The sequence below is a fragment of the Phragmites australis genome, chromosome 7, assembly GCF_958298935.1.
Source record: "Phragmites australis chromosome 7, lpPhrAust1.1, whole genome shotgun sequence".
Taxonomy (NCBI): Eukaryota; Viridiplantae; Streptophyta; class Magnoliopsida; order Poales; family Poaceae; genus Phragmites; species Phragmites australis.
Genome location: NC_084927.1, coordinates 3,198,209 through 3,270,297, shown reverse-complemented (window position 1 = coordinate 3,270,297; position 72,089 = coordinate 3,198,209). Strand labels below are relative to the sequence as shown.

Here is a 72,089-nt window from a genome sequence, read left to right as displayed (position 1 = left end):
CACTAGATAGTCCAGTAATGGAGTTCAAAGTTACACCAGAACATTTGGTGTTCACAAATGAGTTTGAGTGAGGTTCCAATGGCTAGTTGCTACTGCTGTACATGTCGGATGGTCCAGTGTTTGTACTGCTGCTAACATCGGATCATCTAGTGTTCACAGTTTGTTTGAGCCGTTGGACTAACGGCTAGTTCGCAAGGTTGAGGCTATAAATACCCCTTCACTCGGCCATTTGAGTGTGCTGGAGTCCAGAGAAGCTCATATACACTTGAGAAAACATTCAAGCCACCAAAGTGCTAAAAGTGATCATGCAAGGCAATTAGCACAATATTAAGGGAGTGATTAGTGCTATTAGGCCTAGAGAGAGTTGTTGCTAGGTGTTGTTGCCTAGAGAGGGGATCGATGAGTGATCCTACATTGTACCAAGTGGTACGCTGGCATATTGGAGTCTTGGTAACTCGCCAGCACCGTGAGCCTTGGTGGATCATGCTTGTTGACCCTTTGAGTTGGTGTGGAGCGGCGGCAAGATGTTTGTACGAGCACATGAAGACCATTGCCTTGGTGGCTCAAACTCCGAAAGAGAGACTTGTGGTGAGGTCTTGCCTTGGTGACTTGGTGGCTCAACCTACTTGAGGCCTAGGTGGCTCAAGGTTCGTGATTGGGTGCCGTCCGAGAGCAATAGCCTAGGTGGCTACTACAACGTGGACTAGGGGTGACATTTATGCTATCGATACCACAGGATAAAAATCCATTGTGCCGAGTTTGCTCTCTCTACCTTCTTTACGTTTCCGTATTTATATATTTGCAATCTATCTTGGCTCGTTTACCTCCCTAGAGTAGTTTCCTAGGATTAGCTATATGTTGCAAACCTTTTTAAGCGGTACAGTAGACACACTAGATAAACCTAGAACACATTTAGATAGAAATTGATATAGGTTTATCTTGTGAAGTTTTTAGAGCCGATAAGTTTTAGGTGTCCTAATTCACCTCCCCCACTTAGGACGTTACTGATCCCTACAGTTGGTATCAGAGTAGGGTCCCAACTCCTAGAGTAATCTATCAGTGCCGGTTAGAATTACCAACCGACATTGATGGCCATCACTGCCGGTTGATAAATCCAAACTACAGTGATAGAGGGGCGCGAATCGATGTGCAACCGGCAGTAATATCATTGCTTGAAATGAGGCATCCGTCTATCACTGTCGGTTGGTAACTTCAACTGGTACAACTACGACATCTATTTAATCCTGGCCGTTGTTACTACACCGCAAGTGAGACTTCACTCTGACACTAGTGGGCACAGAGTTCTTTGTTCTTCCTTACTTTATTCCTAGAGGTATGTGAAGAAATGATATTTTCTTTTCATCATCTGATGCTTCGTTCTTCCTTAGATTTTTTATATTCTTGCCTTAAGTTCTTGTTCTCTATTTTATGTTTGTGCTATTTTTTATAGAGCTACTCTTATATGTCATCTTTTTGGCCACCCCACCTAGAAGGAGGGTTAGGGTCAGCCAGATGATGGCTCATAACCTAGATCTTGTTCTAGGCCCTCAAGAATGATTGCTAATCGTCTTCAGACACCAGGTTCATCCAACCTGAAGCCGGTGGGTGACCGTAGCTGCTACTCTCTGAAATGCCCTGGGATGCAACAACACCTTTCGGATTGCCTTTGATTCTCACAACAACAATTGCTACGTTCTCCACCTTGAACATCGAGATGTAGAGTATCTGCATCGTCATATGTACACTGTTGATGAAGACAGTGTCTACTTCAACTTCATGAGCCACATCAGCATGTACGATAAGGCAAATGATGCTGAGCTCAGTTTAATCATCAGGAGGGTTACTTAACTATTGTAATGTAATTTTATATATGTATTAGTATATAACTTTTGTGTAATGAACATTTTCATGTATTATGTTAGTATGTGGTTTATATTTAATATTAAATTTGACTACTAGTTATTTTCAATTTTTAGTTATATTTATGTTTATAGTATAATTGTCGGTTCTGGTTACCAACCGATAGTGATAGATTATCACTGACACTTTTGTTGCCACACCTCGTGCTTTCAGACTACCACTATCGGTTGTAATTGTGAACTAACAGTGCTAGTCTCTCACTGCCAGTTGGTTAGTTGATCCGGCAGTGCAAGTTTCGCTGCCCTATATAACTATCCTTCTCTGTCCTTCTTCAACACTTAGCCCTCCCTGGCTTCCTCCGTCCCAAAGTCCCGTGCTGTCATGGGCATCCATGACACTGGCGCCGTCGTGCCTCCATGGCCTCCTCCCAAAGCCTTGCGCTACCGTGGGCCTCTATGACACTAATGTTGCCACGCCTTCATGGCCTTCTTTGTCCCAAAGGCTCGCGCTGCCGTGGGCCTCCACAACACCAACATCGTTGTGCCTCCATGGCCTCCTCTGCCCCGAAGCCCCGCGCTATCATGGACCTCCATGGTGTCCTCCACCCCTCCGTCGCCGCCCCGTCCCTAACCTTCACCACCATAAGCCGCGGTAGCCTCCTCCACCCTGACGCCAGCATCCTCCTCCACCACGAGGTAATTTAGAGGATTTTAGGTGCTTAGTAAATGATTTAGGTCAATTTTAGATGATTTTATATCAATTATATATTAATTTAATAAAAATTTCGGTGAATTTTCATTATTTTTATCCTCTCAATGATGAAATAGGGTAATGATATGAGGTCACATATTGCCAATGATGATACCATGTCGAATTAAATTTGGATATGATGTTATATGGTATCAGGGTTTAGGTCGTGCAAATTACCTAAACCCTTCTACCCATAACAACATAATCAAATTTTGGAACACAAATGAGGCACAAATGAATAATTATTATTTTTTGATTCCTCGGTGCAATAGCTTGCTCTCATTTTCCTGGCGTCATTCCTCCTTCCTTTATGTACTTGCGTCAATATTGGCAAATGAATTGGTTTGCTACTTTTGTCTATTTTTAGTAATAAATGGTGATTATATTGATAGCTCATGATGAAGAGGTAAAGGGTAGGCTAGGATGAAGTGGCTATTCTTGCACAAAATAATCACTGTGAATATTTTTTCTATAATCATCAGATGTAAATTCATTGAGATAACAAAAAGAATGTGCAGAGTGATCATAGGAAGATTATTTTGCTTGTACCACACTTATGAGTCCATATATACATGATAGTTATGATGTTTTGTGCCCTAATATGAGGCCCTAGGAAAATTTAAGTTAAATTTACAATCTAAAGTGATAGATGATTGTCTCTTTTCGAGAATTTAAGTTGAATTTATGTCTCGGCATTGTACTTGTCATCGTGGCTTTCTAGTTGTAGTACATTGGCTGATGATACGAAGCCACATATTAGCAAATAAAGTGTTTTTCTACTTTGTTGTTTTTGTCCATTTTCAATGATAGATTGTGATTATGTTGTTGACCCATGATGATGAGGTAAAGGGTAGGCTAGCATAAAGTGGTTTTCTTGCACCAATATCATCACTGTGAATATTCTTTCTATAATCATCAGATGTAAATTTATTAAGATAACAAAAAAGAAGGTGCAAAGTGATGATAGAAATGTTATTTTGCTTCTGTCACTTATGAGTCCACATATACATCATCTCTATGATATTTTGTGTCGTAATATTAGGCCCTATGGGAATTGAAGTTAAATTTACAATCTGAAGTGATAGAAGGTTGTCTCTTTTTTCGGAATTTAGGTTGAATTTACTATTGGAGGTCCCCTACTTTTCTGCGATGATGGAGATGAAGTCATCGTAAATGATGCTAAGGTATGTAATTTTACTTATTAATATCAAATTTAATTTCTATATAAATAAATGACGAAACCATATATGAATGATGATGGATTTTATGTCAATCATATGTGATAAGTGATGATGACCTGTATTTTCACCCTTTGTGATATGTGATGATGAACTGTATCCGAACCATATGTATTAATTTTTTATGGGTGTGGAATTATTACTGCTAGTTCAAGCTAATAATCAGCAATGATATCACCACTTCCACTGCCTATTTGAGCCACAAACTAACAGTGATAGTCTCCACTATCACTACCGGTTGGTGGCTCAAACCAGCAGTGATAGTGTGATGTCACTATCGGATCTTGGCTCGAATTGGTAGTGATAGTGAAGACATCATTGTCGGTTCGTGGTTTAAACCAGAATTGAACCTATTTTAACTGTCGGTTCAAGAAATGGCAACGGTAAACCTAGACTATCACTACCGATTGTGCAGTGTCAGTTCAAAAATTTGCACTGATGGTGGTTCTGAGCCGACACTAAAGGTGGTTTCTGTAGTATTGTATGAAAATATTTTTCAAGACAAATCTACACATGTGATTTTTATGTCTCCACACTAAATATTTTAGAAGTTATTGATAGTCAAAGTTTTAAAAGTTTGACCGAGCCTTCTCCAAAATGTTAAGTATTTATGACTGGAGGGAGTAGTATTTAATAAAATAGAGACATCAAAGAAACATTACCATTGGGGAGAGATGTACTTCATTAACAAAATATGAGAAGTAAAACTTATCAATAAGTTCTTCAAACTGGCCATAAAAACAATGAACGAGTCTACCATATTTATTGAAAATTCTTATAGAAATACCTTGTTCTCATGTGTATTCTTGGAAAGGTTGCACTATTTTATGTAAGATCAAGCAGAAGAAAAAGTTACATGGATGAAAACACAGAAAAATTATTTGCATTGCAGGTTCATTAGTTCTCATATCATTACTACATAGATGACCGATTGTTATTGATGGTTCATAACCACCAAGTATTAAACAATTAATGAGTCCATTGCAACCGGTAGTGACGTACTCCTCATCATTGCCGGTTCATACCGCAGATCGGTAGTGATATACTCCTTGTCACTGCTAGTTTAGGCCATTAACTGGCAATGATACGGGACATTACTAGAGAGCACTGTTGCCCAAGCATGGAATTGCAAAATAAGACACTAAACTTGAAAGTGAAAAATTTACACTCAAAAGGTAACTACAAAATAAGTCCTTATTACACTAAGAAAGATCATGATTTCACTAAGAAATAAGTTCCTAGTTACAATAAATAAGGTCCTGATTACAAAAGAAGGTTCGTATTACACAAAACCCCTATCCGAAGTGCAAAAGATTGACACTAAGGCAATGCTAGCTACCCTACACCTCTTTGACGGCGGGCCACTTAGGGTGTGAGCATGGCTGATGACGAAGGTTTCAGCAGCACTGCTATCGTATTCATCATCTAACGATGATAACAACTTGTCCATCTCCTTCTCGAGCTCCTCCCAGTCGATGCTCTCACCGTCGCTATCATCATCGAGAACGACGATGATAGGGTCATTGGGACCTCCTATAGTAGCTCCACCTTCGTCCTCCTCCTCCTCCTCCTCATCGGTTGAGCCCTCATGGTTGATCCAATACTCCTCGTCATCCTCAGAGGATTCCTTGGCACCAGTGTCCTCCTCATAGGAGGATGCATCATCCTCGGCACATGTATCCTCATCCATGATCGCCGGCGCGCGCGGTGGAAGGATGCCATCCTAGAATTGCTCCCAATCGTCATCACGTGAGGATGAGAGGTCATCAGAGATTGCATCGGACGAGGCTGCCATTGCCACCTCCTCCTCCTCCAATGATGGTGGGAACCACACATGCGGAGGAGAGGCTGGAGCAATGGGTGGCAGCGGTGGAGGAGAGGCTGAAATGATGGGTGGCGATGCTGAACGAGGAATGACGTGTGGATGGAGTGCACGGGTCGGGAAGGGCACAAGCAATTTTAATGGATGTTGGAGGTAGACAGTGTGGCACGCGCAAAAGGTGAATGGGCGCGCGGAAATTATGTAGGGGCAGTTATAGTATAACTTCATGTTCGATAGATATAGTATCACAGCCGGTTGGTAAATAGAACCGCTAATGATATTGTCACTGCCGGTTGTAACTACAACCAATTGTAATACTATAACTACCGGTTCTAGTGACCAACCGGTAGTGAAGTGATATTATAATCGCTCTCAACAACTTACTTTCTCCACTCTTCATCAACACTTAGCTGCTACCGAAAAACCACATCGATGCCTCGGCTACCACCCTGCTCCACACACTTCCCGACCTCCACTACACTGACGTCGCCTCATCTTCCCTGGCCTCCTCCACCCCAATGCTACCACCCTGGCACCGAACTCCTCCACCATTAGCCACTGCGACATCCTCCACCGCACGACATCCTACACACCTCAGAACCGACATCGCCTCCTCATCCATCCCGATGTCGGCCTCCTCCACACTAACCCCTCGGCTTCTGCCGCCCGCTGCCATCAGCCTCTATGACACTAACGTCGTCTCGCCCTCCCCGGTCTCACTCACCCTGCCGCCACTGCCCCAGCCCCAACCTCCTCTAGCACAAGCAGTCATGGCTTCCTCCACCCCGCGACCTCCGCTACAATGACTCCAGCCTCCTCCTCCATCCCGATGCCCTGAGGTATAAATGGATGGATGATGGTGATGTTAGTAGATGTATGGATTGATGAATTGATGCTAGATAATATTATGTGAATTTTAGAGGATTTTAGGTGCTTCCTAAATGATTTAAGTGAATTTTAGATTAATTTGAGGTGAATTTTAGGATTTTAGTGGACTAGTTTTCTTTTATAAAAATTTAGTTGAATTTTAGCTATGTTTATCCTATCAATGATATGAGGCTACATATTGGAAAATGACGATGTTGGATAGCTAGATGCAGTTTACCCTTCCAGATGTTGCCAACGATGATACCATGCCTAATCAAGTTTGAATGTGATATTGTGTGGTATTAGGGTTTAGGCCGGGCAAGTTACCTAGACCCTACTACTCATAATATCACATTCAAATTTTAGAACACATAACTAAGGCACAAATGAATAATTTTAAATAATTTAGGTGAATTTTAGGATTCTAGTTTATTAGTTTCTTGTTATAGAAATTTTAGTTCAATTTTAGCTCGCATGAGCTTGTAATGATTATACACTTATATGGTTGAGGGTAGTAGCATGACTGTGTAACACCCTGGTTTTCAGAATTTACAACTTTGTAAAAAAAATTCCAACATTAGTAAGTAGCTTCACCAGTAGAATAGGTTTAAACCTATTTTCATGAACAATCAATCAATATAAGTAATTATTTTGTGTGCATATCATGCTGGGTTTTGCTAGAAGCCAAGTAAATGCATTAGAGTTCTTTTTATTTTTCTTTCTATTTGGTGTTTTGAGTGAAAAAGATTTCGAAAAGGTTTTTACAAAACTTAGTAGTAAATTAGTTAAGGATATTAATGGTTGGAATTCAGAATCTTTGAATTCATCATCTATTCAATCATTGATCATACTTGATCCTTCTCTAGTTCAATTCAAATCTTATCTAAATTCTTGTTTAAAGCTAATCTCTCCTATTTCTCAAATTCTACCCAGATCTAAATTTAAATTCCTTATCTACTCCTATTTTTGTTCAACCTCATTTTTCGTTTATCTCAAATTCACTCTAAGCTCAATTCAAATTCAAAAAATTCTTTTCTAAAATCCTAGATATGCCTAAAGTGCCTTTGGACCCAATCCTACCCAAACCCAAGCCCTTGGCCGGTACACAAGTCATCTAGAAGGCCCAACACAAATGATCCACGAAATCTATGGATATTTGCGGAGTCCTAGACAGTTTTATCTTTCCATGCAGTTTCGGAGTTCAAAACGGCATCAAATGCAAATCTTGACAATACCAAAAGTTGTAAGTCTCATCGAGAGCTTCGATTTGAACCTATGGAAGTCCACTTTTGGATAATGGAGCTAGGAGTTACGGCCCACAAAATCAGTGCTATGCAGATAAGTCTCAGTTCAAATAGTTTATCTTGTGACGCATTTTTAGAAATCAAAATGGCATTTCCAGAAATTCTAATGAATAACAAAGTTGTATATCTTTTCTAGTACTACAATTTAGAGTCCAGAAACGTCCAATTTGGAGTCAGGACAGTGGAGATATCATCTTTGGAATAGAGAGTTGCGAAACAGAAAATCCTAACCGACTCGAACTCGAACCCGATTCATGTCCAGCTTGGACTCCACCTCAACCAGCCGCCCCTAGCCCTATAAATAGGTGTTACACGTCCTCCCCTACACCCTCTCCATGCCTCCAAGCCATAGCCACCACAGCTTCCTTGTCCGTACACTGCCGTTCGCCGGTGCCACCGCCGCCACCGGTGCCGTCGTTGTCTTCATGAATCCTCCTTGCCCAATCGTCAAAGCAAGGTGAGGATCCCTCATTCTCCTTCCTTATCCCTATTTTACCATCATATTAAGTCCCTAGTCAAGCCCTAACCCTGGCCAAAGCCCGATCTACGCCGCCACGGTCGTTGCCGTTGCGGACAGCCACGCCATCACCGATTGACATCGATGTTCCCGGCTGACCAGAAGTCAAATCACCATGCCCCTTCACCATCGCATGAAACATGATGTTGCCCACGCCCGCACCAACTGGGTCATCAAGTAGAGCAGCCAAACCACCGGGATCAAGGTCGACATGCCCGTTGTCTGGTTTCTGGACACGTTCTGTGCGCGCACCGAATTTGCTGTCGCGTTCCCTGTCAATCCGGAAGCCGTATGGATGTGTCATCTGCGTCATGACATGTCCCATGAAGTCTTCTACATGACCGAAACATGATGCCAGCCGCAGCATATTGCAATCGCCACCCATCTCATCTCCGCTGATCGTTCTCCCTCTCAGGGGATGATCTACCCAAAACCATGCTATAGCATTGTTTTCCCAGGATATATGAACGTATTTGTTCAAACGGTTTCTCAAATTTCATAGCCAATCTCTGGGAACATGTGCATCTTCGACGCTGCATCTGGACACAGCCACGATTGAGGCTGTGAGAGTTTATCGTAGTTTTGCCGCTACCTTAGATGACCCCTTCCAAAACCGACCATACCTTTGAGTTAGCCTATCTGCGTTCTACGCTATGCTTCCCTCGTTTTGCTGAAACACCACTAAAGCCCAATATCGATGTTAGTGGCCACGTGCCCGGTCGCCATCTCCGACGAAACCCAAGCATCCTCCACTACGCAGAGTCGCTAGCAGTATCCTTAACCCAGAAGTGCAACCTCCGGCCTTTTGATCTATCATAGGTGGTCGAGACTAGATCTCAATGTACCCCTTTTTTAACCCAAGATGGTGCTTGCATATCATGTCAAGTCAGCACCACATCATCCTCCTTAGCCAGTCAGCGAAGTCTAGTCAGCCATATACTTCTTGAACCTTATGCAATGATGTTGTCAAGCCTGACGCAGTGATTGTGCGATAATGCCTATTCCCATAGGAAGATAACTCCAGTAAACCAGTCTTTCCTTTTCAATTTAATCCATCTCCCGAAAGTTCATTCTCTTTCATTCTATCTCTTATTTAGGCGATTCTTGCGTCTAAATTCTTCTAAAATCATGCTTATCCAACTATAGTATTTTTAAAGTGTTTTAATGATGTTTGGTGTACTGTTCTTAGTTAGTTTTGTTGTGTGCTTTTCTAGTATGTTTTGAGAGCAAACGAAGAGCAGCTCGAGAACCTCCAGGACCAAGTTTTTGAAGAGTCTGCGCAATAAGTTGGAAGAGGCAAGTGTTCTTGAACATTCTGATCCGAGTTTTTTAAATGTGTTCTTTATTTCAAACATGCATGCTATTAATACTGAATCCTATTTACTTGTAGTATCATGTTCCATATATTCCTTATCGCCTAGTTGTTAGTAGTGGTTATGCGGGGTAGCTTATATTTACCTTCACACAAGGGTATGGATGGGTTGATGGTTAAACATGACTAATGGATTATGCAACTATGAGTTGAAAATACTGGTAATGGTATAGCAACAAGGAGCCTTAGGCCTTGAGCAAAGAGTTGTTGGTAATGGTGGTCATAGTGATATTGTTAGTTTAGTGTTTGCTCAAGTGACCTAAGTAAGAACCGGTTCGTGGAGCGACAACCCAAGAAATATCGTACCAACCACGAAACCTGGTATGAGACAGACTATCGGAGGATTAACTCCTGTCGCAGGGATCCCGAGAGACCCCTTTTTAGAGATTCGGCCGGGGGGATGATCCTGAATAAGTTCGCCGGAGAAATGAATGAGAGTAAATGCAACGGCTGGTGGTGGGGGTGATGACCTAGTGCACAAAGAAGTAAATGCACCGGAAGATTTAGACAGGTTCGGGCCACACGGGGGCGTAATACCCTACTCCTGTGTGGATGTAATAACTATCCTGAGGAAGTCCCTCAAGGATGTTGCTGGTTACAAGAATATTGTGTCTAACTAAGAGCTTGAGGCTCCCTGTTCTTGGGCAGGGACTACGGTTTGGTTCTTGGTGCTTCTGTGCTCGATGCTTGCGGTCTCTTGGACGTCTCGGATGTATCTTTGGTCGGATTCTCTTTTGGTCTATTCTTGGTTGATCGTGGGTCTGTCTTCCTTCTTGGGTGTGTCGACTCTTTTATCCACTCGCCGGCTGCGACATGCCACTAACGGGAAGGAGGGGGCGCAAGTTCCAAGACACCATGACTGGGAAAGGCGTCATCATTTCCTCTGGGCGAAGTGACTGGGGAGGTGGAAAACGCAGCGCACGCCCGGTCACTTGTCACCATAAACGCCCTAGCAACGGGCGCCGTAGAGAGGGCCCACCGAGCAGCCACGGAGCAACCCGGCGTGCCCGCCCAGTCTTGTTCCTCTGCCACGGCAGGGCGGCAGGCAGAATGCCTTGATCCTAGCGATGTTATCCCAAAACACACCGGATGATACGGGACGGGACCCGTGCAATTAATGGCCCCACGCCTCTCTGCCAAAACGTGGCAGGAACTGACACTGCTGCGGGAGCAGTTGGGAATGTCAGGTCGCGCACGCTCATTAAATGCGGCCTCGGACCTCTGACTGGTTGACACCTCATCGGCGGGCCCCTCGGGGGCCTTTCCGGGTCGTTGGGGCACCGAGCGCTCGGGGGTACTGTTCACCTCCCCGAGCACTCTCTCCCGAGAATGCTTATCCTTGTCCTCGGGGCACCAGGTGCTCGGGGGTACTGTTTACCTCCCCGAGCGCTCTCTCCCGATCACTCTTGCACAGATTTTTAGGGGAACCGAGAGCCCGGGGGCCACCACGTGCAGCCCCGAGCACTCTCTCCCGAGCACTCTCACACTGGCCCTCGGGGAACCTTGCGCTCAGGGACTGCTGCGCACAGTCCCCGAGCACTCTCTCCCGGAACTTAGCTCTCCTGATCGTCGGGGGACTAGGGTGCTCGGGGGTGACCGGGCACCTCCCCGAGCACTTTCTTCCCGGTACTTAGACTCTGCGGGTCATTGGGGAATTGGGGTGCTCGGGAACCAGGGACTATGGCCCCGATCACCTTCTCCTGGAACTTAGACTTTGCGGGTCATCGGGGAACTGGGGTGCTCGAGGACCAGGGACTGTGGCCCCAAGCACCTTCTCCCAGAACTTAGACTTTCCTCACCTCGCAGGAGGAACCTCATGGGATGGTGACACGTGGTGGACGACTAGCCTGGCCTCGGGACTCAGGGACCCCCGGTTCCAGATACACCGACAGTAGCCCCCGGGCCCATTGGCAGGCGATGGCACGGAGACTGCGGATGGGCCCTTCGTCGCGGACGAGGCCGAGGCTGGCGCGAACGCCACATGGCAAGCTTTCAAGAGGTGGCCCTTTAGATCCAGGCCTCTGGTACGGCCCAACGGGGAGACAAGCGGACGCGTGTCCACACAACTCCCCAAGGGCATAACAATGGGACGGGCGGCACGCGCGTCTGCTGCACAGATCGAGGAAAATACGCCTGGCAGCCGCTGACGCCGCACGACTAGTGCGAGATTCGCCTGGCGGTTGCGTCGACCGAGGAAGTCGTCCTGCCGAGCGCACCGTTGGTAGGAGACGTTTGAATTCTGAGATATAAAAGGGGGAGGGGATCGATCCGCCCCCCTCTTTACGCCATCTTGCGATCTTGCTCTCGTTTCCTTCGCGCTCCTCAGCCCCTAGAACCCCTTGGGCGATCAGAGCGCTTCTCCTCCTTTCTCTCCACCACCAGACAACCTCCCCACCCGACGAGATGCCGAGAGCCGGAGGAAGCCACCGTGACAGGACTCCGGACAGCGTGCTACCGGAGTCTCGCCTGAAGAATGAAGAGGCGGCGGAGAAAATCAGGAAGCTGCTAGTCCCCGAGGGCCAGCAGGGGGCCTCGGTGGTGACGTCGGTGAACTTACCGCCGGCGACGACCATCCCCGGGTGCATCGTCTTATTCACGTCTTTCGTGGCGGCGGGACTAGTGCCGCCGTTCTCGACATTCCTCCTCCAAGTCCTCGACACTTACGGTGTCCAGTTGGTGCACCTGAGCCCCAACTCCGTCGTGGTGTTGGCGGTGTTCGCACACCTATGCGAGATGTTCGTGGGAGTGGCACCTTCGGTGATGTTTCTTCGACATTTCTTTGTCCTGCGACCGGCCGGGAAGAAGAGGGGGTACCCCACGGCGGACGTCGCGGGGTGCTGCAACCTTCGGCTGCGAGACGGCATGGGGGAGCGGTACATCCCCCAGGTGCTGCGAAGCAAGTGGGAGGAGTGGCGGGGGGACTGGTTCTTCGTCGACGTCGACCCCATGACCGTCTCGCCCTACCGGAAGTGGCGGCGGAGCCCCAGAAGTCGACGTGGGAGGCGCCGCCACCGGAGGACGCGAGGTTGGAGCCGGTGTTCGAGCGCATCAGGTTCCTGCACGACACCGGGCTGACCTCGGTAATGGTAGTGGCGGACTTCCTGCGCCCCTGGGGAGCGGGCCCGGCTGTGCTGGCTCTACACCGGGCCCGCAGACATCAGCAGGACACAAATCGGCGCAAGCTGGGACCTAGGCCCGGCGGAGCTGAGGGGCATGATCCGAGTGGTGACCGGCGTGGCGGACACGAGCTGGGCGGAGCTCCCGTGGCCGAAAATGGCGCTCTGTGCCAACCCCGAGCGCACGACGATCCTGGCGAAGCTGCCGGAGTTTAACGCCCAGGGGCTCGTCGACCGGCTGAGGAGCCGGAGCCCCAAGACCCCCGAGCTCCCTGGATTAGATGAGGTGGCCAGCGAGGGGGCCGCGAGCAGCCAGGTGCAGACTGGTGGCCCGGGCGACGGGAGCGGTGAGCCGCGGGCCAGCGGTGGGGCTGCTGAGCGCAGCAGCCGTCGCACCAAAGGAGGAGGAGGTTCCACCGATGATGGAGCGGTGGCGGCACCGGAGGACCGGGGGAAGCGCCCCCGGGTCTACATTCCCGTGTCGGAGTCCCCGCCCTCGCCATCGGCGGTGGCGGCGTTTCCGGTTCTGGAGCCACGCCTCGAAAGGATGGGGCCGGCCCCGGCGCCCGGAGACCGTGCAGCGGCCCCGCCGAGCACCCGGTGGAAGAGGAGAAGGGAGGACTCCAGGCCGGCACTGTCGGGCCCAGAGTTCAGGCTCCCGGCGGCCAAATGGCAGTACCGGGGGACTGCGACCGCATAAATTTCATTCTTCGTTCTTTCTTGGGCACACTTCGCCCGAACTAAACTTCGGTTTTGGTCTTCGTTTGTCTCTTGCAGGCCGCCCACCGGCGCCACCGAGGCTGAAGGAGGACCGGCGCCGGCGCCAGCACCCGAGCCAAGCCGGCCGGTGGAGTCGAGGCAAGCAGACGCGGCGATGGTGGCGGGGCCAGCGGACGCGGCGGCCGAGGGGAGGATGGTGGAAGCGGCGACCGGGGCGGGGACGGCTGAAGCGGCGGCCATGGCAGAGCCAGCGGATGCAGCGTCCGAGGCGGGGACGCAGCCATCGCCCGAACCCTCGGCGCCGGTGGAACCTACCCCGGGCGTGCAGAGCCCGGGGCGGATGATGGCCTTGCAGGGAACCGGCGCTCCACCGGCGCCCGGTCGGCCTGCCGACCCCTTCCTGGCCGCGATCGAGGGCGTCCAAGTGGCGGTCGAGGGGCTGGGCATGGCAGTGGAAGTGAAGGAGGGGCAGCTTGAAGCGGAGCGCGCCAGACTAGACTCGGAGAGGGCGCAGCTTGCGGCTGCCTGGCGCGCCTTCGAATCCCGCCTTGCCACGCAGCGTGCCACGAACGAAGAGGAGCAAAACGCCGTGGAAGAAGTCCGCGCGGTGGCCGTGCGGGAGCAGAAGCTTTTGGAAGATACCCGGGCGGAGATCGCGTGGGAGCGGGAGGTTTTGGGGAGCGCCCGCGCAGAGGCTGCGCGGGAGCGAGAAGACACCACCCGCCTGGCTGAGGCATCACGGCAGCAGGCTGCCGAGGCCCTTGCCAGGGAGAGGCGGGTGCAGGAGCGGGAGGAGGCGGTCGCGAACCGCGAGATGGCGGCGGAGGCCCTAGAGGCCGACCTGACCTACCGGGAGTTCGACGCCGAAATCATGGCGGCAGACTTGGGCGCCCGAGAGGACTTGCTGTCCCTCCGGGAGGGGGAGGCTGCCGAGGCGGCTATGGCAGTCGCTGCCAGGGAGGAGGAGAATGCTAAGCACGAGGCGGAGCTGACCGCCCGCGAGCGAGCTCTGTCCGAACTGGTGGCGCAGGCGAAGCAAGCTGCCGGCCTCGCACCCGGCGCCGGCGGTTCTGGTGCGGCCGGGGGCCAGGGTCTCGAGGAGCAACTATGGACCGCGAAGGAGAAGCTCGAGGCTGCCTTTGTCTCGTGAGTCAACCTGCAGCAGATGTTGGAGGATGTACTCCAGCGGATGCGGCGGGCTGTGGAGATGGCCGGCCTTGGGCGACTCGTCGCGGACTAGAAGAGCGATGCCCCCGGACGACATGTCCTGGGACTTCAGCAAGTCTGCGAGCGCCTCGAGGCGCTGCCCTGGGCCGTCCAGGAACTTGCCGCCCGGGAAGGACGCGGCTTGGCCCAAGCGGTGGCCGAGCACGTTCTGGCCTGCTACCAAAGCAGAGACTCGAACTTCCCGCTGGAACCAGCGCGGGAAGGAGTAGTCGAAGCCGAGGGAGAGGCCGCCCGGGAAGCGGTTCGGAGCACCGCTACCGAGGTGGTGGCCGGCTTCAGGCGGGAAGTGCCGCCGCTGCCAGCCCCCGGGGATGGCCAAGACGACTCCGACGCCGACTCTGCCTCCGATTAGGCTTTTGTAGTAGTTTCTTCTTCTTTTATTTTTGTCTTGATGTAAATACGGGAGTGATCTCTTAGAAATGCTTGTATTCCCCTTGTGAACATAATGGAAGCTTTTCTTTGGGCTCGCAACTCCGATATCCTCGAGTACTTAGTGCCTTTTCTGATGTTTTGCCTTGATGTCCCGGGAAGTACTTAGTCGGTCCGACCCCGACCTTTCCGTCCCCGAGAACGAAGTCGTCCCGATCATCCTTCTCGGCGTGTTCAGCCCCCGAGCCCTCGCGAGTCCGCATCGGCTAAGTCAAAAGACAAAGACACGAACTTCCTTGCTCGGGAGTTAGGTTGATCCAGCACGGAGCACGCCATGGCCGGTGAACACTTTTTCACCTTGCGACCACTCAGTCAGCAGACTGGAGACACGTGCGGGCGGAAATGCAACCAAGAGTCCCCATGGTTTGGTGGTGCCCGGGCTTAAGACGGACCGAGCCGAGCACCGACAGCCCGCCCCTGAGTCCTAGGCTCCGGACTACTCGAGTGGCTCGAGCGATAGGATTACCCAGGGCACCCAGGGACTCGGTAGTGCTTGGGGCCCTTAAAAGCGGACCGAACACCATGACCACCATGAAAGACTTCGATCAGACACTACCGCACGCACGGTGCACCTTTCTGTGGACCGTTCTGTCGTTCTAGGAAAAAGCGGACACACGGTAGGGTTTTGTGCACGAGGAGACCATCTCCCTGGGCAGATTAGAATGCGAGGGCTCCCGAGGATGACTCGGGAACAAAATACTTTTGAATGTAAATTCGTCTGAATTTAACCACTCACCGTACAGCTGTCGGCCTTCCGGCCAACCGATCCAGGAGGGGCGTGCGCTCCGAGCTTGGGGTGGCCGGGGACTTAGTTCCCGTAGCCGGGGCGCCCGAGCATCAAGGGGCATGCGAGGAGCCCGGGGTCGGGTGATCTCGACCACTCATGCTTAAGCGGTAGGACCACCCACGGACCCTTGGGGCCGAGCAGTGACCTAGGCATCGAGGCCCTTGCGGTCGAGCTGCCTTGCTTTGATTATCGATCTGTGACTTAAGAGAGAGAGGAGAAAATCCTTGTTTGGTGCGCTCTGTTAGTGCGGTACTTGTTATAGACTGCTCTCGTTTTTGACCCGAGACCTCTCGAATACCCAGACCGGTGGACAAGAGCGGGCAGAGGCATAACCCAGAGGTCCTATGGTTCGGTGGCGCCCGGGTATGACAGACTAGACCGAGCACCGACAGCCCGCCCCTGGGGCCTGAGCTCCGGACTACTCGAGCGGCTCGAGCGATAGGATTACCCAGAGCGCCCAGGGACTCGGTAGTGCCCGGAGATCCGCCATGACACCGAACACCACAGCCTACCACATCGGACGTAAGTCAGCGGCAGCTGCCCACGCGCATACCGGTCGGGATTATTTTATCAGCGGGGAAAAAGAGAGAGTGAACTTTCCTCGCACAATCGAGCATCTCACCAGACAGATCAAACATACGAAATCCAGAAAAGCGAAATTGACATATGATTGCACATTAACATTTACACTGAATTGATAAATTTTACAAGGTTGGGTGACTTACCCATCTAGTGGTAGCCCCCGGTCAACTTGGGCGGGGGGCAAGCCCCCGGCCTGGTTGACCTGAGCCGCGAGCATAGCCATCTACGGGTAGAACCTGCGCAGGTGCTCGATGTACTACGGGTTTGGAAGCGGTTGCCCATCCTCGGCCGCCAACTTAAAAGAGCCTTCTCGCGGGACCCCGATTACGGTGAAGGGACCCTCCCACACAGGGGACAGCTTATTCTTTCCTTCGCACGACTGGACGCGTCGGAGAACTAGATCCCCCACCTCAAAGGACCGTGCCTGGACGCGGCGCTGATGATAGCGCCGCAAACCTTGCTGGTACCGAAATGCCCAGACGGCGGCACGCCGCCGGCGCTCTTCCAAGTAGTTGACGTCGTCGTGCCTCTGCTGCTCTTGCTCACCCTCAGAGTATGCATGCACCCGAGGGGAGCCTAGAGTGAGCTCGGAGCGGAGGACCGCCTCAGCGCCATACACGAGGAAGAATGGAGTCTCCCTGGTGGCGCGGCTTGGCGTGGTCCGATTAGCCCATAGCACGGCGGGCAGCTCGTCCACCCATCCCTTCCCGTGCTTTGCGAGCACGTCATAGGTCCGGGTTTTGAGGCCCTTCAGTATCTCCACGTTGGCGCGCTCAACTTGCCCGTTACTCTGAGGATGAGCGACGGAGGCGAAGCAGAGCTTGATGCCGAGGTCTTCGCAGTAGTCCCCGAACAGGGCACTCGTGAACTGGGTGCCGTTGTCGGTGATGATCCGATTCGGGACACCAAAGCGACTAGTGATGCCGCGGATAAACTGGAGCGCCGTGTTCTTGGTCACCTTGATGACTGGGACCGCCTCCGACCACTTGGTAAACTTGTCGATGGCGACGTAGAGATACTCATAGCCCCCGATTGCTAGGGGGAATGGACCTAGAATGTCCAACCCCCAGACCGCGAAAGGCCATGACAGGGGGATGGTGTGAAGAGCCTGAGCTGGCTGGTGAATCTGCTTTGCATGGAACTGGCACGCCCTGCAGCGCTGAACCAGCTCAGAAGCATCCTGGAGGGCTATAGGCCAGTAGAAACCTTGCCGGAAGGCCTTCCCGACCAGCGTGCGGAACGATGAATGGTCACCGCACTCGCCCTCGTGGATCTCAGCGAGGAGCTCGCCGCCTTCTGCCCAGGAGATGCATTTCAGGAGGACACCTCCTGCGCTATGCCGGTAGAGATCCCCGTCTACTATGGCATAGCGCTTGGACTGCCGAGCAACTCTTTCGGCAGACACCTCATCCCCGGGAAGGAACTTTTCCTTCAAGTACCCTCGGATGTCGTCCATCCATGAGGCATCTTGAGAACATTCAGCAAGTGCAGCGCACTCGCCGAACGGCGGCACCCTGACGGGGCTTCCCACTGAGGGCACCACCGGGGTCCCCTGAATTGAGTTCGAGGTTTCCCCTTCGTCCTATTCGGCAGGCAGGACGGAAGGCCGCGTGAGTCTTTCTTCAAAGACTCCGGCAGGGACGCGCGCGCAGGAGGAGGCCAGGCGGGAGAGCTCGTCGGCCAGAGCGTTGTCGCGGCGAGGGATGTACCGCAACTCCAGGCCATCGAAGCGCCTCTCCAGCTTCCTGACTGCTGCCACGTACGCCGCCATTTGAGGATCCGTGCACTAGTACTCTTTGGACACCTGGCTGATCACCAGCTGGGAGTCCCCTTTGACCAGTACGTGACGAATCCCGAGGCCCACCGCGGCTCGGAGGCCAGCGACGAGACCTTCATATTCCGCCATGTTGTTGGATGCGCGGAACTGTAGCTGCACGACGTACCGGAGTTCTTCACCCATTGGGGAGGTGAGAACCACTCCGGCCCCTGCACCTTTCAGCGAGAGGGAACTGTCGAAGTGCATAACCCAGTACCAGGGCGCGTCGTGCCCGGGATACGCAGAAATCTCTTCTGGGGCGACCTCGGGGACGGGTGTCCACTCTGCCATGAAGTCGGAGAGTGCCTGGCTTTTGATCGCCTGGCGATCGACAAAGTGCAGGTCAAATTCCGCCAGCTCCACCGCCCACTTGACAACTCGCCCGGTGCCTTCTCGGTTCCGGAGGATGGGTCCCAGTGAATACGTGGTAACCACTGAGACCTTGTGCACTTGAAAGTAGTGGCGCAACTTCCGCGAGGCGATGAGCACGGCGTAGAGCAGCTTCTGAGCCTGGGGGTACATTGCTTTGGCCTCCCGGAGGACTTCACTGACGAAGTACACCGGTCGCTGGACCCGGCGGGCCCGGACCGCAGCCTCACCCGAGGGGCTGTCGCAGCCCCCAGGCTCGGCGGTGTGGTCGAGGCTGACCGGGTGCTCAGGTTCGTCTCCCTGGCCGGGAGGAACCGAGTGCTCGGGCTCGACCCCCTGCTCGGGGAGAGCCGCGAGGACTGGGGAGTGCCCGGGGACGGCCGGGAGCTGGGACCCAGCACCTGGCCCCGCGCACTCGTCGCGCTCTACCACCAACACCATGCTTACGACCTGAGGAGTGGCCGATACGTAGAGCAGTAGGGGCTCGCCTTCAGAGGGAGCCACCAGCACGGGCGGTGAGGTGAGGTACTTTTTCAAATCGCGGAAGGCTTGCTCGGCCTCCGGCGTCCAGTCGAAACGACCGGTCTTCTTCAGGAGTTTGAAGAGGGGGAGCCCCCGCTCTCCAAGTTTAGAGATGAAGCACCCGAGGGCCGCCATGCAGCCGGCGAGATGCTGAACCTCCTTGAGTCGAGCCGGGGGTCACATCTGCTCGATGGCCCTGATCTTCTCTGGATTGGCCTCGATTCCTTGGCTGGAAACCAAGAAACCGAGGAGCTTGCCCGCATGGACCCCGAAGACACACTTCTCGGGGTTGAGCTTGAGGCCGGTAGTGCGGGGACTGTTGAAAGTCTCGGCAAGGTCGTCGAGCAGGGTGGCGCGATTTTGGGACTTAACCACGAGATCGTCGATGTAGGCCTCGACGTTGCGGCCAACTTGCGAATCAAGGGTAATGAGAATGGCGCGCTGGAAAGAAGACCCAGCATTGCGCAAACCAAAAGGCATAGACATATAACAGTAAGTTCCCACCGGGGTGGTAAAAGCAGTTTTTTCTTCGTCCTCTACGGCCATGCGAATCTGGTGATACCCAGAGTTTGCATCTAAAAAACATAAAAGATCACATCCCACGGTTGCATCTACAATTTGATCTATGCGGGGCAAGGGAAAAGGATCTTTAGGGCAAGCCTTATTTAGGTCGGTGTAGTCCACACACATGCGGAGCTTACCATTGGCCTTCGGGACGATAACTGGATTTGCCAGCCAGTCGGGGTGGAGGACCTCTCGGATAAATCCGGCGTCGAGGAGCTTGCTGACCTGCTCCCGGATGAACTCCTGGCGCTCGGGCGCCTGCCACCGGACTTTCTGTTTCACCGGGCGTGCGTCCGGGCGCACAGCCAAGTGGTGCTCAATCACCTCCCTAGGGATCCCGGGCATGTCGGACGGTTGCCATGCAAACACGTCGGCGTTAGCCCGGAGGAAGGTGACGAGCGCGCTTTCCTATTTGCTGCCCAGGTCACCGCCGATTCGGACGACCTGGGAAGCGCCTTCGCCCACCACGACCTCCTTCGTAGGAACAGAGGCGTCGGCGGCTAGTCGGGGTTTAGATGAAGAGGGTCCCGGGCCCCCTGTGCAGCCCTTGACCTCGGCCTGGGCTGAGACCAAAGCCATGTATAACTGCTCGGCGCAGGAAACGGTGCCGCCGGAGTCGGCCGTCATGGAGATGGGGCCTGCTGGGCCCAGCATCTTAACCGTGAGATATGCATAATGCGCGGCCATCATGAATTTGGCGAGCGCCGGATGCCTGAGAATGGCGTTGTAGGGGAGAGGGAGCTCCGCGACGTCGAAGAGGACGTTTTCTGTGCGAAAGTTGTCCCGACTCCCGAAGGTTACGGGCAGCTCGACCTGCCCGAGGGGCAGGGAGTGCCCGGGTGTCACTCCGTAGAATAGAAGCGACAGCTTTAGGCGCCTGAAGGACACCTACAGCTTCTCAAAGGCCTCCTTGGAGAGGAGGTTGAGGCCTGCACCCCCGTCAATCAGCACTCTGCCGACCTTGACATTGCAGATGGTGGGGGACACCACCAGGGGTAGTCGCCCCACGGCTGCAGTATTGGTGGGGTGGTCGGCTATACTGAACGTGATCGGAGCGGCCTCTTCGCTCGGGGTTGCCGAGCACACCTCGCGCAGAATGGTGGCAGAGGTCATCCCAGGAGCTAATAGATCCTGGGGGCGCGTGAATGTGGCCTGAAAATTAGCCACAAACTGGTGGCAGAGGTCATCCCAGGAGCTAATAGATCCTGGGGGTAAGTTCATGAGCCAAGAACGGGCAGAGCCCCTCGAGGCAATATGGAAATAATTTGCCATCACCTTTTCACTGCCCTCGGCCGCTTGGACGGCCGTAGTGTATATTTGGAGGAACTCGACGGGGTCGATTGACCGGTCGTACTTCTCCGGCAGCTCAGGGCGGAACTTGGAGGGCCATTTGACCCATCGGAGTTCACTAGAGAAGGCACGGCAGCCGGTGCCGTACCCCGTGGCGCGGGCGGCGCTCCTTGGTGGAGAACGCCGGCGAGCCGGGGAATCTTGGCGATCGCGGGTCGGAAAAGAGGAAGCTTGGTCCTCAGCCTCGGCCTCCTGCTGGGTCTCCCGCTGGCGCTCGAGAGTGACGCGCGCATCTTCGTGGCCCCTCCGCTCGTTGAGACACAAGCGGAGGTCCTGGGCTTCGGACGCGGCCAGGGGGTGGTGCTCTGCCTGGAGGCCCCCCGGCCAATGCGAACGTTGCCCGTCGATGGGCCGGTCCGAGTGGCGCCACGCTGGGTGGTGGCGCGAGAATTGCCAGCCAGTACCTGGCGGCAAGCAGTACCGACCAGGGCAGCGACTTCTTGGATCCAGCGACCCTCTGGGGTTTTCGGAGTCGCCTGGACAGGCGGATGCCTGAGGAGAGCATGCGCCGCGAGCAGCGCGCTTCCCGGGCCGACCTCGCTGAAAGCGAGTCTACGCCGGAGTGGCACCCGGCACTGTCGAGAGGCGGACCTGGCGGCCGGAGTTTCGACCGCCTGATGGGGGTTGGAAGGTGCACCGATGGCGGCGACGGCGGCCCTGCTGGGCCCAGCGCCTTGGTCCCCTTGGGAGGGGAAAGCCGCACGTGCAGATTGCGGCGACGGCGGCCCTGCTGGGCCCAGCGCCTTGGTCCCCTTGGGAGGGGAAAGCCGCACGTGCAGATTGCGGCTGTTGCTGGGATGCAGCAGCGGCTAGGACCTCCTGTGCGAGGGGCTGCATTTCCTCACTGGAAGTGGAGCCGGAACACTGGAGGCGGTGTCCACCGGCCATTTTTTCCTGTGGAAGAAAACAAACAAACAGATTCAGGGATGTTCCCCCCTACCTGGCGTGCCAGCTGTCAGAGGATTAACTCCTGTCGCAGGGATCCTGAGAGACCCCTTTTTAGAGATTCGGCCGGGGGGATGATCCTGAATAAGTTCGCCGGAGAAATGAATGAAAGTAAATGCAACGGCTGGTGGTGGGGGTGATGACCTAGTGCAGAAAGAAGTAAATGCACCGGAAGATTTAGATAGGTTCGGGCCGCACAGGGGCGTAATACCCTACTCCTGTGTGGATGTAATAATTGTCCTGAGAAAGTCCCTCAAGGATATTGCTGGTTACAAGAATATTGTGTCTAACTAAGAGCTTGACGCTCCCTGTTCTTGGGCAGGGACTACGGTTTGGTTCTTGGTGCTTCTGTGCTCGATGCTTGCGGTCTCTTGGACGTCTTGGATGTATCTTTGGTCGGATTCTCTTTCGGTCTATTCTTGGTTGATCGCGGGCCTGTCTTCCTTCTTGGGTGTGTCGACTCTTTTATCCACTCGCCGGCTGCGACATGCCCCGAACGGGAAGGAGGGGGCGCAAGTTCCAAGACGCCATGACTGGGAAAGGCGTCATCATTTCCTCTGGGCGAAGTGACCGGGGAGGTGGAAAACGCGGCGCACGCCCGGTCACTTGTCACCATAAACGCCCTGGCAACGGGCGCCATAGAGAGGGCCCACCGGGCAGCCACGGAGCAACCCGGCGTGCCCGCCCTGTCTTGTTCCTCTGCCACGGCAGGGCGGCAGGCGGAATGCCTTGATCCTAGCGATGTTATCTCGAAACACACCGAGAGCCCGGGGACCGCCACGTGCAGCCCCGAGCACTCTCACACTGGCCCTCGGGGAACCGTGCGCTCGGGGACTGCTGCGCGCAGTCCCCGAGCACTCTCTCCCGGAACTTAGCTCTCCTGATCGTCGGGGGACTAGGGTGCTCGGGGGTGACCGGGCACCTCCCCAAGCACTTTCTTCCCGGTACTTAGATTCTGCAGGTCATCGGGGAACTGGGGTGCTCGGGGACCAGGGACTGTGGCCCCGAGCACCTTCTCCCAGAACTTAGACTTTGCGGGTCATCGGGGAACTGGGGTGCTCGGGGACCAGGGACTGTAGCCCCGAGCACCTTCTCCCGGAACTTAGATTTTCCTCACCTCGCAGGAGGAACCTCACGGGATGGTGACACGTGGCGGATGGCTGGCCTGGCCTCGGAACTCAGGGACCCCCGGTTCCAGATACACCGACACAGACCTAGCCTATTAATTAGTGGATTCCAGTTTTTGTGCGTGCCAAACGAAAGAGTGGATGTGTGGGGACGGCTAAGGCCAGAACCATTTGGTTAGTGGTATGAGATGTGTAGTGAAAGGGAAGGGTGAAAACTTGCTAGAAACTACAAGGCGCAAAAGGGGGCTTCTGGGTGGTGTGAAAACCACTTTGACGGCGGTGAAACCTAGCGGGCGTGCACATACTGGATGAAACTTTGTACCGGCTTTGTAGTGATCTCCTGGCGACACACCATAGGCATGTGTTAAGTGCTTGGCCGACACGGCAACAAGGAAATCACGACTCGTGAGGAAAGCTAGACAACCTCTACAGAGTGTAAAATCTGATATATCAACCGTGCTCACTATCATGAGAGACTTGGATCCTCACATGATTAGTTGGTTTGGTTGGATAGTTCTTGGTTACCTGTGGAGAGTATCAAGTCGGATGGTTTGGGAATATGAAGTGGTTTTCGGGTAGTTGAGAAACATATGGAGATGTTTCTAGGAGTTGCAAGTTTAGTGATGAATCACATAGCTAAATAGGATGCTTTTATAACTCTACAATAGCATAGTTGGTATTTTTGCAAATTTAACATGTTATAGCATGATCCTTTATTTAAGCTTGCATGTCATTTATTTCTTACACTTGTGGAGTACGACATGTACTCACACTTGCTATTTCCATCCAAATGTACATCAAACGCTGCTCAGACAATGAAGAAGAACTAGACTGCTTCGCCAATGAAGATGAAGATTGCTAGGCTGGTGGACCCCCCCCCCCTCGATTGCCTATGGAAGATGGGAGCTTCGCTGTGTTTTGCTAGTGTGCTTTAGTTAAAGACTTTGAGGTCTTTCTATTTTTGTTTAAGTTAAACATTGTAATAATGGCACTATATGTGATACAAAGTCGTTGCATGTATGAAACTTGATCCTGACATACATGTGGTTTGCATCTGGTTTTGTTCCTTTATAAAACTGGGTGTGACAGATTGTCACAGTTACACATCTTATTATATGCTGGAGTTGAACTTATAATTTTGGGATCTATCTCAGCACTATATTTCTCACTACGGCTTTCCAATTGCAGTACATTGGCTAATGATATGAGGCCACATATTGGCAAATGAATTGTTTTGCTACTTGCTACTTTTTTATTTTTAATGATAGATAGTGATTATGTTGTTGGCCCATGATGATCAGGTTAAGGGTGGGCTAGGATGAATTGGCTATTCTTGCATCAATATCATAACTGTGAATATTCTTTCTGTAATCATCATATGTAAATTCATTAAGAATTGGAGGCAACATACTTTTCTGCGATGATGGAAACAAAATCCTCCTAAATGATGTTAAGGTATGTAATTTTACTTATTAATGCCTACTTTTTAATTTCTATATAAATAGATGATGGAACCATATGTGAACGATGAATTGCATGTCAACCATATGTGATAAGTGATGATTACCTGTATTTTCATCATTTGTGATATGTGATGATGAATTGTATGTGAACCATATGTAGTGTTTTTTTTTAGGTGTGGAATTATCACTGCATATTCAAGCCAAGAACCGGCAAGGATATCACCACTTCCACTGCCGACTTGAGCTACGAACCGGCAAGTCTCCACTATAACTACTAGTTGGTGGCTCAAGCCAGCAGTGATAGTGTTGATATCACTATCGGTTCTTGACTCAAACTGGTAGTGATAGTGGATACATCACTGCCGGTTAATGGCTCAAACCGATAGTGATATTATGCTATCACTACCAGTTCATGGTTCAAACCGACGGTGATAGCCTATTTTTATTGCCGGTTCAAGAACTGGCAGTAATAATCCCATATTATCACTGCCAATTGCATTGTGCTGGTTCAAAAACTAGCACTGATGGCAATTTGTAACCGGCACTTAAGGCAATTTCTATACTAGTGTATGAAAGTATTTTTCAAGACAAATCTACACATATGATTTTTATATTTCCACACTAAATATTTTAAAGTTATTGATAGCCAAAGTTTTAAAAGTTTGACTGAACCTTGTCCAAAATATCAAGTATTTATGACTGGACGGAGTAGTATTTAATAAAATTGAGACCTCAAAGAAACATTACCATTGCGGAGAGATGTACATCATTAACAAAAGATGTGAGGTAAGACTTATCAATCTGTTCTTCAAAGTGGCCATAAAACTAATGAACAAGTCTATGGTATTTATTGAAAATTCTTGTAGAAACACCTTGTTCTCATGTGTATTCTTGGAAAGGCTGCACTATTTTTAAACAAGATGGAGCAGAAGAAAAAGTTACATGGACGAAAACACAGAAAATTTATTTGCATTGCAGGTTCATCAGTTCTCATATCACTACTACAGAAACCCCAATAGATGATCCGCTATCAGTGCCGGTTTGGCTAGAACCGGCAATGATAAGGTATCATTGCCGGTTCACAACCACCAACGGCCAAATAATTAATGAGTCCATTGGAACCGGTGGGAATATACTCATTATCACTGCTAGTTTATGCCAAAAATCAACAGAGATATACTCCTTGTCATTACCAGTTCCTACCATGAACGGGTAGTGATAGAGGATATGCTTCTAGGGAGCACATGTTGCCCAAGCTTGGAAGTGCAAAATAAGACACTAAGTTTGGAAGTACAAAATTTATACTAAGAAGGTAACTACAAAATAATTCCTTATTACACTAAGTAAGATCATGATTGCACTAAGAAATAAGTTTCTAATTACACTAAATAAGATCCTGATTACAAAAGGAGGTCCGGATTACACAAAACCCCATTCGAATTGCAAAAGATCGACACTTACAAGGCTATGCTAGCTACCTTACGCCTAGGCTGGCCTAAGCCTCTTCAACAGCCAGCCACTTAGGGTTCAAGCGTGGCTAAAGTTGAAGGTTCTGGTGACACTGCTATCATCTTCATCATCTGACGATGATGACTTGTCCGTATCCTTCTTGAGCTCCTTCCAATCAATGTTGTTGCCTTCACCATCATCATTGTTGTCGATGATGATGGGGTCGTTTCGACCTATTGTAGTGGCCCGTCCTTCATCCTCCTTCTCCTCCTCCTTGTTGGTTGAGCCCTCATGGTTGATCCATTCCTCTTCCTCGTCATCCTCGAAGGACGAGTCATTGGTACCGGTGTCCTCCTCCTCCTCCTTGTTGGAGGATGTGTTATCCTCAGTGTCGGCGTCCTCATACGTGAACGTCAGCGCACATAGTGGAAGAGTGCCATCCTAGAAATGCTCCCAGTCATCATCATGCGAGGAGAGGTCATTGGAGGAGGCAACCATTGCCTCCTCCTCCTCCAATGACAATGGGAAGCACGCGTGCGGAGGAGAGGCCAAAGCGACGAGTGGCGGTGGTGGAGGAGAGGCCAAAACGATGGGTGGCAGTGGTGGAGGAAGAACGACGGGTGGATGAAATGCGCAGGCCAGGGAGGGTACACACAATTTTAATGGATGTTTGAGGTAGGTTGGTCACGAGAACCAGCAGTGATATTATAACTACCCTAAATAACTTTCCTTCTCTGCTCTTGTTCAACATAGAGCTGCTACCAAGCCACCACACTGATGCCTCGGCTCTTGCCCCACTCCATGCACTCCCCGGCCTCCTCCACCCCAACACCGCCACCCCGGCCCCAACCTCCACCACAAGCCACTATGGCGTCCTCCACCACGTGATCTCCTTCACACCTCAGAGCCGATGTCACCTCCACATCCATCCCGATGCTAGCATCCTCCACACTGACGCCTCAACTTCCGTCGCGGACTACCATCAACATCTATGACACTAACGCAATTGTGCCCTCCTTGTCCTCCTTCACCGCGTTGTCGCTGCCCCGGCCACGACCTCCTCTAGCACAAGCTAATGTGGCCTCCTCCACCGCGCAACCTCCGTCACAATGACTCCAGCCTCCTCCTCCATCCCGACGCCCTGAGGTATAAATGGATGAATGATGGTGATGTTATTAGATGCATGCATGGATGGATGAATGAATTGATGCTAGATAATTTATATGAATTTTAGAGGATTTTAGGTGCGTTCTAAATGATTTAGGTGAATTTTAGATGATTTTAGGTCAATTATAGATTAATTTTATGTGAATTTTAGGATTTTAGTGGATTAGTTTTCTTTTATAGAAATTGAGATGAATGTTAGTTGTGTTTATCCTATCTATGATGAAATATGTCAATGATATGAGGCTACATATTGAAAAATGATGATGTAGGATAGCTAGATGCAGTTTGCCCTTCTAGATGTTGCCAATGATTATACCGTGCCTAATCAAGTTTGAATGTGACATTGTGTGGTATTAGGGTTTAGGTCGGGCAAATTACATATACCCTACTACCCATAATACCATATTCAAATTTTAGGACACACAACTAAGGCACACCTAAATAATTTTGAATGATTTAGGTGAATTTTAGGATTTTAGTGTATTAGTTTTCTGTTATAGAAATTTTAGTGAAATTTTATGTCGCATGGGCCTGTGATGATTATGCACTTATATGGTTGAGGGTAGTAGCATGACTATCACAATCACACATCTTATTCAATCTCTCTCATACTCTATGAGGTGTGGAACAAGAATGTGTGTATTTGTGATAGTCCATGCGTTGCTGCTTTTATGACTTGTGCCCCTGAACTGATGTCCTTTTTAAGTTTGTGAGACTAATGATGTTTCGAAGTTTGATTTGCTAGCCACTGTTAAGATATCATATCAGGGCAGATTTCATCTGGGCAGAGGGAGAGGAAGGTTCATTAGGTTTTCTAGGGTGCACATCCTAAGAATATTGGAGCCACATTCCTTCTCCCTCTGCCTGGATGAAATTTTCCCTATCATACATATATAGGATTAGCCACCAAACTTTGAGAGATCATAACAGGGTAGATTTCACCAGAGCAAGAGGTGGAAGGTGCATTTGGTTTTAGAGATGGCTCATTTCACCTACCCACATGCATTCTGCGATAATAGAGACATAGTCCTCCTAAATGATATTGAGGTATGTAATTTTAGATATTAATACCCACTTTTTAATTTCTATATAAATGAATACTGAAATCATATGTGAGTGATAAATTGTATGTGAACCATATGTGATATTTAAATGGTGAATAAGTGAATATGTGAATGATGAGCTATTTTGTGTGGGATTATCATGACCGGTTTTAGCCAAGAATCAACAGTGATAGCTTATTATCATTGCAGGTTAATATCATGACCCATACTTTTGAACCAGCCCTGATTGCAGTTTATATAGTAGTGTATTTTGATAGGAATTACCATCAGAAAACGAACAAGATGACTAAAGGAAGAGGGTGTTGAATAGAAGCCTACCAAAAACAACCATCCACTCTATCATAAAAATGGAAGATTTCTGAAAGTTTATAGTATTCTGACGAGCCCACATAGACTATGGAAAAAATTGCTTTTGTCAGAGCCCGATCTTGGATTTACGATGCTTCATGTATTAGTCACTGAATTAGTAGTTGATACGTATAGATTAAAAAAATACTAGCACGGTCATATTTTAATTAAAATTACAACATAAAGGTCCGCCACAATATAGATCTTACTCCATAGGATTCGTTAGATCTGTGGTCGATTTGACGCCGACTGGTCAAGCAAACAAAAGCAGAAACTAAAATAACTGCTCAATGGCACAATTTACTTGGGTGCATACGCAACCTCGAACTACTTCGGGGGATTGGACAGTCTTATATGAGCATTTATTGAAGAGAACGGCCCACTCTAAGACTTTTGTTGGCGTGTTAATCCGGGGGATTGGACAAGATCAAAAAGGCTACAAAGAAAAGGAGGTTCGGAGCTGGGGCAATAACGGCGGCGAGTGCTAGTGCTGGACTTGCTGTTAGCCTTGCCGTTAGCTGGAACTGGAAGCGACAGGAGACCAAGTAGCCTGGTATCACTCAGTGGAATTTTCACTGTGCAGTGTCATTTTTCGATGTCTCCCATTAAAGATACATGCTAGCACTGACGTCGTTCTGTCTTTTCGAAGATCACTGTATAGTTTTTAATTAGTTGTAAGTACACTCAAACTTAACAGGATTGAAACATAGTTTGAGAACGGAAAAACTTTTGTAGTTTTAGCAACTCCAAGTAGTCGTCACGTTGCTGACGATTGAAACATTGAAGAACCTGAAACTAAATTGGACAGGAAACATAAGGTGTAGTCTAAAGCTTTTATCTCAATATTTATATGCCTATTGGCTATTTGTTCAGCAAGGGCACCCCTGCCTGCTCTATATAGATAGGTCGAATCTCTATTCAATAGAACTAAGTAAGCGGTTACGTGAGATCCATGATTATAACAAATACTTCAATTGTCAGTACTAATTACTCCTTTTAGTCATAAATACACCATGATTTGGATAAGATATGACATGTCTTTTATAATATAGTTTTGACTACTATTTTTTATTAGGATATATTTATAAAATTTAATAAATTTGTGATATTATAAAAGCATTTTTAGGACAAATCTATGCATATGATTTCAATATTTTCAAATTAAATATTTTGAAAGTTATTGTTAATTAAAGTTTTAAAAGTTTGGCTGATTATTTTCCAAAACATCATGTTTTTATAACCGGAGAGTGTACACAGAAGATAATATGTAATGGTACCACTCCATTCATTAATGATTGTGTGTACAACTAATGAATCACTCCTCTCCTTATATGGTGTGGAGGAAGGACCTTTTTATACGTACAGAGTAATATGTAATTAAACTTTCAACCACTAATGAATCTGGAGGCTCATGCTATCATGAGTCTAGTTTAGGTTAATCTTTCACATGTGTAGCCTAATAAATAGGGCTATATTATAACGGATAATACCATTTTATATGATAAATTTTAATATATTTATGTGTAGTAACCAGGGTTAAAAAACCGATGGTAACCGAGCAAAAATCGCAATAACTGACCATCTCGATCTGGTTCGGTTTCAGAAACCGAACGGTAACTGAATTTGAATTCAAAAAATTCAAAAAAAAATCAAAAAAAAACTTAAAAAAATAGACATAATTCTAACACCTTGTGAACAAAGTTTTCAAAAATAATATCATTTGCATCATATTCTATAGGGAGGAAGTTTGAAAAAAATAAAAAAATTGAAGCGTGCGGCTCAGTTATTAACTCATGTTAACGAAAAGTTTAACATACAAACACATATTTTTTTTGTAAAACGTATCTTAAGAGGATCTTTAAAATTGATTTCACTTTATTTAGAGTTTTATTAATTTCTCTATGATTTTTACAAAGTTCACAAGCATAAAGTGAATATGTTAAGAAACAGTACTATAATTAACTTTTTCATGTCTACTATTATTTTTCCTATGTAAATAATAATATAAATAAACTAATGAAAGTGGTTTCACTAATTTTTTAGGTGTGATGAGTCAGTTATGAATTAATCTATTCGCAACATATTTACATAATCCTGCGTGTTACAATAACTAATTCATGAGTTCATGTATTTTTAAAAGACATAGGATCATGTAAGAAGACTAACAAAATTAGTTTCATGATTTTTGAATTAGCAAAGAGTAAACTATGCATTTAACTTGGTTTAACAAATACAATTTCTCGCAGAAAATTTTGAAATTTTTTATGAGTATAAATACTTTTATCATGTAGATCATGTTACAAGAAAACCAACAAAATTTGTTTTACTTGATTTGAAGCTCAGATAAATTAATTATTGATTTTACAAGATTAAAGTAATTTTTAGATTTTTTTAAACTTCACTAAAAATCAAGAAAACTTCTCGATAAATCGAGAAAACTAAACGGTTACCTAGAAAACTGAGCGGTTACCAATAATACGAAAAATTCGAGAAAACCGCTCGATAAATCGCAAAAACTGCTCGGTAACTAAAATCGTGATTTTTTCTCCAAATTTCAAATTTTGCCAAATGAATTTTATCCGAATTTTTTTAATTTTCGATGGGTTACCGCAGTAACCGTAACTTTTCAGTTACCGTCTTACCGAGCTCCAATCGACAAACCAAACCCTGATGGTAACTGTCTAGTTTATAAAGTTTAACTGGACTTATTTTTAAACAACTTGTATTATAGAGCGGAGAGACATTAACCAAGTTTGCAGGAACTAATGAGCCACTGGACAACAGCTCACGAGGCGGAGTTCCTCCTCCGCCGAGGCCCCTGGCTCACTTCCTTGTCGGGCGCTGCGGTCACTACCGACTGCCCCTCGTTGCCACTGGCGCCCGGAATCCTGCCGAGTCTTCCGAGCTTCTTCCACCCGCTGGTCCATCCCGACACGCTCTGTTGCTTCCCCGCTGCGGACGGCGGCGGCATGCGCTCCACCTGCTTCTGCAGAAGCTCCACCTCGCGCTGCAGCTCATTGTACTTGGCGTTCACGCTGTCCACCTGCTGCCTCAACGCGTTGACGTCCTCCTCCTTCTTGCCCACCTTGGCCAGCGCGCTGGTCATCTTGGCCTGCTCCGACAGCAGCACGTGCACCACCACGCGGAGCGGCAGCCTCTCGTTCTGCGCCGCGTGCATGCGCACCTCCCGCGACAGCTTGCCGCAGTCCAGCGCCCGGCACAGCCGCTTCCGCTCGTGCTCTGTCGCCGCCGGGTGCGCCTTCAGGTACGAATCGATGGCGCGGTACAGCCCATCGTGGCAGACGCGTGCCGACTCCGGCAGCGACTCGGCCAGGGCCTGAAACTTGCTCAGGGCGAGGTTCCGGTCCCGGGACACCTCGGAGAGGTAGCTGTCGAGCAGGCGCGCCACACGCAGCGCTTTCGCGTTCTGCTGCTGTTCTTGCTTCTCCTTCCCGCGGCCCTCGCTGCACAGCGCCGCCGTCGGCGACTGCTCCTGTACCACGAACTGCTCCACCAGCCGCTGCACGAGGTCGACGTCGTACGCGGCGTCGGCGCGGCCGTAGGGGTATGAAGGCACCAGGAGGTCAGGCAGCGCTGCCTGCTCGAGCTGCATACCCACGTGCTTCTCCACCTCCGTGACCAGCGCCGGCGCCGCCTTGAGCATGACGGCCAGGCGGAGCAGCCGGAGGAGGAAGCCGCACGAGACACAATCTTTTTGCGGGGGGATGATGCTAATCAAGCTCTCCACGACCATCCTCTGCTCATTAGCCATCTCCATCTGCAGATCGCCCTCACCGGCAATTACCATTTGGAGCACGCCGGCCTGCGTCCACGGCGCGCTGTCATGCGATGTGGAACTCTCCTTGTTGATGCCAGCAGAGAGCCACTTGGAGGAATAGCGCGTGATGGCGGCGCCGATGAGGTCGCAGCGCATGCCTTTGGCCTGGATGGCGGTGACGACGCGCACGAAATGATCGATCCTTAGCACGCAGATGTCGTCTACCCACCAGTCAGCCGGCGGCAGGAGCTGTTGGCGGCTGTCACTCGACGTGCCGGCCCTCGGCGTCTTGGGCGACATCCTGCCAGCGTAGGCCCAGCGCACGGCCCTCGTGTTGGTGCACGCCTTGGCAGCGACGGACTCGCTGCAGCGGCGCACGAGTTGCAGGTCCTCGGCCCACGGCGAGAGGCCCTCGCAGCACCGGAGCACGACGACGGAGTCCAGCCACGAAGACGCCACTACGTAACCCAGGAACGCCTCTGCGCGGAAGGCGAGGTTGCCCTCCTCCAGGTCCTCCGTCATCTCCAGGTACTCGGCGGCGCAGCGCAGCACGGCGACGTTGGTGGCCATGATATCAACCATGATGCCGTAGCAGAACTTGGCGACCAGCTCAAACGCGCCGTGGCCGCCCGGCAGGTCGGGCAGGTCAACCACGGTGACGAATACGGCGTCGGGGCTGAGCAGGGCCGATGCCTCGTCGACGAGTCGGGCCAGGCGGGCGCTCCGGGAGACCATGGGGTGCTTGTGGAGGTGGAAATTGACGCCTCCTACCTTGACGAGTAGATCACTGGGGATATCACTGCTAGCGTACCTACTTCAAGCGCGAAACAAGAAGAAGATCGACATGAAAAACACAATTCCATTTGCTTTATTATACGCACACATGAATCGTATATGCTTACCATGACTGGTCTCTGCGCACGAAGCCGTCCATCTTAGCCTCGCCGTGCTCGTGCTGCACCTGCACCTCGTCACCGCCGTTGACGGGGACGAGCCCGCGCTCTGCGACATGGTTCTCCCTCTCTGTAGGTTCCCACATCATCTTTCTGCTCTCGGCGATTTCTTTTATCCGATCGATCGATGATATATGTATGGAGATATGTCTGTGATGGACTGCGCTGCAGTCACTTCCTTGCATTGTAAGATTCTGATTCAGCAAGGCCGATCTAGTTATGAAACATCTACATAAACTCTTTAATCAAGATAGCCATGGCAAGTCTTCAAGGAGATGATTCCTTGGCAGGCGATCAACGAGCGTGACTGCATCTGAACCAGTCCTCTCCTCTATAATTGAGTGACCCGGTGATCATCGTCATGTAAAGGGACACCAATTAACTCATTGAAAGGGAAGACGTTTGAATTGGCAACAAGTGTTCACGTGTCATAGAGACTGGATCAACTGGCTAGCGCTATAACAAATTGTGGAATCGGTGATGATTATATGTGTTGCTTCCTAAACCGTATCGTGTCGGTTAGTTAGCCCGACCCGTCATAGATGATTCTAGCACTAAGAACCAACACAGATAAATGATGCTGGAACTAGTATTATTGTCTATTTTCAGCTTGGATCTGACACAGAGAACCAAATTATCAGTACCTGTTACAAACTAGAACGAACAGTAACGATAATACATACATATCATCTGCTCCAAACTTAAACCGTCACTATTTGTGTCGGTTCCAAACTAGAACCATTAAAAGTACATTTTCATCATCTATTCTAAGTTTGTACTGAGATTTTTGAAAATGTGTAGCTTATTCATGCAAAGCTGGATAGAAACAATCTTTATATTAAAGTTATAGATCTTGATGATCTATAACTTAATAATTGAAAATCTCTTCATTCGAAGCCATCTAGATATCAAAATAAGTGTCTTCAAGAAACATAGTAATAACATGGCAATGCTCACACTTCTTTCACCGTGGTACCCATGAGAGTATTCGCACTGCCGAACTCCACACCGACGGCTGCTGTTGTGACTTGGAGAATCTCTCCGCACCCTCCTTAAACCAGTACGTCCTCGCCACAGTAGAAGCGACTAAAAGTGGCAGTTATAGAAGCCACACGATACTGATGAACTCCCCGAGAAGCCTTGCGTTTTCCTGTTGTGCCTGCACAGAAAAGTAGTTTAAATCTCCATTTTATGTTAAAATAAAAATAAAATAACTTACACAAACATCTTCGGTGTTCGTACAACTCTAGCTCTACAAATTTCTAAAACTAAGAATATCTAACTCTAAAAATTCTTAAAATTAGGACTCTGGCAACAGATCTATATACACTTCACATGTGTATTTAAAAAAAAAAAAAGACTAGCACTAGTTTTCAGGTTACGCAGCTCAAATATGAGAGTTGGCATGGAGAGCAAAGAGCTCATTCAGGGCCTTTCTGGATCAAAGGATTTTCAAAGGAAAAGCATAGGAATCTCGTTCCTATATTAATTTTCACTGTACATACCTTTGGAACGCAGGAAAAGCCCCATTCGATTCCTTTGATTTCCTGTAGCATTCCCCCAAAAACATAAGAATTCCAAAGGAAACAAAACATCCACTCTAACCTCATATTTTCCATCAACACTGAAGACCGAGGCAGCCGTGGCCATCGATTTAATGGTCCCGCTTGTCAGTGGCATATAAATGGTAATATTAGTGCATAGCTTTAGTCTAAACAAAAGAGATTACTATTTACTCTCCACATTACTGTGCTCTCTCATTCCTGCGTTCCAAACACCGGTTTTTACAGAATTCCTCTATTTTCTAATCCTTTATTTTACAGATACATTCATATCCTGTGTTTCACCTATTCTTGAGGTTCCAAAGAGCCATCAAAGTAAACTTGGCACAAAGCTCACATCAGAGATTCAGAGTAAGCTTATGCTTAGCTAACAAAATTTCGCAGCGCCCCTGTTAACCGAATTTGCGACGAGCAATAAGCATCCTGCAGAGGCGCATAGTACAACATGATCCCTCGTGAGCTCCCCGAGGAACACCGCTGCTGCTGCTGTCACGTGCCGGCCCTAGCGGACTTAGGGGCTATTTGGTTAGGGGTTAAAGGGAGTCAAATCAAATTTTAATCGTGTTTTGAAAATTTGGCCTCCATTTGATTTGAAACCAAAATTTAGTCATACGCTGAAAACATTTAGCCAACCAAAATTTTCTATAACGTTTTTGGACAAATCTCGAATAACTAAATCGTCCGTCAAAATTTTGAGCTAACAAAATTTTGGTTTAACCTTAAACCAAACATCATTTTAACAATCAAAATTTGACACTACCTGATTTGATCTCTAGCCAAATTTTAATATAGCCTGTTGGGACAAAAACCAAACAGCGCCTTTAAGCCTCCCAGCAGGCGGCGGTGGAATATGCAGTAGGGGGCTCTTCGGCATGGCCCATGGCCCAAATGGGCTGGCAATTCGGGCTCCACGTGCGTGGACCGTGCTGGGTGCTTTTTCTGTTTTTACTTACCTGGGCTTAAGGGGATACGAGAAACGGCTTCGGGCGAAAGAATAAGGGGGATTATCTGGGCTGACGTCAGCAAGGAGCAAAGCTACTTAGTTGGTTGTACTAGTCTGTTCAATCGCTTTGGATAATCATAACTCTCTCATATGTTATTTGTTTTCTATTTCGTTTGTACATTTGTGTTCTTTACTAGACATTTATGTTATTAAAGTTGATATATAATCTTCACAATAAGTTGTCACAAGGTGTTTACTAAAGATGCTAGCTCATAAGAAGTTGCCACATAGTCTGCACATAAATTTCTATAAATGTTCCCTGAAGTTGTTGCCTCATCTAAAGAGGTTATCAAATGTTTATTGAAGTTATCGCACAATCTCCACATAATTACTACCAAACATAGGTCTACACATATCAAGTTGTTTGAATAAGACTATCCTCTGTCTATATATTGTGAATTGCTATCTAATACCCACACAAAATATTCGAGTTATTACTAATATTAGCTAAATTTGATACTCAAAGTAGTAAATCGCTACCTAACTTTCACCGAAGTTACTTATTTTCACTTAAGTTGCTACAGTATATTTCGTAGAAGTTAGTATCTAACTTTTAATAGAAGTTGTTGCACTATGTTTCCTAGAAGTTGCTATATTACTTTCATAAGAAGTTTCTATGGAATTTTTACTGAAGTTGTTATTTGACATATATGTTTTGTTATATGCAATATGGACGCTCGATTAAAAAAAGGCATTCAAAGAAACTAAAAGGACCTAGTATAGTACTATGAAAGGCAATAGGACATCATCACAGAAAAATGACATGTTTGGCTCCATCCGACTTTCTATGATGCTAGGTGCAAAACAATTCATGACTGACCATTATAAAAGAAACTAACAAAGTAACATGATATTAGTGGCAGCTGCTCATTACATGTTACTAATATCTTATTAGTGATAGGTTCTATGAGGACATTTCACTAATAACAACCCTGAATTAGATATGTCTCAGACCCATCACTAATGATAACAGTGATAAGTTATTAATCAGCCATCACTAATGACTTAATTATTACTGACAGACAATAATGACATATATATTAACGATAGGTTATAAAGATATCTGTAACTAATGCACAGCTCTTCTTGCTAGCCCAATTAACATCGCGGGAGCCCACAAACGCGTGCAGGCTCGCGATGGAGCGCAACACACATGAATCGTCCGATTCCGATAAGACGGATGCCGTCGCCCACGCCCAGAACAAAAACTACACGACGGCGACACCTAACCCTAAGACCATCCCCAATCGATTCTCGTCAGGGCCCAGAATCCTTTTACGAAGGAATTTTCGTTCCCTTCGGCGTTTAACGGTTTACCTTCACGGTTTTCATCACGAAAGAATGATTATGGTCATTCTTTTTAGGATGGAATTCTTTTTCTTTTCTTTTTATAAATTATTTTAAAAAAATTATTAAATATGAGAGAAAATAAAGAGAATGTAAAGTTGAGGAGTTGAGTAGAATAGAGAAGAACGAAATTAGGAGAATACTGTTGAGACGGTCTAATCTGCTTCACCCAGACCATTTCGTGCTTCACCCTGTCTAATCCGCACGCGCGAGAGAGTGACGGCGGCGACGGGCGGTAGCGACGCTGGAGAGGGTTGCGTCGTCGCGGGCTCCTTCGCCGGCGAGGGCAGGAGAGGGTTTCTGCCCCCACCCCCCCACAAGTGGTGGTGGGCTGCGAGGGCCAATGCGCGTGGCGGCGAGTGCTAGTATGGCGCGCACTGCTGAAGGAGGCGCAGGCGGTGGTCGGCGCCACTGTCAGGTGGAGGAAGGCGGCCTCCGCTGCGGCGGAGATCGAGGGGAGGCGCCCCATCGTTCTCGTCGATCCCCCTCTGCTATCTCTTCCTCCCCGATTCCATTCGAGCAGCCGACGCCGCCACGGAGTCGATCCACACCGGCAGCCTCGATCCATTCCGCCAACACCGGTGCGGCAGCGAGGCTGCGTCGGTCCGTCGAGCCCGCCAGCAGCGAGCCTGCGCTGTTGGCCAGGCTCGCGAGGCCGAGTCTGAGCCACGACTCTTTGTTGAGTAGCAGCGAGGTTGCATCAGGACGGCGGCGAGCTCTTCTTCGAGGACGCGTGCCCATCGACCGAGGACTGCAAGGCCAACGACGAAGGTCGCAACCACATCGTGAACCTGGAGCAGCAGTGCTGCTTCATATCGCTCTAATCCTATGTACCTCTCCATTCTCCCAATGTTTGGATCCATATTTCTCTGATACTTCGGTTTTCTCTGATTTTCTTTTTCCTGCAGGGGAAAAATTTGAAGCCAGTTTGAACCGAAGACAACCCCGCCTCCTCTAACAAACAAGGCTGATTGGGAGATTAACCCACTTGAATTGGACTTCACAAAAGCAGCTATCATTGGAAAGGTTTGAAGTCTTGAAACATCTCTTAGGCTCTTACTCAATGCAATTATTTGATAAACATTAGCATATTTTACTGATTTTGGTATTATCCATTATGACTGCTAATAATTGCTCATAGTCATTTGTAAAGAAGAGCTTAGAATCATGATCAGTGAAGCTAAAGCTTGAACCAGTGGATTGTTTTGTTCTCTGTCTAACTAGAGATCTCTCCTACTTAAAAAAACAGCAAGACTTGTTCACCCTCTGTTGATTCCTTAGCCATCGTCCGTCTCCGATCGCTGTTCGTTCCCGATCGGACTCCAGTGCCCGCGGTCCGTACGCCCGCACAACCGCCCCACCCTTCTCTCCCCTCTCCTTGCCCCCAGCTTCTCCGCTCACGCCCAATCCTCCTAGCCCTGCTCCCGAAATCGCTGCCCCATCCCCATCCTCATCGCCACCTGCCCCATCCTCATCCGCCGCCTTGTCTTCTCCGCTGTCGTGTGGTCCCAAGGAGGAGAGCCCGCTCCCATCGCAACCCGTGCCAACACGTCCGGAACCCTCGCCGCCTCCTACGCCCCACTGCCGCCGCCTCCCCTGACACTCGTATTCGTCCCAACCCCCTGCTCCCTTGTGCTCCTCTGCCTCCATGCCTACCTCCGTGCCACACCCCCTCCGTATCGGATTGGCGTGGAGTGGAGGTCCATCTGCGGGATCGATCTGCGCGGCGGGGATCGATCGATTTGACGGGAGGCGGAGGCAAGCGGAGAAGATGGCGTGTGCAACTTCCCGTTTTGGGAGATGAAGCCGGCGTAGATCGTGGAGGCGCTGCACAGCTACGGCATCGCGCCCAACGCCAACCTCCGCGCCGAATACATCGCCAGCCCCCAGCCCGACCTCCTCCCCACTGTCCTCTCCCTCTTCCTCGCCACCATTGTTGGGTACGTCGCTCGCTGCTTCCACCCCCAATTTCCTTCCCCCGCACCGCTATGGGTGTGACCTGGATTGGGCCTTTCGGTGGGGATTTTGCAGCGAAGACCTCGACCAGCAGCTAGGTTTCGAGGCGCTGGAGGTGCTCGACAACTTGGAGCACCACCTTGATGCCCTACGGGTGATGCGCTTCTACCAGAGGATGCGGGAATTCCTCGAGTATTGGAACGGGAATTCCTCGAGTATCCTTCCAATCCCTCGCTCCACGTCCATGGCGAATACCAAGCAGGGCAAGGACATCGATTCATACACCATCACCTATATGCGGTCACAAGCTCAAACTGTTATTGCAACCATGTGGAGGTACAGTTTGATCGTTCTCCTCAAAAATGGAAAATTGTATAATTTAATCCATAGTTAGAGATGGAACATAGTTTTCTGGGAAATTTGACTGTAGCAAGTAGTAAAAATCAGGTGGAAACCAAATGCTTATCTTGCAGCCCTGAATGAACTTCATTCTCAAGGTTAAATCTATAGAACTTCTGTTTTACTGAGACTCTGGAATCTGAAAGTTTAACATCGCAAGCCATTCAAAACCTATTTTCAGGCTTGAATATTCCATGCAAGATCTCTGATCCAGATTCCAAACAATGTTGCTCTAAAATTGAACTTTGTTCAGCTAAAGAGAAATTAAATAATCTCTTTCTTCATGCAAATGAGTCATTGAACAAGAATTCATTTTACCATACTGATCAGAGATTGTTCAACTTAGGCATTTTCCAAGACGTAGACATTTTGATGTATTCCCATTTCTCAGGCATTCATTTTTTTTTTATGTTGCTGGAAAACTACATTTTTGTTGGATGACCATAAACTGTATTGCTATGTTGAGTACGAGAAACATGATAAAGAATGTAAGTGTTGGAGCCGAACACAAAGTCACACAACCAGACAAGCAATCTTGTAGATCATGTAAGACATTTGACCATTGTTTGAGCTCATCGTCAAGAAACAATATTTGCTTTAGCTGACAAAAACTCTTCCTACTGCTGAGCACCAATACACAAACTGCAGCAACATAACCTGTTATGATTAATCACCATGCAAAATATCCGAGGAGAATTTGTTAAGTGACGTGACCTCCAATTCTATCACCGGTTAAGAAATCTGCAGTTAAAAAGTTCCCATACATAAACAAATAGCCGCAAACTGTCCAGTTCCTGTTCCTGGTCTTTTATTTTTCATTGTTAGTTCTCTGTCTATTTTTTTTGAGAGGATGTTTCTTTCATATGTTAAGCATATACATCATTGAAAAGGGCATGAAACCCCCAGTTTGTAGCTAATACAATACCAGACTCTACCAAGGTCACGGGTAACTGGCTAACTGCAAGTAAATTGATCTGCCACTAACTGCTCCGTTGTTGTAGTGAAATAAATATTCTCTAAAAAAAGTAGGGACTTTGTGCTCTCCTCTGTAATATCTGCAGTGAATTCTGTGTTTACATTTCCACCCCTAAGTGTCATGATGACAATCGTAGCAACTGATAGATTTCTGTTTGTCTTTTTTCCTTTCTTAATATGATGTCGCATACTAATATTCCCAATGTATACTCTTGCTATTGCATCTTCAGTTAACATAGGAGACAACGGTGCCAGCTGCCCCCGCTCCCGTCGCTGCCGTGTGCGTGTGTCTGTGTTTGCGGCGAGAAATCTGATGCTGAAGCTGATCCCGATGCAATGCCCTTGTTGACAGTTCCACGGCACCAAGGAGCTCTTCCTCTCCGATCACTTTGACTTGCAGAGTGCCCACACCATCGAGGGCAAGTGCATCGTCCACTCCTTCAGGAACTACACCAAGCTCGACAATGTCAGGCCCAAGGACTTCTTCTGCCGATTTGAGTACAAAGCGGCCACCGGCTCATTCATCCCTGACCGCGTTGCTGTGTACATAGTTCCTCAAGCCATTTCTCATTGATGGTTCCTTTCTGTGAGTGCATTGTGAGCTTGCTTGCCTAATAATTTGGGTGTGTTATTCAGTTTCAAGGTATTGCAAATGTGAAATGCCGTACAACCCAGATGATTTCATGGTACAGTGTGATGCCTGCAAAGACTGTTAAATTTGTCTCGTACATTTGCAGTTCACATTTTACTGATGATTGCTTGTGTTGTGACTATTTAGTGCTTGTAGGATGCAGTAATTTCACATTAGTTTTGCAGGCAACCACTTTGTAAAAAGTGTTTGGCATAAGCACATGGCTATGGTTTAGGGGAATCCATGCTGTCACTGCTTGGTCCTAAAGTTAAAGTGGTTAATGATCACAATATGTTTGTTATTTTATCATCTCTACATAGTCTCAAATTGGACACAATCTAGGAATTGAACTTTCCCTTTTGTTGCAAGGATAACTCCATTTAATCTTAAATGCATATTATATGCAACACTGTATACAAAGTGATGCTAAAGTATTCAAGATTGTATGCTGGAATATTTTGATTTATGTAGCAGTATCAAGAGAACTGTTATAGCCTGTAGCTAAGGTTGTTTTGGTCCTGACAACTTCATTTGTGTAGGCGATAGTCTGTTTCCATGTTCAGGATATTCATGCCCCATTTTGTTTCGAATCTTTGTTTAACCAAGGACAATGATCAATTTCTCTATTGCTTTAAGAGTTGCTTTTAACTTATAAAAAACTTATTGAGATCCTATGGGACTCATATATACTTATTGCCAAAGAAGGGCAAAATGTGGATGCATGCTTTTGAGATGAGTATGTGGTCTTTCAGCGTAATTGGAAGATATATATTTTTTATCGGCCATTTACTGTTGACATTTCTTCCTAACTTATTGGTATTCAGCTGCATCAGCTTTACTTCATAATGCTCATGTTAAATTAAACCAGAATTTTGATATTCTATAAAAAGCAACACTTGCTTAATAATGTTGTATTTACTTATTGTATTTTCCCTTGTGCAGATCTCCCAAGCCGATTTTGAGTTGATGAAACAGACGCAAGAAAATTCTGAGCTATTGTCCAAAGTTGTTCAGTCCCCAGAAAAGCTTCAGGTAGGACCTTTCCTTTTTTCAAGTTGTTCGCTAGCACACAAGTAATATTCTCCTGTTGAATTAGTCGAATTATCTAACCTCTTTTGGTTGTGCTCCCTTACCCATCTCCACATATGTTTCTAGCAATAGACACTATCACTGCCACGTGAAGGAAATGGCATGCAAGTGTTATTTTTTTTAGCACAGGTTATATCAGTTGTATTGTGATGTATGGGTGTTACACTTTATCAGCTTCGCAGATTTATTCTCTGAATAAGTGCCAATTCTCCGATGACAATTAATTTCTTCAAAACCTTTTACCTGATTTTGCAAAGTTCTCCAGATGAAATTGACTTACAGTGTGTAGAGATTGGTTATGCCACATAGGTTGTGCATGCAGGCAGAAACAAGTAGGCCTTTTCAGTGTCCCAAATCAATCAAGCACGTAGCAGCATCCATTTATCTTTCTTTCATATTTAGATTATGTCTGCAAATCTACCCTGTTTCCAATTATTTGTTTGGTTAGAAGACATTAGGATATTCTACACAAGATGATGGTTGGTAAGCTTTAGCTCTGTATACAAACAATTTTGTTTGGTTCATAATATTCTATTACTGCCTTCCACAGAAAAATGTTATGTTTCAACTATGCAACTTGAATGGTTCGATAGAGGGTGTTAGCAAGTGTACGGTGTATGACCTATGTGATTAACTTTTAGTTATTGACCTACATGTCTAATGCTCATTGTCTCGATGAGTGTTCATATCTCCAGTTGACTTATTCCCATGTGTTGCAGGAGCCAAAATATCACCTTGATTGATCAATACACGAAGCGCCATCATCGCTATGACTTTCCTTCGTCACAAGTCACAAAGCCGTCAAAGTAACAAATCTCTAAATATGTACTTCTATCTTAGTTTGTTAACCAACATTCACAAAACCTCATATATATATATAATAGTAGTCGCTTCTCTAGAGATGTAGCATTATGTTTAAACTTCAGTTATGGATATGACTTGGTTAGTCCTCTACTTTTGCATAACAGTGTTTGTGTCGGCACCTAACTTTGTCCTTTGAGGAAGCTCTAGATCAGATACATGGTTCAGTAGTTTGTATGAATTTTGCCTCCCGTTGCAACGCACGGGCAAAATGCTAGTAATGGTAATATTTGTTGATGAGTGATTGCCTGTAATCTTGAACTCTTGAACTGCATTGCAGTTTAGAATTGTTACCAAAGTGTTATGTGGCATGGTTCTAGTCAATGAGCAATAGGAACAATATGGATAGTGTTATTTTGATTGATACGAGTCCTTTGGTGTGAATTTATAGAAAGACTAGAAACTGACTACGAGTGTAAACTAAGTTTAGTTTCAGGCTTGGCAGTCCATTGTGGTGGTTCTTTACATAGCTTATTATAGATGAGAATAAGACGACAAGTGTATTTATTTATCCTCTTTTGCATGTTCATCAGATTATTTTTGGCATCAAACTTCTGCTTGTGCTGAAGCTGCAGCGCCAAAGCTGCAAGCACTATTCTCAGCACCCGATTATGGTCGTTTTGCTCTCCTTTACCATCATTTTTGTTCCAGCTTTTTTTTTTCTGTATTTGGTGTTCCATGTATCTGACACTTTCATTGCAACTTCAGAGGTGCAAGCACTTCAAAATCGGTGGAGATAAGAAGGGCAAGGGAACATCTCTCTTCTAATCTGATGATAGGCATAGCGATGATGTTCTCCCACTGTCAAGTTGTCTGTCGAAAGTTCACTATTAAGATGTTTTATCTTGTTTTTGTCTTGAGATGCATCAGGTGGATTCTCTCTCTGGAATAGTGCAATATACCCTATAATTATCGTCTGCAAGTGCTATTTTGCCAGATTGTACCCTATAATTACCCTTTAATTATCATATGATAGTGTAATCTTGAACTGCATTTTAATACACATAAGTGACGGGTCTGAACCTGATTCGTCGATAAGTACACGTTAGTGACGTGTTCGGAGTGATGAGTATGGCGTCCGTCACTAACGAGCGTTACCACCTGTCATTAATGAGTTTTTTTATGTAGTGGACGCTAGTTGCAATGGTACTGTTAAGGAATACAAAACTACTCATACAAGAGACCATTTGTACTACGGTTGTCACTAAAACAGTTTTAAGATTATGTGTTGAAGTAAAATCCTCTCCAGCTACTTCGAATGGTAACACTCCAGCACAAATATCAAAACTAATCTAGAAGTATATACTAGCGGTTCTAAAGTTTGATCGGTTGTATGTTTGAAGTTATACGTATTTTTATATAAAAATAGTATATTTGATTAGTCATTAAGAACAATTCCATAATATGAAAATTATTATTAAATCTTACTAGGTATATTCTATGGTTGGCTACAGAATAGCTACCACAAAATAAGCTATTCTGTGGCCATCTAAATTTATGATCACGAAAGTTCAAATTTATGATACATGGACCACAGATTTACGACAGCACATTTACAGCACCAATTGATGACCGATTCATAGTAAATCAATTGCCAAGTGAACGTAAATATTTGTGTTCGATGTCGTAAATTATGATCACCCGTAACAATATTTTACAATTGGCCAAAGAATAATACTTCACTTATATCTTAATGTAAAGTTACAAAAAATAATGGTCAAAGTTTTATCTCAAAGGATAGTGAAAAGAAAAAAACGATAAGGTAACAAAGAAAACGAAGGTTGGACTACAAGAAATAGTTCTATTTAGGATGTAGATTTGACCAATGATGGGTTGCTGTAGGGAAGGTGGCTTTTGAACCGCCAAACGGTAATCAAGATATTCACATGCTACTATATTTCCTTGACTGATAGTGGTAACTGAAGCACTATCACGGTTAAAAAAAATGGTATGTGATGCCTTGGATGGCTTATATTTGAAATTAAAGGGAGTATATTACTCTTTTTTTATGTGATGCATTAGCCCAAAAAGTCAAGAGACCTATCTCTACCTTGCATTTACAGGCAGCTCCTTTTTTAGGGAGGTCGTACTCAAATACTGCTGAAACAGGGAATATGTGGTCTAGAGCCTCCTACGTGTATAGAAACTAGCTACATAGCTTGGAAAATGAGGGCTCACTTTTCTTGACTTTATCCTGAACAAGGCATGGGGCAAATACCTCAAAAAAAAAAAAGACATGGGGCAAATAATGAGCTGAGATTTTGCTGGACGATAAACAACAACATATAATTATTTGATCATTAATTAGCCTCCTCACAGTCACAAATGGCACCAAATTTCATTATGTTCATATCTTAACTGGGCTCCTGTCAAGAATGCTCTGGATAAGCAGGCTCTTCTACAATCATCTAGCTATGACACTAGGTGTTGAAGATGTTATGCAGTCATATGATTCCCTTCTTCAAAGTGATAATCTGGCACAAATATCAACCTAGTTATGTCATTATCGTACATTTAGTTGTAGTCTAGAAAAAGTGTGCTCATCGAATAATTTGGTGTGAGAAAAATTATTCTTACCGGATAGTCCGGTGCTTTGTAGAAGGACACATCGGAGTATTTAACAGAGGTGCAAGTTTTCGGTACTATAGTTGATCTACTCATGGGAATGTTCGATGTTGAGAGGTTTTGAACATCGGGCCATTTAACAGAGATGCTGCAAAATGGCCTGACTTGCGTTGTTCTCATCGGAAGGTCCGATGATGGGTATGACTGAACACCGGAGCAACGTCGGAGCATTTTTTTTCTAGAGGGACGACAGAGCCAGAGGGAGTGTGCGCACCGGATGGTCCGGTGCTTATACTGGTGTGAGCGTCAGACCATCCGGTACTCATATTTTTTGTGCAACTTGGTCTTTATGCAGAGACTTTGATTTGGACTAACGTGTGATGAGTTCACATGGTGTTGGGAGATACATGTTTTCTTGTCTCATTGTGTGCAGGTGATGGATGCAACTTGATGGTCGACAGCAGGTGATCGGGACTAAGCGGATGTTTGGTGTTCGATGATCAAGGAGGCCGGATAGAGTCAAGAGTGATCCTAGCTATACACGTGGAGGTCAAGCAAAGTATGAAACGAAGAATGAAGATGGCATGTTGACAATTTCAAACGAAAGGGATGCCGGTGCAAGTGACAAGGTGACCCGAGGGATCGAGAGCGGGAGAGACTTGTCGGCGGTCAGGATCGCAAGGTGAAGTACACATGTCGACATCAGAGTGCTTGCTTAAGGTGTAAGTAAGTGGCGAGTCACACTTTGAGAAGCGTGCAGAGGGTTTCACGGTTAGGCCCCAAAACCATGGGAGGACGGGATGAGTATGTGGCACCATCATGATGCTTGCGTCGAGACGAAGTTAAGTCATGAAGGTGTTGTTGTCGTTCGATGGACGGAGAATAAAATAGACCAAAATACACTTAGTGGTAGGTAGGAGTGTACTACAAGATATGGATATTTTGGTAACAAACTAGAAAACTTATAGGTCAGGTTTCATAGGCCTATAAATAGAGGAGTATGGTTATGAGAGAGTTAGAGCTGGCCAGTTGAGCCCCTTGTGCCACCCATTTAAAAGTCTAGTGCTAGGGTTTAGAGGACAGGAAGATAAGTACTTAGCTTATATAATAGGTGAAAAAAAATTAGAGAAAAATCTTTGTAATCTACCTAAAATAGAGTTGATCTCTTTGAGTAATGAAGTTTATATTTTTGCATATGCTTGAATTTCTCTCTTTCTAGTCTTTCTATTAGTTTCCTTGCAAGTTTGCAAGTTTTTCTTTTTCGATTGTGATTTCCTTGTTGATTTTCATTTTTGTCTTTGAGTTGTGATTTTTCAACCTTAGGAAGTTATTCTTCTTATTGCTAGAGGCATAAACATTCATATACTCATGTATTTGAGAGGGTCTTGAATCCCTTTTTCTCTAGACCATCAACTTAGAGAGTTGCTTCTTTCAATGACTGTCTTTTTACTTTGTTCTTCGTTCAAGTTTCAAGCTTTTATGCTCAAAGACACATGGAATGGTTTTAAATAGAGCATATGGTTCATATTTCATCTATAGAGTTATGTTGCATTAGAACTTTCTTTCTCGCTTTGTTTCTCTATAGTTTATGCTTCTGTTTATGTGTTTTTGAGTAGCGTTGAGTGAACAAGGAGTAGGTCATCTATTTTACAAGAAATTTATAAGGTGCCTATTCACCCCCTCTAGTCGTTATTCTCGGTCCTACAATTAGTATCAGAGCCAGGTTTGATCACTTGTTGACCTTAACCGGCTTTGTGATTCGTAGGTGATACAGAGAGAAGTGAGAAAATTTTGTTGTTCGATGGAAGAGACTTTTCATACTAGAAGGTGTGCATGGAGGCTTCTCTTCTAAGCAAGGAAGTGCAATATGAGAAGAAGTTGATTCCAACTACGAGATCCCTGCTGCTCGTACGACTTAGTTTCAAATCGAACAATATGAGGCCAACAATAAGACCGGAAATATTTTGTTCACTAGCTTGAGTCAAAATGAGTTTAACAGGGTACAACATCTCTGTACTACCTAAGAGATCTATACTTTTCTGAGTGTCTTCCATGAAGGCACAAATTAGATTAAGGTCAGACACTAAAGCACTTACAACTAATAATACCAAATGTTTGTGCAATGGCCCGGTGAATCTTTGGATGCTATGTTTGCTCGTTGTGATGAAATTATGAGCAACCTTAGATCCATTAGTATTTTACCCTACTCTAACCATGAGAGGATGATCAAGCTTCTCTATACTCTTGACCGTAGCATATAGGAAGTGAAGATCTCGAGCATTGAAGAGTCACCAAGTTATGACACGTTAACTTATGATGAACTCTTCAGCAAGCTTAAGTCCACCAAGATAGCCAAGACGGCTCGGATTGGCCTCGAAAACACCCTGTCTCAGAACATGGCGTTGATTTTTGGACCAAATGGTGGCAATCAGACTAGAGCTAGCTTCTCTTATGCTAACACCTCACCGAGTGATTTTGCTTTGTCTTTCTTGGTTTCCATCACAAAGGAGCAGGTGATTGCTCTCATCATGAAGAAGTTACCTCGCTTCTACAACGACAAGAGAGACCGGAGAAGAGGGGGCTCCCGTGCTTGTTTTGAGTGTGGTGATACCACTCACTTTATGGTAGACTACCCCAAGCTCAAGAAGAGGGAGGATAGTGACCACGACTACAACAAACACAAGAAGAAGAACAAGAAGCCCTTCTTCAAGAAGAATCACGATAAGATGGCCAAGAAGGCTGCTTCTAGGGTGTTTGTGGCAGCTCTCAGCGACATTGACACCTCATCAAGCTCGGAGGAGGAGAAACAACAAGTGAAGAACAAGAAAAAGGTCAAGGACTTCACCGGCCTCTGTTTCATGACGGATGACAACAACGACAGTGATCCCAAGCTCGATCCCTCCGAGATATTACCTTCCTACGACTAGCTTTCCATTTAAGTTGATACCTTGAATGATGCTCTCGTTAGTCAGGATATGTTACTTAAGAAAGTTGTACGTGAGTTGAAGGAGCTTAAGCCTAAGTATGAATCTGTTTCTTCTGAGCCTGAGTTGATTAGGTCTAGGGTCAAGGTTAAGGATGGGGATTGTGAGAGTTGCTTGGTTGTCATGAGTGAGCTTATCGAGCTTTAAACTGTGTATGTTTCAAACTTGAGCCCCTTGTGCCACCCCTTTGAGATTCTAGTGCTAGGGTTTTATAGGAGAAGAAGATGAGTGCTTAGTCTATAAAATAGGTGAGAGATTTTGAAAGAAAAATCCTTATAGTCTACTTCAAATAAGACTGACCTCTTTGAGTAATGAAGTTTATATTTTTGCATATGCTTGAATTCCCCTCCTTCTAGTCTCTATCTATTGGTTCCCTTGCAAATTTTCTTTTTTTTTGTTGTGATCTTCTTGTTGATTTTCGTTTTTACCTTTGAGCTACGATTTTTCAACCTTGAGAAGTTGTTCTTCTTATTACTAGAGGCATAAATATTCATATATTCATGTATTTAAGAGGGTCTTGAATCCCCTTTTCTCTAGACCATCAACTTAGAAAGTTACTTTTTTTAGTGACTGTCTTTTTGCTTTGTTCTTCATTCAAATTTCAAGCTTCTATGCTCAAAGACACATAAAATGATCTTGAATAGAGTATATGTTTCATATTCCATCCGTGGAGTCATGTTGTATTGGAACTTTCTTTCTCGTTTTGTCTCTCTAAAATTTATGCTTTCATTTGTGTGTTTTTAGGAGTATTGGATGAATAAGGAGTAGGCCATCTATTTCATAAAAAATTTATAAGTCGCCTATTCATCCTCCTCCTAGTCGCCGTTCTCGGTCCTACACATTTGTTCAACTATCTTATGCAACCAATTAGGCATTAGTGAATCTTGGGAACCTAGGGTGGGTTGTACTGTACCTACATTAATTGTCTAAATTCAATTTCATGGCATCTTCTGTTTCATTTAAAATTTCCCTTCCATTTTTATAGCCCGTCTCCCTTTGTTATATCTGGTTTCTTCAATGGCACCACAACAAACCCCACCCCAGCTATATGTATCACTAAATCAAGGTAATAAATTTGTTGAACTGGGCTGTTTTGGTGAAGAAATGATGCATGGTCCTGCAAGCCTCCCTAGAGTCCATTGTACCTAACCAATTCTTGGATTCTTGCCTGAATGTTGCAAACATCTGACCTGATTCTGGCTCATGTTATTGCCATTCTAACTCGCTGTCTGTGATGAGTACAGTAAAACACATGCTTGCAGCTAATCATCACATATATTGAAGATGGAAAAAATGTCTTCAGGGCCGGAGCCCACATGTAAGTGAGACATTGTTGATAAGCCATTAGAGAGTTGGGTTATCTAAATAATGTATGTAGGTCACCACCAAACATAGGGGGTCCTAACAGATACGTTTATCCCCTGCCAGGAAGGACAATGTTGTATATATGGGAAAGTACTAAAACAATGAGAATAAAAACCAAATGACCTGTACTGTCAACAAAATCATCACCTGTTTTCCGGGGTTGGAGCTGTGGAAGCTATGTAGGGTATGTTTGGTAGAGTTTTCTTTAATTTAAATTCTCTTTGAAGAGTGATTCTCTGAGAGAAGTGATTCTGTGGCTGAAAGTGTTTTTCTAGTGATTCTCTAGAATAAATTATACGGAGAAAGTGATTCTGTACGGAAAGTGAATCAGTGGAATCTGTTTTTTTCAACTCCCCAGCTTCTAGTTCGTTTCAAAGAATCATTCCAACGGATTCCACTTAGAAAGCTAAAAGCTGAAAGTTGAAAGCTGAAAGTTGCTATTTGGTAGAGTTTCCTTTGATTCCAGCTAAAAAAATACTCTGAAAGCTCTATCAAACAAACCCGTAATATGACCCTCTCCATATTAGACAGGGAAACTTTGATGTCAACATACATGTGCCACTGGTCCTCTGAAGTTCCACCTGACAAGTACCCCTGCTGGCTACCAACTCACAACTGCACATGCAGATGCTCATGTGGACATTCCCCAAGTCAGATATGAGATACTATATGTGTCTACACTGGCCTTGCAGGGGTGACATGCAGCTTTAGTTTGGTCCATCTTTTTCCATGAAGCTGGTACCTGTGAAAGTGATGCGAGATGTTAGATGTAATCAATACAGACATGCCTCTTTTTAGCGTCTTGTTCCCACAGGTTAGATAGATTAAGACACTTCACATGTGAACCACTTGCAGCTTCTCTGCCCTCCCTAGATGCCAAACAGGTAAACAACTATTTGTAGCTGCAGTATTTAAGCTAAAGTTGGGCAGGATGAAAGATGACTTGCCCAGCGGTGATGATTGGAGATGTGTAGGGACAAAAGGCAGAACCAAGGGCTAATATGCATGATTAGCTATAGTATGATGCATGGCATGGTTTAGTTCCCATCTTAGATTCCCTTCTCGCGCATGGAAACATAGGATTCATGCACACATTGCATAAAGAAGAAAAGGAGAACTGAAAGCAAGGTAAGAAGGACGAAGAGGTTGTTCAAAAAGAAAGGCAGCTTACTTTTTGAGTAAGTTCCAACCTAGGCTCATGACTCATTATTAGCTTTCATGTTTCTGTACTTGCATAGTGTTTCTGTAATCTTTAAAATTATATCTTAATGCAATGATGTACAGTTCTCCTATTGTTTGAGGAAAGAAATGTCTTAGATGAACTCAGACTTGCACTGATCGGAGAATCAACTGGAACATTTTTTAAACCCTAAGGACCTTAGGACCTTGACCCACGATTCAAGGTAAAGGAACTATGCTTCAATTTACTAGTGCACTATATATTTGTCTGCACAAAAACGAAATTTACACTACTAAAAAATTATTTTTAGAGACAGGTGGTACCTCGTTTTTACAGACGTTTAGTGCACCCACCTGCGATCGAAGGTCTGTAGAAATGAATGATTTCTACAGGCGCAAAAGTGACCGCATGTGAAAATCTATTATCACATGCGGTTCCTTAAGTGAACCGCCTAGGTTTCCACAATCCACTTCCAATTTCCACAGGCGGTTCCTTAAGCGGACCGTCTGCGATAGTCGGTCCCTCAATCGATATTTTTTTAACCGAAAAAAAGCAAAAAAAAAAAAAATTGATCGACCAGGAACCCCACGTGGTCGCGACGTCGCAAGTCACAAGTCACGCGTTTTTTCGCGCGAAATAAACACGCTACGCAGTTTTTGGCACTCGAACTCAAAACTTGTCGGGTCGCGCGATCCCTCCCCACCATCATATCAGAGAACGACTACTGAACATATGAGCATATATAATTCTTTTGATATCTGCAATCCGAAACTTTAAATAATTATTTGGACATATAAATGACTTCAAATGAAAGACTTTTCAACTACAAAGTTGTAGATCTCGTCGAGCGCTACAATTTTCATATAAACTTTATTCTCATCCGACTTCGTATGAAAAAGTTATGAATTTTTGAAGATAAGCCGTCACCCATTTCCACATGCGGTTCCTTATGTGAACCGTCTGCGATAATGTAGTTCAAACGATTATTTGGATATCTAAATGACTTCAAATAAAAAAATATCAATTACAAAGTTGTAGTTCTCATCAAGAGCTACAATTTTCATATAGATTTTTTTCTTATCCGACTTCATATACAAAAGTTATGAATTTTTTAATGGATGGTCATTTCCAGAGACGGTTCACATAAGGAACCATCTGTAAAAATTTTACAGGCGGTTCCTTTTGTGAACCGTCTGTGATAATAGATATTTCCACAGACGGTCCGTAACCGCAGGAGATCCTCGCCAATTGTTCAGGTGGTTTTTCGTATAAATCTTCTGTAGAAAATTACTCTAAGTGTCTTGAAAAATAGTTTTTTTATAATGTTACTGAAGCAACACCATAATTAAAGAAAAATAATATCTCAAATCGTGGTTGATATCACTTATGATTTGGATGGCTAAGCTAAGTCATGAGAGGGCGGACTGAATTCGTATATAGCATGTAGTTCTAAATTATCATGAGAAGCTTCGATAGAGTGACCACCATATGCATGTAGACGAGATGTATGTGGTAGTGACACTCAACCATGGAAAAGTCCTTAATTAGAAGACTACTACGTCCTCAAGGATTCATGAGCTCATCACCTATATAAAAACGTTCACCAATGAGATAGGCACCCCCAATCTCACAAGGGTTTATATTTTCAAACACTCCCCAGCTAGCTGATTTATATGTGCTAAATTACGGTTTTCTAAAAACAAATTGATATGACTTACTATAGCTACTTCCTGAAATCTATGTAAAGGGACAACAAAAGCCGTATAATTGCATCTTGTTTTATATATAAGAGAACACAATGTTGACTCATGATTTGTTTAACTTTTATTCAGAACATATCTAGTGCAAAGTAACAATTAGGTGCAATTGTACGAAGCACATTGGTTCACTCTGTATCCTAAGATATAACCCCTACATTGACAAACAAACATCATTTTGTACAGTGACACACTCTTTAAAGCATAACTTTGCGAATCCTATTGTAATATAATAGCATATATATATCGCTCGCGCTTTGCTGTGAAACTTGGCTAATGTCTACCTAGTCATCAACAACTCTTGACTATTTAATTTCTACTAAATGGTACCAAAGAAATGAATGTTTTCATGAAGAAGTATACGGCTTCACAAACTTCATTCTTTTATTTCAAGCAAATGGTGCTTAATCAAAGCACCTCTTAAGTAAAATCAAATTGTTAATACTTTAATTAAGTTTGATCAAGTGGTGGTAGATCTAGAGGTGTCAATTTTGGATTAGAGAAAGATTGCCACCTGATTGAACTCCAATATTTTATACCTATTATATTATTTGAGACTAATCTACTGAGATTATTTTCTTGAAATTGATATGAATACTCAATAAAACATTAGCCAAATAATTTTCTGAAATTTGCTCAGGTCTAGCAATAAACCTACTCTCCATTTGAAGAGCCTACACGAATATTGTGACTTTTGTTACATCAGCGTAAAAAGAGAAAAAAAATACAATACCGGCATCATAAAACACCTCATACTATATATACCACACATGTGCAGAGGCCAGTACTAGTGATGAAGCAAAAATATGGATTACCAAAATAAATACATATCATAGTATCCACCAATATATTAAAGTTAAGATTAAATTCCGAGCATGCAAGGATTGATTGTTCTGTCCGCACGCCGTGCTAGCCACGGGATGTAAACCCTCTCATGCGTAGCCACCTGATCCACCCACTCACCACTTAGTAGTTCGCACCGACACACTACTGTCTCATAGCGATATTGAGGGCAATGGCCACCAAAACACCATACAGTTCAATAGATCTAGGCCACTACTCCTCTCCCCCAGCTCCAGCGATCGCCGGATCCCCTCCGTCGCGTTGGCACGATGGACCTCCTAATCACACAGATCACCACCAAACTCTGCTCCTCGGACACGCTCTGGTAGTCATCCGCAACAGTGTGCCGCCAGTCATGACGTCTCTGCGCTCGCTTGCACCGCGGCCACCGAGATCATTTTGGTGCCCTCCTCCGTTGTATGCAAGCACCTTGTCGTCAACCTCCTCCGTGCGCTCCTGCTGCCCCCAACCTCCTCGACCCGCTCCTCCTCTCCTCCTTTCACTCTAACCTCTCCTTCCCGGACCCCGACATCACCGCATCCTCCATCGCCTCATTTCCCTCCCTCCCTTCCCTCCCTCCTATCCTCCACTCATGCCGGTGATGAGAAGCTCGATCCCGGTGGTAGAGCTTTGATTTGGGCAATGAGGAGCTCGACGTACCCCGATAGGATTGCTTCGATTTGGGTGACGAGGAGCTTGTGCTCCTATTTGTTTTTTTTTTTTTTTGCATTTTGTACCAATTTGCCAATATGTTGCTTTAAATTTGCCAACAAAATTAAATCAAATTGCTTTTTATGTTTGTTTGCAGTTCTACCAAACTACCCATACACTGCTACAAATTTGCTAAGCGAAATACATCAAATTGTTTTCCATTTTGTTTGCACCTGTCTTAATTGTGCTTCTCATAATCAATTATCTATGTGCAAATCTTGTGTTAATTTTGGTTTTTTTAATCTTAAACCTAAGCTCTATTGTTTTAACCGAAATAAATCTTTTATTTGATTTGCTTTTATGATCTCTAAATTCATCCTAATTTGCTTGCATATTTGTTCCAACTTGCTTTTGAGTTTATTTCGATTTGCTTACAACTTTTAACAAAAATACTTATCTAGCTGGTGAATAGTAAAAGAACATATGTATTTTTTTTCCTATTTTTTTGTTTGGTTTTGCCGTGAACAGGCAGACAGATTGGCTAGAAACGGTGACGTTTTAATTGGGTGTTTTCCTAATCGGGGTGTGTATGCAGACCAACTACAGCATGCACGGCTGTGCATTAGTCAGGTCCATAAAATAAATCCACATGGATTTAATTTAAAGGGAACAAAAAGAAACCAAGAAAAAGATCCCCTATATATACCCTACCACCATCACAAAGCCAATACATCTCGTTCTTTCTTTCTTTCTTTTTTCCTGTATGGAAGACCACGGCAGCCACCCCTTGCTCCACGGCAACCATCACCTCCAGCCCGCCGCCGCCACGCTCGCTTACGCGTGGGACTACCCCTTGGACGACCACGCCGGTGGCGGCGGCGACCAGCTGGACTGCTGCTTCTCCACGGCGTCGGAGCTCAGGCGGGCTCTGGTCCGCGCGCTGGCCGAGCTCGACGCGGCGCGCGCCGCGCACCAGGCGGAGCTCCGGCGCATGGAGTCCGAGGCCGCGCGGCTGGCCGCGCTCGTAGCGTCCGCGGCAGCCGAGCGCGACGAGCTCCGGCGGCACTGCCACTCCCTCCTACTCCTCCTCCACCACCAGGCTCAGGCGACACCGCCTCAGAGCCTCCACGCCGGCGTCCTTGCAGGAGGAGGAGTAGGAGGCGCCGCTGTCTTGGACGAACACGCGCCGGACGCCGTCGCATGCGCCGACGACACGGAGCTGGAAATGGCGCTCGCGCGGCGGCTGCCGGAGCAGGGCCGTTTAGTGGAGGCCGTGGTGTCGGCTGGCCCGCTCCTCCAGACGCTGCTCGTCGCCGGCCCGCTCCCGCGGTGGCGCCACCCGCCGCCGCCCGCGCCGGCCGGCGGCGCCAACATCCCGCCGTTCAACCCCGGCCGCCTGAGCCCTCTCAAGGCCGACGCCTCAAACTCCTCGTCAGCCTCGGCGGGGTCATCGTCGCCGGACAGCAACTGCAGCGGTGGGCCGCAGGCGCTTCCGTCGTTTGACATGAGCCCCTTCTGCATGTAGGGACATTCGTGCTTCCTGGCCGGGTGCATGCCACCGATTAAGAGGAGGGGCTTAATTCTCATTAGTGCCAGCTTAATCGCGGAATAATTCCAGTGCAGCGCCTCTAAACTATATCTCCATGCTTGGACCCCTTCGAAACAACGACATGCGGCGGATTCATGAAACAATTCACTCATCCCGCCACATGTCGTGTAATCGAAAAGGTTCGAGCAGGACGTAAAGTTGAGAGGCTCTGGCTTGTTCAACAAATTAAGGTCTCCTTTTGGTTAATTAGTGTTAGCTTAATTCGTGATTAGTCAGTGTTAGTGTGTTTGCACTGTTTGTCTAATGAAAAGTGGACAAAAAAGAGATTTTTGGGACATGAAAGAGAAGCACATGCATGCCACTGATCAGTAGAGAGCAGGATGTAGCTATTGTGGTGTCGTCTAGTTTGTTGTGAGATTTGGTCATGTATATGCAAGGTGCTCCGTCCTAAGACTTAGGACCTACATAAAAGATCGGCTCCGAGATTGGATTGATGATGGAAAGTGATGTATCTAGTTTTATATTTCATGCTCCGGTGCTCCTCTTTTCTAAAAATTCACGAATCTTAAAGTAATTAGTTAGTTTAAGGTAAGTGACGAATTTGTGGTAGTCTAATAACAATCTCATGAATCCGATGATCAGGAACAAGTAAATCTAGATTAGCTGTGTTGAGAAATGCCTAACGCCTTCAATTAGTTTTAATTTATTTACCATATTTGCCGCCCCCTCGCCTTGAACTAACTATTTGCTTCAAGATTCGTGAATTTTTAGAAAAGAGGACTACCCGGAGCACATTTCTTAATTTTTGCCGTAGTGTTCTTGTAGAAGAGGTTGCTATAGAAGTTGTGCAAGAGAAGTGGCAGCCAATGAACAGGAGGGCATATTGGTGACAATTCAAGTTGTAGAGGAAGAGATGAGAAGGGTATTTTTGTGTATGGTTTATTGAACCACTACTTATGCACTTTATCAATATCATGCTTTTTATATATGCTAGTTCGTTTGGTTTGGACAGGTTAAAGAATGCAAGCATAGGATGTTTACCTTTGGTTGCAAACTGTGGTGGAGAAGGATAGCAGTAGGACAATGTTAAACACACAAATATGCAATAATGATATAAACTTACACTCACTACCTCGTAACAGCGCATTAGTGATAGGTGATAAATATTATTAGTGACGGATTTCATACTTATCACTCCAAATACGTTACTAATGATGACACATTAGTGATGGATGATAAATATCACCTGTCACTAATGACTAGTCAGTCACTAATACCTGGACTCTGGTTTTCTGGGTCATTGGTTTTGCATAGCTACATCATCCACATGGCCTGGTTTAACTCCTAGAAGCTAATCAAAATTTCCCACTTTAAGAACTAGAAAAATGCATGAAAGTGCATCTGAGGTTGGCTATAGAATAGAATCTTACTTCAACCCGCTGCCTTAGGGTCTATTTGCTTTTTATTCTGATTATGGATTCTAACTTCTAAAATCAGAATCTAAAATAAATAGGACGATTCTACAATCCAAAATCCACAATTTGAGACTAGATTGTACCACAATCCACAATCTAAGAAAATACTGCTTCTATCAGATTATAGCATATATTTACCCACAATTGTCATTACAAACATAACGTTTCGCTTTGGAGGGAATAGAAAACTGTCCCTGAGATAGAGCGCACGCTTAGGTTGACCGCAAGAGGTAGCCGGAGTCTTGGAGAGGGCTCAGCAACTCGCAAAATGGGACCTATGTGACCTCGTCTGCCGATTTCTCCTCAGTGTTGGGACAAAAACCTCCACCACAGGCTCCTCATCAATGTCAAAGTAGGGAACACGACAACCAGGTACATAGAGAAGAAATCGAGAGCATAGGGCGGTGGTGAAGCGCAGGTAGGAATATGTGGCTTGAGCAACAAAAAGAAGCGTGTGTACCTACCCTGCCCGCGAACGGGCTCCGGCATTATCTCCTGACTCGTAACGTCGTCTGCTTGAACCGAGCTTCAGCGGCGGCAGCATCCACAACAGCAACAGCCTCATCATGAATGTGGGCAACGGCATCCCCACCCACATACGAAGACACACGCGGGACGAGGAAGCAGAAGCAAATTTGGCCATGGGGAGGGGCAACGTGGCAGTAGGTGGTGAAGGGGAACGGTGACAGTTTATAGGAGAGAGAGACTCCGGCAGGGAGAGAGGGAGTTTGTAGGGGAGGAGGAGAGGGGGAAGAAATTCTAATAATCTAGTATTATATATTTTAGATTATACAATTTAAATGAGCACCAAGAGGAAGTACATCCTCTTGGAATTTCATTAAGAGGATGTCACACCTTGAACTTGGTCTGGCTCAGTAAAATCGTGCTCTACTGACTGTTAGTACGATAAAAAAAACTTAACAGATTATACAATTTAGATTCTAACAATCTAGATTTGAGAATCAAAATTTAAATTATTACTATCGAAATAAAAACAAACAGGCCCGAGCACCTATCTTCTATGGGTTTGCTTGCCACCGACATGAGCGGTCATGTCACAGCTCAGGCAAAGTGATGTGCCATCTATGTCACAGTAGAAGAAAGTTACATTGACAGGACAAACAATATGAACCCAGAGAAAAACCAAGGTTAATTGATTAAACGTAAAAAGGAGGGTTCATGAAACCAAATTCGTACCAGGAAAATTTTCACATATATCACAACGGGCAAGTTTATTAGGGTCTGCAAGGCCAACTCTCACATGCCGACTGGCAAGCTTGTTACACATGTGTACCTGCATCGCAACATGGAGAAATATCAGAAACAGTAACATTAGGATGATCAGTTGACAATCAAGGTGGGCGTTAACTTAAGCAATCTTTGTTATTTTTCATGCTAGTGGTGCTGCGTGAAGGAAATTGCACAAGCACGAGGCATGCACCACTTATGACCAAGGAAAAATCGCGATTACCGCGGTAACTATTCGAATTTTTAAAAAATTTCAGATAAAATTTATTTGAATAAATTTGAAATTTATGGGAAATCGCGATATTAGCCGCTCGGTAACCAGTCGAATTGGACCGGTTACCGAGCGGTTTTTGCGATTTATCGAGCGATTTTCTCGAATTTTCTGCACTGTCGGTAACCACTTTGTTTTCTCGGTAACCGCTCAGTTTTCTCGATTTTCAGTGAAGTTCAACAAAAAAAACCCAAAAATTATCTTAATCTTGTAAAATCAATAACTAATTCATCTGAGCTTCAAATCAAGTGAAACAAATTTTGTTGGTTTTCTTGTGACATGATCTACATGATAAAAGTATTTATACTCATAAAAAAGTTTAAAATTTTCTGTGAAAAAATGTATTTGTTAAACCAAGTTAAATGCATAGTTTACTCTTTGCTAATCCAAAAATCATGAAACTAATTTTGTTAGTCTTCTTACATAATCCTATGTCTTTTAAAAATACATAAACTCATGAATTAGTTATTGTAACATGCAGTATTATGTAAATGTGTTGCGATTAGATTAATTCATAACTGACACATCACACCTCAAAAATTAGTGAAACCACTTTTATTAGTTTATTTATACTATGATTTACGTAGAAAAAATAATAGCAGACATGAAAAAGTTAATTACAGTGTTGTTTCTTAATATATTCACTTTATGCTTATGAACTTTGTAAAAATCATAGAGAAATTGATAAAACTCTAAATAAAGTGAAATGAATTTTAAAGATCCTCTTAAGATACGTTCTACACAAGAAAATATGAGTTTGCATGTTAAACTTTTCCTTAACATGAGTTAATAACTGAGTTGCACGCTTCAACTTTTTTCATTTTTTTCAAACTTCCTCCCTATAGAATAGGATGCAAATGACATTATTTTTGAAAAACAATTCTCACAGAAGGTCTTAGAATTGTGTCTAGTTTTTTCTAAGATTTGTTTTTGAATTTTTTTAATTTTTTTTTTGAATTTTTTGAATTCAAATTCGGTTACCGTTCGGTTTCTGAAACTAAGGTGGACCGGCGGTTATCGCGATTTTTTCTCGATAACCGTCGAATTTTGGAACCCTGCTTATGACGAAAAGGCAAGCACTAGCTAACTAACGTAGGATCAAACCACAATCTAAAGACATATTTGGCAGAGCAGCTTTCTAACTGAAATCAGGGAGCTCTGCCAAACAGCAGCTTTCAGCTTTTAGCTCTCTGAGTGGAATTTGTAGGAGTGATTATCTAAAATGAACTAGAAGCTAGGGAGCTGAAAAAAATAGCTTCCCCTAATTCACTTCCTGTACAGAATCATTTTCTCCATATATTTTATTTTAAGAATCATAGAGAATCACTTTCAGCCACAAAATCACTTCCTCTAGAAAATTACTTCCTACAAAAAATTTAGATAAAAAAAACTCTACCAAACAAACCTAAGACTAACCAGAGATTCCATTAGAGTAACATCAAATCAGACTAGCTAGTTCTCTGGAAGGTGGTTACTAAGAGAGCAGATTTCTGATGGTAAAAATGAAATGTCATTATCAAGTAAAAACTAACTTCTCTACGTGCATTTGACTAGTTCAAATAAACAAATAATCCCTACCGATAAAATGTTCCCATATACTAACACGTGTGACAATTTATCATTAGCATCTGCATAAACAAAAACCACACAGTGCACACATTAACAGGTGTGGTAATTTATTATTGCATCTGCAGAAACAAAAACCACACTCTATGTCTAGTACCAAAAATGGACTGGAAGAGATGCAGGATGACCGAAATGGAGAAAGTGTAACACCAAAAATATATGTACCGTTTTGATTTTAATTGTGTTCTTTCGAGTCACCAATTGTAAGAAAATAATAGTATATGAATTCACAAGTCGATAAATGCAATAAGACATAGATCAACTTTCTTTCAAAAATCATGAGAATAAAGATTTGAAAAATTAAACATCATACTTCAAAAATATTCTTCACAAAGTTAATTATTACAAGTAAACACATAAAAATCATAGTTGATCTGATCTAAATGATAAATGATTCAAATTAAAAACTTGAGATTAAAATATCACTAAAGAATTATAAGAATCTCATGTTTCAATTTAGAACCAAATGTGGATCAATTAATGGATTCTTGCAAAGTTGAGTTTTATATGAGCTTGACATATCACATAGATACTAGATAAGCAATAGCATCAATTCTAAATGGTATTGCTCAAATATTCATACTTTATGGATATTTAAGATGCACGAAACATAATACCCCCCATAATATGATAATCCATTAATATCTCCAAAAGAGCTAAAGAAAATTCAATGAAACGAATAATCTCAAATCAGACTCAAAACCACAATCAACACAAGAAAGTGTAATGCATCCTACACATACTAGTTATATAACTTACACTAGTTGGCAGAAAAAACTAGATACCCTAGAAACAAATTCATAGCACACTTAGCAAGGAATCAAAATATGTATGAATATAAAATAGGCATGAAAAGATTGTAATAACGTCTACACATACTAGGATAACATAAGCTCTAAAACAAGCATAGATACAAAATCTACATATGCAAAGAGGTAGAAACTTTCAGAATCCGTAACCTCCGGATACAATCCGGAGCTTTCGGTTTCTGTCAAACCCGGATATTCCAAACTGACACGGATACTCCGGATCTGGAGCACTGGGATATTCCGGCCTGACCCAGAACATCCGGGTTCTGGAGAATTGCAGAAAAAGTGTAGAACAAATAATCTATCACAAAGATATAAACTATGAATTTAAAGACATTGTGATAGAGAGTTACCTTCATAAAGTAGCAATGAATAATAATATGTATAATTCAACAAAACTTAGCTCTTTAATCAATTAGATAGCTCTTCAAAAATTTAGCCATGTCTCCAATATCGACCCCCATTGACATCCTTGAGGATGTTCATTTCACCAAGAAACTAAACACAAATTTCACTTGAAATAATATTAGTCTCAAAGCACAAAATATATGATGAGCTTCCTATATATATGTGCATCCAAATACTTGAATTACTTATAACAAGCACTTAGTTTATTCAAAAATCTATAGAAGTTTACCCTATATTTTGAGTTAAGGCACAAAAGGAATTTAAAATAGAAATACTTGTGCCAAAAAATAAACTTACAACCATGAGATAATGTAGATTAACTCAAGATGTGAATTTATTTGGCTCTGATACCAATTGAAAGGACAATGATGTCACCTAGAGAGAGGTGAATAGGCGTTTTTCTGAAAATTCGTCCCCTTTTACCGTTAGCCTAAACTTGTAGCGGAATATAAACTAACGGATTTTTCACAAGTGAAAAACCTAAATATGCTATGCTCAACTAGTGCACAATCACCCTAAATAAGTGTGAAAGTTATAATCCTAAGGTGAAAAAAATTATTCAATTCTAGTAAAAAATATGCAAGAAAATATTAATTGAAAAATCCTGAAAACACTGTTCATCAGAGTATCCAGGTTAATCCAGTTACTCCGGGTTGTACAGTTCCGGAACCTTCGGGTAAATCCGGAATCTCAGGTGTATGTACAGAAACTAGCTCAAAACTGAAATTAAACAACGCCTAAAGAGTTTTAGCTCAAACCAAATGAAGTTGTGTGTTCCAATTTATAATTTCAAGTAGATTCACGGAGAATATACAATCAAAAACATACAAACGAGTAGATCGAGCAATATGCACAAATATTGAGCAAGAACTTAAATGTAAACAAACCGAAGTGGAGGCACAAATATTTGTTTCCCGAAGTTCGGATTCACCACCATGAATCTTACATCTCCGTTGAGAAAACTCCAATGAGCCGGATCTCTTTCAACCGCTTTCCTCGATCAACTAGCTTTATCTTTTCCCTTGCGAGGGCGAGATCGACCTTCACAAACTTTCTAGCGGCTCAGGACACGCACGGGAGCTCACCAGGCAACACCTAGCTGGCTAGGAGGCTTCACCTCCAAGAGTAACAAATGCTTCACGAACTTCTTGCCGATGAACTCAAGTGCTCAAGAATGGATTTTAGCTCACTTGCACTCAATCTTTCAATCTCTCAACCCAACTCACTTTTCTTCTCATATCTCTCACTAAAATGGAGTGGGAATGAGTTCTTTTTGCTCTAAAAGGTTTTTCTTTCATGCCATTGCAGCAGCCCCAAAGGATGGGGGTGAAGGGGTATAAATACCCAACCCCCCAAAAACTAGCCGTTACTCCGGCACAAGAAAGCTTAACCGAGAACCCCTGGCCAGAACTCAACCCAGAGACTCTGGAACCCGAAGTATCCGGGTCCACCTGGAGACTCCGGGTGAACTAAACAGCCCCAAATTGAGACCTCCCCTCGGAACCTTACCTGGAGACTCCGGACAACCCGGAGAATCCGGGTCAACCCGGAGTATCCAAGTTTAGCACAGCTAGGCCTCTAAAAATAGTGATAACTTTTGATCCTGACGTCCGATTTTGATGATTTTAGACTCTATGAAAAGCTTATTTAAAGGGCTACACATCCCAACTGAATTCATGACCTCAAAAATATTGGTTCATATTAGGAACACTTCGAAACTAAATTTGGACAGTTGAACGCTTTCCGCACCGGGATTTCGAAAAAGAACTCTCACTTGGGTTTGGTTAGAAACTCTTGAGCACTGAGACACGACAATTACCTCTACATTGCATATCTCTTAATAGTGCAGCATACCTATACTCAAATTCAAAGATAAAACTCGTTTGAACCACTTTGAGCTTTTGAATAACTTTCAAGTACCGCTTCTTTTATTCAAACCTTGAGGATTGCCAACTTTCATATAATCTTCACTCCATCTCTTCTTGATTCTTCTTATGATTGATGTGAATCATTCATAGGTTTCCCTCGCCTCACACGGTCCATTGGCGCAAAGACTTCACTCGCTCTTCAGCACCGTCTTGGTCCTTCGGTGCCAAGTCATTTGCTTGCCCTTCACTACGGGTGGTCCATCGCATCCGAGTCTTGCTTTCCCTTCACCGTCTTGCCATAGGAAACCACTTTGTATTAGATATCTTCAAGGAATTCACTTTATCAAATATGGAGTCCACTCTTATTCTTCACTCTTGGCATATATGATTTCAATTCAACATATGCCTTGTTATGGATCCTAACTCCAACTCACTCTCAAGTACAAAACACATGAGTTAGTCCATAAAACCTAATTGATAACTTTTTATACATTAAGTTACTTAATCTCCACACGTAACTTATTAGCATTCATGCATATTGTGAATCTTCATATAGAACCTAACCCCACTCATTCTGAAGCACATAGTACATAGGTTAGTCAATAAAACTCTATTGACAATGTCATACCTTTATTTACTTGATCTCCACAAGTAACTTAGTCTTCAAGTTTATTGCCAATGTTGTTGAGTTTTTTCTTCTCCTTATGAGTATCACTAAGAGCTCAATGACAACAATGTATTTCTTTTGTTCTCATGTCATTTCTCATGAAATCCATGATTCATCACTTATGCATCTCCCAAGAATCAGTTAGACCTCATGCATATCTCTCAATGCATTATCTATGGAACAACATACTAACAAACTCAACACCATTGTTAGTCCATAGGTATTGTCATTAATTACCAAAACCATACATAAGGGCTAGATGCACTTTCACTTGGAGAAGGAACAGAATAGAAGGAGGACAATGAGGTGAGACTTAGAAAAATTTTTAGCAAAAGAGCCCCCTCACGGTCTGACCAGTGTCACCCGCGATCTGACCGTCAGGTGCACGACCACATGGGCTGCGACGTGGATTTCCTGCGATCTGACTGCCCGAGCTCACGGTCTGACCACCAGCACACAGAGGCTCGGATTAAGTGGATCGATCACTTCCTTTTGCTCTCTCCCTCTCACTTTTCTCTCACTCTCCCTCTCTCCACCCGACCCTAGAGAGAGAAATAGAGCTCTACTCATCACGTTCGAAGATCGTAGATTGGAGGTGGGAACTCCCACGAGCTTCCTGGAGGACTTCTCCAAGTTTTCCCCCTCGTCTCCTCGTTGGAGACCCGTTCATCAACAGCAAGCTTCACCACCACTCCAGGAGCCGATCCACGAATCGGAGCGTACTCGAAGCATTCCAATCCAATAGAAAGCTTCCATAAGCTGAGGTGAGCTATCCCCTACCATTTTCCCATTGTTTTCGAGCTCAATTCGACCCTCGTGTCATTTAGGCCTAAGTTTAACCTAGCCTAGATCCAATCCATGGGGTATTTCGAGTTTACCTCGATGAATGATGTCCAAATAACTTTAGAAACACTCCACTAGTCTCATAGAGCATTTCGGTACCCTTCATTATCGAAGGTCTCATCGAAATCCTCACCGGAGACCCCGCAAAGGCATTGCCAGTAAGGTCTAGCGATCTGACCGCTGCTAGGGCCGGTCTGACCAGCAGTTGCGACAAGAGAATCCAAGTTGAAAACTTATACATGAGTCTGACCACCTCTTGGGCAGGTCTGACCGCAAGCATGCTTACAGTCAGACCGTCAGAGGCCAAAACTCTCTGCTGGCCACAGGTCAGACCGCCACCTAAATATTGATCTGACCGCTAGCCTGTTAAAGCTAGGTATACTTAAGTTACCTTGTCTGGGGTTTCAAACTTTGAAAGCTTAATCATTTAGTGGTTTTTTGCAAATGTTTTTGAAGCTCGACGCTCTATTATACTTCAAGCATACATCATTTGCGCGTTTTTTCATCGTTCATTCATTTATGCATTGCATTTTGATTCATTTAGAGGGTGTTGCGCCAATGGTCGAAGCGAGTGAAGGCAACACCAACCTCCTGGAGTTTTGTGATGTTGTGCGGGTAGTATTAGGCAAACCCCAAAGCAGCAAGCAAGCATCTAAGCATCTGAGCAATGCATAGGTCCTCGGTAGAAGTCGAGTGATGGTGCAACCATTGTTCGCGAGTTTAGGGCTTACTTATTCATGAATATTGATCATGATGTCGATAGTGGGATGAGATGTGAGGATGAGACGAGATGTGAGCGGTGTTAGGGGTGTCTTCTGCCCCGGAGGAGTTCCTCAGGGTAGTTCGAGAGAGGAGCCATGCACCATAGACCGCTTTGCATCGGTTAAGCACTGTCCATCGGTGCAATTGGATTTAGCACTTTTCATACTTATTACATGTCGCATATGAGAATGATAAATCCAATACCTTTGTAGTTGTGGCCTTTTGGTATGCGAGTCGATGGTGTGAGCAAGCGGGCTTGTAGGGGTATCCAATTTGCTCCAGGAGTAGTTCTGGATGACCCCTGCACCTATCGACGCATGATCAAACAGTTGGGCTTATTGGGAAAGGTTGACATGAGTACTCCCTCGTGTGGGCCTGTGTGGACACGTGGGCCGTATGGTCCTCGAGTCGTGTAGGTAAAGGAGTACCCCTGCAGGGTGTAAAAACAATTTGAATTTCCGTGCTCTCGGTCATGAGCATGCTTCTGTCCATTTGCATCGGACGTAGAGTTACAAATGTGGGATGGTGGTATGGATGGTATGTTGGGTAATGTTGATGGCTAGCTATTGATGTATTGCTATGGTTCCATTTACATATGCAGGTTGGTTGTTACAAGTTTGGAAGGGTATGTTGGTTATGTTTAGATGCTCACACATATGTGTCTAGGTTGCGTGCCCATATGTTTTAATCAACCTTGTGGCTTTTTTCCTTGCTAATGGCCCAATGCATAATCCTTGAAGTTAGGTTATTTCTATGTACCATATATGGATTAAGTCTTCTGAGTACCTTTGTACTCAGCTACTCTACAGGTTTTGCAGGTGAGGAAGAGGCGGTGTTTGGCTACTTCACGCCCATTGATGCTAGCAGTGAGAATGAGTAGGCAACTACTTGTAAGTCACGCTTTTTGGATGAAGACTAAGGGCATATGGCTTCACCCATCTTTTGTTGTCTTTGGATTTTGTTTTCGCTGCATAGTTTCTCTTTTGGCTAGGAGTTGATCAGTTTTAGTATCCTCCTAGATCTCTTTTGCTGTAAATTGTTAAACTTGTAAATGGTTAAAAACTTGTAATATAATTTAATTACTTGCTCTTTATTAAGCTTGGTTATGACTCTTATGTTGGAAAGGCATGTGTTCCGATGTTAGGCACAAAACACATGTCGGGACTACCGTGATTATGTAAATGGTCAATTTGGTGATTAACTAGAATATTATTTGGATGGCCCCCCACACATTTTGACTCCAATTCTAGCGATTCTTTCACATAAATTAATCTAAATTCGAGATATATCTTTCTATCATAGTGTGATATCCATTAGGTCTCATTTTTCATTTAGTGTTATTTGATTCTTCTTTAGTATAGCTCATCGTTAATCATAATCGCGTTTGCAGACCCAGAGGATTTCGCTGAGGAACCGGAGAACCCCAACTTCAACCAAGGTTTAGAAGAAGACTTCGGAGAAGGCAAGTCCTATCTCCTTGGTCATTTTGAGACTTCGTTTTGAATAAACTGAATTGATCAACTTAAATCATGACTTATTATCGCATGTGCTAGGTATTGTGCTATTTCAAATGCTTGCAGTAGTTAAATGCTATCAAACAATTATCATGCCTTAAATGTCTTATCCATAATACATATCACCCTAAGATTGACCTATCGTTATCTATATTAACGTCAGATGACATGATATCTAGTATGCTTAGGATGGAATACATCTCCTCGGATATATCGCTAGTGGAATACATCTCTTCGGAGATGTCACTTTACTGTTTAATCAATTCAACTCAGATGCCATGAATCTTTGGTAATTGTGGAATCCTTGATGTGGTGTGGGATATGTCGGGTGGTATGTAAAATAGGTGAAAACCGTTTTGGCGGGGGCAAGTAGAGTAGTTCTGAGGTAGAGGATGCTCTTGGGGTTTGAGTTACTTTTGTGGTATTCATTGCTAGCTAAAGATACCTAACCTAGCTATATATGTACCGAATCATTGCATCGTCATGCTGAGCTGGCCACTCCAGTGCAATCATGCGTCCTGTATAGGCAGGACTTGACTTTTCTTTCTGCCAACCAAGCTAGGCATCCTGCTAGGAGAGCCGGGTGAGCAATGAGAACCCAAGCATCTGTCAAGTACTCGCGGGGATGTTTATCGACCTAGCCACACTACGATAGTCAAGGGGGGAGTGCACCCAGTACGAGACATGTAGCAGTTGGTGTGTCCCGTAGTATGGTCTGACAAGGGAAGATGATTTAAGTGTCTCAGTATGATTCGCTCCTCTGCTTGTAACGGTTGTAAGATGAGCATATCATGTGGGTACAATATACAACCTCTGTATAGTGTAAATTTATTCGAATAGCTATGTTCATGGTCATGGACATGCAAAGCAATGACCTCACTTGGTTAGACTCAGGGTGTGTGTACCTTTGATGAGTAAGTATGTGAACTAGAAGTCGTGATTATGTAAATGATCGACTTGATGATTAACTAGAATATTATTTGGACGGTTCCTCCACAGCTGGTATCAGAGCCTAGTTTAATAAAGTAGCCTAAAAACACTTAGAACATGGAGTAAAGTGTCAAATCCACTAAGCAACCCACGAAATTTTCTTTTATGCTTCCTCATGATTAATATGTACGAGCTTGCCATATTATGCCCCCAAAGTGTAATGCTTTGTTGTGTGCGACGCTTATATTGTTTAGTTTCGTGTTGGGATGATTCTTTTTATGAATCATGTTGCAACGACAAAAAAGGTATGAAACGCACCCCGATGGAGGTAAATATCGAGAGCTCAACCAGTGCGAGGTAGGAGCCTGGTGTGTCCTGTACGGCGATGGTACAGGAAGTGAATATGTTAGCAATAACGTATAAACATCCACCATACGATGGTAGATATGGTCGTCTACCCATATGGCGATTACATGGGGTGTCTTGTAAGACTATGGTACGGGACGTGAATACGTTGGCAACAACGTATGAAACGATGCTTGTGCAACTCACACAGTTCACGTGAGAAGTAAAAGGTAGCGTGAAGGGTGATGGTTGAAAACAATTGTATGCATGAATGCCTATGATCTTGATGTTTGTTGCGGAGAGGCGCGTTTGAAAAAGAAACGTGTAGATAGGAATCGAATACACCTTTTTTTTATAGCTCATATGCATGCATTTTTTTCAAATATATGGTGTTATGGGTCTAAGTAAATGATATCCGGCTTATGCTATTATACTAAGTCAGAATTTGACTTTTTCCTCTTCACTTTATCGTCACAAAAGGATGAGAACCCGCCAAAATCTCGGAGACCTTTCTGAGGGTTCCAATGAGAATAACCCGCCTCCACCGCCGAGTATGGTGGATGTTCTGATGCAAATCAAACAAAACCGTCAAGTCCAGACAACGCTCCTCGAGGTTCTTGTGTGCAACATGGTAGATGTTCTCATGGAGGAGGTGGGGCCAGGCATCGAGATGACTTCTCGGATTTTTTATGGACTCAGCCGGCTACCTTCATATGTGTTGAGGACCCCCTCAATGCTGATCATTGGCTTCGCACCATCGAGCAGAAGCTCACGCTCATTCAGTGTGAGGACCACGAGAAGGCACTCTTCGCTGCCCATCAGCTCCAAGGCATGGTGGGCGTGTGGTGGTCTAACTTTCTGGCCATGCACCCTGCCAATCACTGGGTGTCTTGGACGGAGTTCCGCCAAGCATTCCGTGACTTTCATATTCCTAAGGGCCTTATGGAGATCAAGAGGCGAGAGTTTATGGACCTCAAACAAGAAGGCAGATCAGTGATGGAGTATGTGCATGTGTTCAACCACCTTGCATAGTATGCTTAGGGTGAGGGCAATACCGCTTTGTGAACAATCTTAACTCCAAGATGCAAGACCGACTGTCGGTACATGAGTTTGCCGACTTCAACAAACTAGTGAGCATGTCTCTCACGGTGGAGTTCAAGCTGAAGAACCACCAGGAGGAGAAAAAGCGCAAGAGGGTTCTGTCACCATCACACAGACGAAGAGTCAACCCCCCTCCATCTCATGTTTCGGCCTCAACTGCTCCACGGCCGATGTGGATAGTATGATGTCCATCCATCTCCGCTCTGCAAGGACATCCTTCGAGACCCGCCAGCTCTCAAACGAGTGTGACTGGTGGCCCTAGCAGCCCGTGCTACAAATGTGGGCACGTTGGGCAATATGTGCATGATTGCCCTTATTCGAAGTCGGAAGCCATGGTGACTGCTTTAAGTCTATCACTGTCAGATCAGCCCCCACAACAAGCCTCTCAAGCTTAAAAATATCCAAATGGGCCGTGCCTACTGGGCCGACCCGAGGAACGACACTGTAGGCACGGCCCAGGCACAGCACGGCCCGATTCGAGACGGGCCGGGCCGGCACGGCACGAGGCCACGGGTCGTGCCTGGGCCGAACGCGCGGCACGACGGGCCGGCACGGCACGGCCCGGCACGATCCGGCCCGGCACGCATATGCTGGTTATTTTCTATTTTTATATATTTTTAATTTTGTAGCTATTTTTTTATCTATTTTTGATATTTTTATCTATTTTCTATATATTCTTGTCTATATTATATATATATATATATATATATTCATTTTCTATATATTTTTTTATCTATTTTGGCCAGCTGGGCCGACCGTGCCGCCGGGCCGAAATCGTGCCCGGGCCGGCCCGGCATGGCACGGTCACCGACGGGCCGTGCTGTGGGCCGAGGGGGAGGCACACAAGTCAGCACGGCACGGCCCGTTACAGTAGATGGGCCGTTCAGGCTGTGCCGTAGCCGGGCCGTGCCAAGTCGGGCCCGTGCCGGGTCGACCCGAATGGCCCATTTGGCCATGTTTACTCAAGCTACACATGTCCCCAAGCGTGGCCGAATGTGCTACGCCGCCACCGAGGAAGCTCATGAGGAAGACAACGTGTTGATGGGTATGTTATTTGTGAATTCATGCCTTGCAATTGTGCTTTTCGATTCTGGTGCATCTCATTGTTTTGTCAAGGAGTATTATGTCTCAAGTCACAGTATGGTCACCAAGATTTTACCTTCCTCTTATCATATTGATGCACTCGGTGCATTGTTGAGAATCAATCGTGTCATTCCTTTGGATGAGATTCTAATTGAGGGAGTTCGGTTTCCTACAAACTTGATCCTGCTGGATACTAGAGAAGTGGATGTCATATTGGGAATAAATTTGCTTGCCAAAAATAAGGCCGTTATTGATTGTACTCATAGGACTATCACTCTTAATGACTTGTGCGGCACCCAAGTCTATTTGAGGCTTAAGGAGATCCATCCTTACTTTTATGCCCTGAAAGTCATCTCAGCCATGGATCTTCTAAGTATTCCAGTTGTTTGTAAATTTTCTGATGTCTTCCTAGAAGAGTTGCCAGGAATGCCGCCCGACTGAGCGGTAGAATTCTCAATTGATCTTTTTCATAGAACGACCCCAATTTCGAAGAAGTCTTATAAGATGTCGCCAAATGAGTTAGCTGAGTTGAAGAAACAAATTCAAGAATTGCTTTCAAAGGGTTTCATTCGCCCAAGCTCCTCACCTTAGGGATGCCAGGCACTCTTTGTGAAGAAAAAGGATGGTACTCTGCGGATGTGTGCTTATTACCATCCATTGACTGATGTCACTATCAAAAATAAGTATCCACTTTCCCAGGATCGATATTCTGTTCGATCAGTTGACCGGTCCTCAGGTTTTCTTGAAGAATGACTTGAGGCTAGGCTATCATCAAATCAAGGTCCGACCAGTGGATATTCCAAAGATAGCTTTCTCTACTCGCTATGGGTTTTATGAGTTCACTGACATGTCCTTTGGCTTGACGAATGCACTAGCATTTTTCATGTATTTGATGAACACTGTGTTTATGGAGGAA

The 72,089-nt window shown here is 45.3% G+C and overlaps 3 protein-coding genes across 12 annotated transcripts; 2 read left to right on the top strand and 1 right to left on the bottom strand.

Moving 5' to 3' along the window:
• Window positions 1–31,448: 31,448 nt before the first annotated feature.
• Window positions 31,449–33,765, bottom strand: LOC133923885 (coleoptile phototropism protein 1-like). Of its 2 annotated transcripts, none has more exons than XM_062369170.1 (2): window positions 33,456–33,765; window positions 31,449–33,364 (listed from the first exon to the last, which is right to left on the bottom strand). In XM_062369170.1, the coding sequence occupies exons 1-2, from the start codon at window positions 33,689–33,691 to the stop codon at window positions 31,561–31,563; spliced, it is 2,040 nt and encodes a 679-aa protein (XP_062225154.1). In that variant the 5' UTR covers window positions 33,692–33,765; the 3' UTR covers window positions 31,449–31,560. The 2 variants fall into 2 exon arrangements, with proteins under 2 accessions (XP_062225154.1, XP_062225153.1); XM_062369169.1 differs by having other exon boundaries at window positions 31,449–33,367; window positions 33,456–33,764.
• Window positions 33,766–37,577: 3,812 nt separating this feature from the next.
• LOC133923883 (uncharacterized) lies at window positions 37,578–44,257 on the top strand. Of its 9 annotated transcripts, none has more exons than XR_009910679.1 (7): window positions 37,578–38,189; window positions 38,327–38,444; window positions 40,979–41,334; window positions 42,322–42,411; window positions 43,188–43,274; window positions 43,863–43,943; window positions 44,038–44,257. XR_009910679.1 is itself a non-coding variant. In XM_062369167.1 (7 exons), the coding sequence occupies exons 3-7, from the start codon at window positions 41,213–41,215 to the stop codon at window positions 44,095–44,097; spliced, it is 360 nt and encodes a 119-aa protein (XP_062225151.1). In that variant the 5' UTR covers window positions 37,578–38,189; window positions 38,327–38,444; window positions 40,979–41,212; the 3' UTR covers window positions 44,098–44,257. The 9 variants fall into 9 exon arrangements, 1 of the variants encoding a protein (XP_062225151.1); XR_009910677.1 differs by having other exon boundaries at window positions 40,979–41,434; XR_009910678.1 differs by having other exon boundaries at window positions 37,578–38,248; window positions 40,979–41,434.
• Window positions 44,258–55,449: 11,192 nt separating this feature from the next.
• On the top strand, window positions 55,450–56,199 carry LOC133923773 (uncharacterized). The gene has a single exon (XM_062369032.1). It carries the CDS (start codon window positions 55,666–55,668, stop codon window positions 56,197–56,199), a length of 534 nt encoding a protein of 177 aa, XP_062225016.1. The 5' UTR covers window positions 55,450–55,665.
• Window positions 56,200–72,089: the final 15,890 nt, after the last annotated feature.

Coding starts and splice junctions, on each gene's coding strand:
- LOC133923883 (XM_062369167.1), top strand. CDS start 41,213: ATGTCAGGCCCAAGGACTTCTTCTGCCGATTTGAGTACAAAGCGGCCA. Junction 41,435..42,321: donor ACAACCCAGATGATTTCATG/GTACAGTGTGAT, acceptor TCCCTTGTGCAG/ATCTCCCAAGCCGATTTTGA. Junction 43,944..44,037: donor ATTCTCAGCACCCGATTATG/GTCGTTTTGCTC, acceptor TTGCAACTTCAG/AGGTGCAAGCACTTCAAAAT.
- LOC133923773 (XM_062369032.1), top strand. CDS start 55,666: ATGGAGTCCGAGGCCGCGCGGCTGGCCGCGCTCGTAGCGTCCGCGGCA.
- LOC133923885 (XM_062369169.1), bottom strand. CDS start 33,691: ATGCAAGGAAGTGACTGCAGCGCAGTCCATCACAGACATATCTCCATA. Junction 33,368..33,455: donor GTGCGCAGAGACCAGTCATG/GTAAGCATATAC, acceptor TCGCGCTTGAAG/TAGGTACGCTAGCAGTGATA.